Source organism: Nicotiana tabacum, chromosome 13 (assembly GCF_000715075.1).
Source record: "Nicotiana tabacum cultivar K326 chromosome 13, ASM71507v2, whole genome shotgun sequence".
Taxonomy (NCBI): domain Eukaryota; kingdom Viridiplantae; phylum Streptophyta; class Magnoliopsida; order Solanales; family Solanaceae; genus Nicotiana; species Nicotiana tabacum.
In genome coordinates this window covers 109,321,915-109,394,003 of record NC_134092.1, presented here as the reverse complement: position 1 = coordinate 109,394,003, position 72,089 = coordinate 109,321,915, and the positions used below count along the sequence as shown (strand labels likewise).

The 72,089-nt window shown below is 38.8% G+C and overlaps 2 protein-coding genes across 2 annotated transcripts; one reads left to right on the top strand and one right to left on the bottom strand.

Annotated features, from left to right (window-relative positions):
- Nucleotides 1–29,161: 29,161 nt before the first annotated feature.
- Nucleotides 29,162–52,824, top strand: LOC107820382 (RNA cytidine acetyltransferase 1). The gene is made up of 26 exons (XM_075228308.1): nucleotides 29,162–29,428; nucleotides 29,526–29,617; nucleotides 31,566–31,737; nucleotides 31,866–31,988; nucleotides 32,258–32,431; nucleotides 32,680–32,790; nucleotides 40,662–40,795; nucleotides 40,888–40,981; nucleotides 41,258–41,356; nucleotides 41,787–41,923; nucleotides 42,126–42,220; nucleotides 42,925–43,048; nucleotides 43,132–43,219; nucleotides 43,323–43,422; nucleotides 43,514–43,566; nucleotides 45,144–45,320; nucleotides 46,413–46,450; nucleotides 47,541–47,634; nucleotides 47,943–48,122; nucleotides 48,213–48,321; nucleotides 48,850–48,919; nucleotides 48,996–49,143; nucleotides 51,235–51,363; nucleotides 51,552–51,677; nucleotides 51,876–51,941; nucleotides 52,019–52,824. The coding sequence occupies exons 1-26, from the start codon at nucleotides 29,324–29,326 to the stop codon at nucleotides 52,271–52,273; spliced, it is 3,093 nt and encodes a 1,030-aa protein (XP_075084409.1). The 5' UTR covers nucleotides 29,162–29,323; the 3' UTR covers nucleotides 52,274–52,824.
- An 884-nt stretch (nucleotides 52,825–53,708) lies between these two features.
- LOC107820384 (ras-related protein Rab7) lies at nucleotides 53,709–57,045 on the bottom strand. Its single transcript, XM_016646666.2, has 8 exons — nucleotides 56,774–57,045; nucleotides 56,443–56,469; nucleotides 56,099–56,198; nucleotides 55,804–55,950; nucleotides 55,460–55,540; nucleotides 54,689–54,834; nucleotides 54,171–54,209; nucleotides 53,709–53,932 (listed from the first exon to the last, which is right to left on the bottom strand). Exons 1-8 carry the CDS (start codon nucleotides 56,824–56,826, stop codon nucleotides 53,866–53,868), a joined length of 660 nt encoding a protein of 219 aa, XP_016502152.1. The 5' UTR covers nucleotides 56,827–57,045; the 3' UTR covers nucleotides 53,709–53,865.
- Between the last annotated feature and the right edge of the window lie 15,044 nt (nucleotides 57,046–72,089).

Here is a 72,089-nt window from a genome sequence, read left to right as displayed (position 1 = left end):
TATTGTTTTTGTACTTGTAAAATGCAAGTACAAGTAAAATGCTCCCTATATCATACTACCTTTATTTACGTTACTTTGTGTCACAACCCGAAATTTCCACCATCGAGACCGTGATGACAACTAACATTCTACTTGCTAAGCAAGCCAACAATATTTTTTTAGCCATTTTTAATAATTCAAATAAACTGATACTGAAATAAAACTAAAATAGAGTGAGAAAAACTTATAATAACGGCAATATCTAGATACAATCCCAGAACCGGTGTCACAAGTGCACGAATAACTAGAATAATATAAATAATGGTCTGAATGAAGTATAACTGTCTAAAATGAAATGAACAACTAAAGATAGGTAGAATGGGACTTCGGGGCAACAAATGTCGTGCAGTTGTACCTCAAGTCTCCAGTCACGACCCCAATTCACCCTCTGTAAGAATTCGTGATGGCACAATGTAACGATCCAGCCGGTCGTTTTGAGTATTTTAACCATGTTCCTCCATTTACTGCTCAAGTTATGCTTTACGGTTGTTTTATGACTTACCGAGTTGGTTGGTTCGGGTCCGGAAGTATTTTGCAGTGAAATGAGACACTTAGTCTCATAATTGAAAACTTAAGTTGGAAAAGTTGATCGGATGTTGACTTATATGTAAACGACCTCGGATTTGAATTCTGATGATTCCAATAGCTCTGTATGGTGATTTTGGACTTAGGAGCGTGTCCGAAAAATAATTTGGAGGTCCGTAGTGGAATTAGGCTTGAAATGGCTAAAATAGAAATTTAAGTTTGGAAGTTTGACCGGGGAGTTGACTTTTTGATATCGGGGTCGGAATCCGATTCTGAAAATTTGAATAGGTCTGTTATATCATTTATGACTTGTGTGCGAAATGGGTGAATTAAGTTGAAAAGATTAAAAAACCTTCAGGGTCGAGTTGATGTCGGAATTAAGTAAAACTGGTATGGTTAGACTCGTGATTGAATGAGCTTTCGAATTTTGTAAATTTTGTCGGGTTCCGATACATGGCCCCCACATGTGATATTTGGGTGAAATTTTGGATTTTGATGAAAAATTTATATTTTCATATGGAATTAATTCCTATAATTTTTTTGACTGAATCAGATTATTTATGGCAAGATTCGAGGCGTATGGAGGCCAATTCACGAGGCAAAGGCAAAGCGGAATAAAGAATTACACGGTTTGAGGTAAGTAACAGTTTTAAATTTGGTCGTGAGGGTATGAAACCCAGATTATATGTTATGTGATTGGTTTTGAGGCGACGAGCGTGTGGGCGTGCACCGTAGAAATTGTGACTTGGTCAAATCCATGGAACTATGTAGTTGAATAATCTGTTGATATCAGTACAAGCTCTACGTGTTAGAGAAAATTGAGCTGAGACTCGTATTAAAAATCATGCTTAGACATATGCTGATATTATTGGTACCCACTGGGGTCATTTTTGTGACTGAATTATATGTTCAAATTATAATTTCACACTCAGTCATGTTCATTCATTTCATATCATAATTCAGTCTCTGTTGCTATTTATTGATGCATCATATTATTATTTTTTGGGCTGATTTTCATGACATCTTGAGCCCGAGAGACTGGAGTGGTTGATGACTGAGTGAGGCCGAGGGCCCAATTGTGAGGATATTTATGGGATCGAGCTGCGTGCCACAGCATGTTTCATTGTTATATGCCATGACTGGCTTGATATAGCGCTTGGGCGGAAAGAGCCCCTCCTGAGTCTGTACACACCCCTAGTGAGCGCAAGTACCTACTCAATGCGAGTGCTGAGTGCCAAGTGCTAAGTGATTGAGAGGAATGAGTGACTGTGAGGTTGGAGTGAATGGGAGGACTGAGTGACTGTTGCTCTGAGAGGATGCATTAATTTAATTATTGTTGCACTTCACCTGTCATATATCACTATTTTGGAAATTTCGAAAAAATATTATTTTTATAGTTTCAGTCAAATTTGATATGAAATTACTGTGGAGTTTTAAATGTTGAACTTGAAAGCATGCCTACCTTTTCATGTTGGAAATTATTGTATTTAGACTTAGCTGTGAAGCTCGTCACTACTTTCAGCTCTTTATTTATTATTGTTACATACTGAGTTTGTTGTACTTATACTATACCCTGCACTTCGTGTGCAGATCCACGTGATCCCGGACACCGTAGATATTGATTCTTTCGCACAGTTGATTTTTTGGAGATTTCGAGGTAGTTGTCATGTTTCGCAGACCTTGTCTCTCCTTCCCTATCTCCTTGTTTACTGTATTTGGTCTCAGACTATTATAGACTGTATTTTTCCATACTTGTGATGTATAGATGCTCATGTACTCAGTGACACCGGATTTTGAGAGTAAATTTATATTAAGTATTGGTGGGATTTTTCCCCTTAAATTAATTATTATGTTTCCAATATTTAAAAGAAATTGTTGGTTATTGATGTTGTCGCCTTGCCTAGTATCGGGATAGGCGCTAAGGGTGTTCAAAGCCGAACCGAACAGCAAAAGTGGCTTAATGGCTTATTGGAATCGGGTTAACGGTTTAACGGACAGGGAACAGATTGAAAATTTTTTATTAACGGCTTATCGGTTTGGGGGCGAATTATTCAATTTTCTTAACGGATAATCCGTTAACCCGTTAAGAATATATATATATATATATATATATATATATATATATATATATATATTATTTTTATCCATATTACTACTATATTTATTTTTTATCTTTTTAGTTTGAGTGGGTCAGTGGGACACCTAGCTTTCCCTTTAGCTTTATTTCTGATTTTCCGTTCTCCTAAATCTTAATCCCTTCCCCACTTGATTAATATTTAATATTTACAATAGTCCCCTTTAGAAACCCTAGCATCTAAACTAGCAGCCAGCCCCCTCTCACCTCTCCCTCTAGCAAGAAATTCTCAAACAACAACCACGCACACACACATAGCCAGCAGAGCAAAGAAGAAGGAAAGATGAAGTCAAAAAATGTATGGTCATGCTTTGCAAGTTAAAGATTCATAATCAATTCTAATCATTCTTTTCTTCACTTCAATTGAAAATCGGGTTGATATTCAGTTAAAGAATGTTATAACACAAGCCTAGATAATATTTGAGTTGATAAATATTTGGTTGATATTCAGTTAAAGAATGAAGTTTTTCTATATGAGTTGATAAATTGGGATAGCTTTTCCATTACTTATTAGCAGAATCTTTAATTGAATTTCCTCAAACTAACTATTGATTTGTCTTAATTTGATATTGTGTCTCTCTGCAGATAGTTCCTTAATTTGTAGCATGACTGAAAATATACAAAGTCATAAGGTGATAGGTGAAAGTGGGGCTTCTAATTCATATACAATAAGTCAAGCTGAAACAACTGAGTCAAATATAACCAAAAAAAGGAAAAAAGGTCTGTTGTGTGGGATCATTTTACAGAAATTATTACTTCCGAAGGGACTACAAAAACAGTCCCCATCTTCTAATACCCCAAGCAGTCCACATTCTTATGTATAAGACGATAATCATCCATTTGAATGTAGTTGATATATATGTGTGAGAAATGTTGAATGTATGAGAAATGTTGATTGTACTGAAGTATGTTAAGTTTAAATCAACTGAAACTAAATCGATAACCGCCCAATAATAGCTAAACTGATACCAATCCGCTCGATATCTTATCGGGTGGCTAGCGGATTAATACATTTAAAAGCCGATAACCGATAAGCCAAACCGTTAAGAGTAAATAACCGTCCGATCCGCCCGATAAGCAGCCCTAATAGGCGCCATCAAGACATGTGTGAATTTTAGGTCGTGACAAGTTGGTATCAGAGCCTAGGTTTCATAGGTCTCACGAGTCATGAGCAGGTTTAGTAGAGTCTTCGGATCAGTACGGAGACGTCTGTACTTATCTTCGAGAGGTTGTCGAACCCTTAGGAAAATTTCACTTTCTTGTATTCTGTCATGCGAATTTGTGGTTTCCGAAAACTAAATTTCTATTATTCTATTCTCTCACAGATGGTGAGGACACGTACTGCCGGATCGGACAGTCAGCCACCAGTGCCACCAGTTAGGGCCGTGAGAGGTCGAGGTCGTGGTAGAGGTCGGAGCCGAGGTAGAGGTCGGGGTATAGCTCGTACAGCAGTTGGAGCAGCACATGTAGCACCACTAGTTGCTCCAGCTCAAGAGCAGATTCCAGATATAGTTGAGCCGGCGGGACCAGCTCACGCACCAACTGTGACCATCGTGATTCTAGGCCTTCAAGAGGCTTTGGCCCAGATATTGATAGTTTGCACTGGCCTTGCTCAGGTGGTTTCGGCTCAGGCCGCACCAGCAAATTCTCAGGTCAGGGGAGGTACTCATGCCCCTGTTGCCCGTACTCCAGAGCAGGTAGTGCAGGGAGTTCAGATATAAGGGGCACTACTAGCCCAGTCGACTGTAGCTGTTCAGGCCCCGATAGTCCCCGCTATGGAAGATGATGAGCAGAGGAGACTTGAGAAATTTTGGAGGCTTCGACCTCCATCATTTAGTGGTGCTGAGTCAGAGGATACTCAGGGATTTCTGGATAAGTGCCAGCAGATGCTGTGGACAACGGGTATTCTGGAGACCTATGGGGTCTCATTCACTACTTTTTAGTTTTCTGGGGATGCCTTCAGATGGTGGGAGGCTTATGAGAGGCGCAGGCCGGTCGGTGCAGTACCACTTACATGGCAGGAGTTGTCTGTTATCTTTTTGGAGAAGTTCGTGTCACAGTCTCGCAGGGATGAGCTGCACAGACAGTTTGAGTAGCTTCGGTAGGATGGCATGTCTGTGACCGAGTACGAGATGAGGTTTTCTGAGTTGGCTCGTCATGCAGTTTAGTTGGTTCCCACTGATAGAGAGAGGATCAGGAGGTTCATTGATGGCCTCACATATCAGCTACGGTTACTTATGACTCGAGATAAGGTATCTGGTGCTACTTTTGATGAGGTAGTGGACATTGCTCGGCAGATAGAAATGGTCTATAGCCAGGAGCATGGAGAGAGGGATACCAAGAGGCCTCGTGGTCCAGGTGATTTCAGCGGTGTTCCTTAAAGGGGTCAGTTTTACCGCGGTATGGGTCGTTCTTACAAACAAGCTCATACGGGTCGTCTAGTTCACCGTGGTGCATCATCCAGCCATGGTTCATACAGTTCTCATCAGGGTCAGCCATCTATCGGTTCCATTCCAGCCCAGAGTTCATCCCGTGCCCCTTCAGTTCAGGGTCCATTTGCATCGGGTGCTTCTAGCAGTTATTCTGGTTCTCGGGACCCGATTCAGTTCGCACCACCACTAGTATCGCAGAGCTGGTTTGAGTGCGGGGAATTTGGGCATATGTGGAGATAGTATCCTCGTCGCCCGGGAGGTCCGGTGCAGCAGAGGAGTCAGACTACTACTTCAGCACCAATTACTTCACCACCCGCCCAGGCAGCTCGGGGTGGGGGTCAGTCAGCTAGGGGTCACCCAAGAGGGGGAGGCCGGTCAGGTGGCGGTCATGCCTGATTTTATGCTTTTCCTGCCAGACCAGATGATGTTGCTTAAGATGAGTGATCACAGGTATTGTCTCGGTGTGCCATAGGGAGGCATCTATATTATTTGACCCTGGTTATACTTATTCATATGTATCATCATACTTTACTCATTATCTGGATTTGCCCCATGAGTACTTAGTTTCACATGTTCGTGTATCTACGCCGGTGGGCGATACTATTATTGTGGACCGTGTGTATCGGTCTTGTGTGATAACTATTGGGGGACTGGAGACTAGATTTTATCTCTTACTGCTCAATATGGTTGATTTTGATATAATCCTAGGTATGAATTGGTTGTATCCATGTCATGTTATTCTGGACTGTCACACAAAAATTGTGACGTTGGCGATGCCAGGGTTGCCGAAGGTCGAATGGAGAGGTTCTCTAGATAAGGTTCCTAGCAGGGTAATTTCTTATTTAAAAGCCCAACGTATAGTTGGGAAGGGGTGTTTGTCATATTTAGCTTTTGTGAGAGATGTTGATGTAGATACTCCTATAATTGATTCAGTACCGGTAGTGCGAGACTTTTTGGATGTATTTTCTGCAGACCAGCCAGGTATGCCACCCGACAGGGATATTAATTTTGGTATTGACTTGGTGCCGGGCACTCATCTCATTTTTATTCCTCTGTATCGTATGGCACCGGTTGAGTTGAAAGAATTGAAAGAGCAACTTTAGGAACTCCTTGAAAAGGGGTTTATTAGGCCTAGCGTCTCACCTTGGGGTGCACCAGTTTTGTTTGTGAAAAAGAAAGATGAAACTATGCGTATGTTCATTGATTACAGACAGCTGAACAAAGTTACAATCAAGAACAAATATCCTTTGCCGCTTATCGATGATTTATTTGACCAACTTCAAGGAGCGAGGATGTTCTCCAAAATTGATTTGAGATCTGGGTATCACCAGTTAAAAATTTGGTATTCGGATATTCTAAAACGACATTCAGGACTCGTTATGGCCACTATGAATTTCTCGTGATGTCTTTTGGGCTGACCAACGCCCCAGCAGCATTCATGCATTGATGAATAGTGTATTCCAGCCATATCTTGACTCATTTGTCATAGTATTTATTGATGATATCCTGGTGTACTCACGTAGCCAGGAGGAGCATGCACGACACTTGAGTATTGCACTACAGAGGCTGAGAGAGGAGAAACTTTATGACAAATTCTCTAAGTGTGAGTTATGGCTTAGCTCAGTGGCATTCTTGGGACACATAGTGTCCAGTGAAGGGATTAAGGTGGATCCGAAGAAAGTAAAGGTAGTTCAGAGCTGGCCCAGGCCATCTTCAGTTACCGAGATTTGGAGCTTTCTCGGCCTGGCCGGTTATTATCGTCGCTTCGTAGAGGGTTTCTCATCTATTGCAGCGCCTATGACTAAATTGACCCAGAAAGGTACTCCGTTCAGGTGGTCGGATGAGTGTGAAGAGAGCTTTCAGAAGCTCAAGACAACTTTTACTACAACCCCAATATTGGTATTGCCTACAAGTTCAGGGTCATATACTGTGTATTGTGACGCATCGCGTATTGGTCTCGGTACAGTGCTGATGCAAGACGATAGGGTGATTGCCTATGCGTCCAGACAGTTAAAGGTACATGAGAAGAATTATTCGGTCCACGACCTTGAGTTAGCAGTTATTGTTCATGCCTTGAAGATTTGGCAACATTATTTGTACGGTGTCCATTGTGAGATTTATATCGATCATCAGAGTCTACAACATCTGTTTAAACAGAAGTATCTTAATTTGCAGCAGCGGAGGTGGTTGGAGTTGCTTAAGGATTATGATATCACCATTCTATATCATCCCGTAAAGGCCAATGTGGTGGTCGATGCCTTGAGTCGTAAGGGGGAAAGTTTGAGCAGTTCAGCATACTTACTGGTAGCAGAGAGGCCTTTAGCCTTGGATGTTCAGGCCTTGGCCAATCAGCTAATGAGATTAGATATTTTGGAGCCCAGTCGGGTTCTAGCTTATTTGGTTTCTCGGTCTTCTCTTTAAGATCGTATCAGAGAATGTCATTATGATGACCCACATTTGCTTGTCCTTAAGGACACGGTTCAACACTGTAATGCCAAGGAAGTCACTATTGGGGATGACGATATATTACGGATGCATGGCAGGCTGTGTGTGCCTAATGTAGATGGGTTACGTGAGTTAATTCTCCAGGAAGCTCACAGTTTGCGGTACTCCATTCATCCAGGTGCCGCGAAGATGTATCAGGATTTGAGGCAGCACTATTGGTAGAGGCGAATGAAGAAAGATATAGTTGGGTTTGTAGCTCGGTGTTTAAATTGTCAACAGGTGAAGTACGAGCATCAGAGACCGGGTGGATTGCTTTAGAGACTTGAAATTTTGGAGTGGAAGTGGAGCGTATTACCATAGACTTCCTAGTTGGGCTCCCACGGACTTTGAGGAAGTTTTATGTTATTTGGGTGATTGTAGATCGGTTGACCAAATCCGCGTATTTTATTCCAGTTAGTACTAATTATTCTTCGGAGCGGTTGGATGAGATTTATATCTGCGATATTGTTCGCCTACACGGTGTGCTAGTGTCCATCATTTTAGATCGGGATGTGCAGTTTACATCACAGTTTTGGAGAGCAGTGCAGCGATAATTGGGAACACAAGTTCAGTTGAGTACAACATGGACGGACAGTCCGAGTGCACTATTCAGATATTGGAGGATATGATACGCGCTTGTGTCATTGATTTTGGGGGTTCTTGGGATCCATTTTTGCCACTCACGGAGTTTGCTTACAATAACAGCTACCAATCGAGCATTTAGATGGCTCCGTATGAGACTTTATATGAGAGGCGGTGTCGGTCTCCGGTGGGTTGGTTTGAGCCGGGTGAGACTAGGCTATTGGGTACTGATTTGGTTTAAAATGCTTTGGAAAGGGTTAAATTGATTCAGGATCGACTTCGCACGGCGCAGTCTAGACAGAAGAGTTATGCCGACCGGAAGGTCCGTGATGTTGCTTACATGGTTGGGGAGAAGGTTCTGCTCAAGGTTTCACCTATGAAAGGTGTGTTAAGATTCGTGAATAAGGGCAAGTTGAGTCCTAGGTATATTGGGCATTTTGAGGTACTTAAGAAGATTGGAGAAGTGGCTTATAAACTTGCTTTGTCACCTAGTCTATAAGGTGTTCATCCAGTGTTCCATGTATCCATGCTCCGAAAGTACGTTGGGGATCCGTCTCATATATTGGATTTCAGTACAGTGCAGCTGGATGGTAATTTGACTTATGATGTGGAGCCGGTGGCTATTTTAGACCGACATGTTCGAAAGCTGAGGTCAAAGAACATAGCATCAGCGAAGGTACAGTGGAGAGGCCACCAGTCGGAGAAGCTACTTGGGAGATTAAGCATGAGATGCAGAGCAAATACCCACGGCTATTTGAGACTCCATGTATGATTCTAAACCCATTCGGGGATGAACGTTAGTTTAAGAGGGGGAGAATGTAACGACCCGACCGGTCATTTTGAGTATTTTAACCACGTTCCTCCATTTACTGCTCAAGTCCTTTACAATTATTTTATGACTTACCGGGTTAGTTGGTTCGGGTCCGAAAATATTTCGGAGTGAAATGAGACACTTAGTCTCATAACAGAAAACTTAAGTTGGAAAAGTTGACCGGATATTGACTTATGTGTAAACAACCTCAGATTTGAAATATGATAATTCCAATAGCTCTATATGGTGATTTTGGACTTCGTAGCGTGTCCAAAAAATTATTTGGAAGTCCGTAGTGGAATTAGGCTTGAAATAGCTAAAATAGAAATTTAAGTTTGGAAGTTTCACCGGGGAGTTGACTTTTTGATATCGGGGTCGGAATCCGATTCTGAAAACTTGAATAGGCCTGTTATGTCATTTATGACTTGTGTGCAAAATTTGAGGTCAATTGGACTTGATTGATAGGTTTCGGTGTTGGAAGTAAAAGTTGAAAGTTTTTAGTTTCATTAGGCTTGAATTGGGGTATGATTCGTGATTTTAGCGTTGTTTGAGGTAATTTGAGGGTTCGACTAAGTTCATATGATGTTTTGGGACTTGATGGTATGTTTGTTTAAGGTCCCGAGGGCCTCGGGTGAGTTTCGGGTGATTAACGGGTTATTTTCGGACTTAGCATGTTGGCTGAAGATTGCTGGTGTGTTTCTTGTAGTTTCCTCTTACGCGATCGTGAAGGGTGTCTGTGGGCTAAGGAATTGTGTTCTTCGCGTTCGCGAAGGAGGGTACGCGAATATGAAGGTTTGGACCGAGAAAGCATCGCGAACGCGAGTAGGCAGAGGCGTTCGCGAAGAAGAGAGAAGGCAACTGGGGACCCCGTACATTTGGCCTTTGCGTTCGCGTAGGGGTTGTCACGTTCGCGAAGTGAGGGGACAACAAAGCTTTGAGTTCGCGAGTCTTGTGTTGCGTTCGCGAAGGGTTAATTTGAGGGGTAGTTAGATTGTTCTACGTGAACGCGAGGGTGAGGTCGCGTTCGCGATGAAGGCATATCTGGGCAGAATAAAAAGTTCCAAAACAGTGGTTTTGAGTTCATAACACAAAAATCAAATTGGGAGCTCGGTAGAAGGTAATATTTGGAGAGATTCTTGCGTGGGTGTTTGGGGTAAGTGATTCTTATCCAGTTTAGGTTAATTTACATAATTATGCCTTTGAATCCATCATTAAATGGGTGAATTAAGTTGAAAAGATTAGAAAACCCTCTTGGTTTAATTTGTAGATTTGAGGGTCGAGTTGATGTCGGAATTAAGTAAAATTGGTATGGTTAGACTCGTGGTTGAATGAGCTTTCAGATTTTGTAACTTTTGGTGGGATCCAATACGTGGGGCCCACAGGCGATGGGTGAAATTTTGGATTTTGATGGAAAAATTGTATTTTCATATGGAATTAATTCCTATAATTTTTATCGACTTAATCGGATTATTTGTGGCTAGATTCGAGGCATTTGGAGGCCAATTCACAAGGAAAAGGCATAGCGGGATAAAGAATTATACGATTTGAGGTAAGTAACAGTTCTAAATTTGGTAGGGTATGAAACCCCGGATTATATGTTATGTGACTGGTTTTGTGGTGACGCACATGCTAGGTGATGGGCGTGTGGGCGTGCACCATAGGAATTGTGACTTGGTCAAATTCCATGGAACTGTGTAGTTGAATAATTTGTTGATATCAGTACATTCTCTACGTGTTAGAGAAAATTGAGCTGAGACTCGTATTAAAAATCATGCTTAGACATATGTTGTTATTATTGGTAACCACTGGGGTCATTTCTATGGTTGAATTATATGTTCAAATTGTAATTTCAAACTTAGTCATGTTCATTCATTTCATATCATATTTCAGTCTATGTTGCTATTTATTGATGCATCATATTATCATTTTTTGGGTTGCTTTTCATGACATCTTGAGCCCGAGAGACTGGAGAGGTTGATGACTGAGTGAGGCTGAGGGCCTAATTGTGAGGATATTTATGGGATCGAGTTGCACGCCATAGCATGTTTCATTGTTATATGTCATGATTGGCTTGATATAGCGTTTGGGCTTAAGGAGCCCCTCCGGAGTCTGTACACACCCCCAATGAGCGCAGGTACCTACTGAGTGCGAGTGCCGAGTGCTGAGTGATTGAGAGAAATGAGTAATTGTGAGGAATGAGTGACTGGGAGGAAAGAGTGACTGGGAGGTTGGAGTGAATGGGAGGACTGAGTGACTGTTGCTCTGAGATGACACATTGATTTCATTATTGCTGCACTTCAGCTGTCATATATAACTATTTTGGAAATTTCGAAAAAACATTATTTTCTGTTTCAATCAAATTTGATATGAAATTACTGTGTAGTTTTAAATGTTGAACTTGAAAGCATGCCTACCTTTTCGTGTTGGAAATTACTATATTTAGACTTAGATGTGATGCTCGTCACTACTTTCAGTTCTTTATTTATTATTGTTACTTACTGAATTGGTTGTACTCATACTACACCATGCACTTCGTGTGCAGATCCAAGTGATATCGGATATCGTGGGTGTTGATTCTTTCGCACAGTTGATTTTTCGGAGATTTCGAGGTAGTTTTCATGTTTCATAGACCTTGTCTCTCCTTCCTTATCTCCTTGTTTACTTTAATTGGTATCAGACTATTATAGACTATATTTTTCCAGACTTGTGATGTATAGATGCTCATGTACTCAGTGATACCGGATTTTGGGAGTAAATCTATATTCAGTATTGGTGGGATTTTCCCCCTTTAAATTAATTATTATGTTTCCAATATTTAAAAGAAATTATGGGTTATTGATATTGTCGGCTTGCCTAGTATCGGGATAGGCGCCATCACGACATGTGTGACTTTTGGGTCTTGACGCACCTAGTCTCTAAGACTAGGTAAGCCTAAGAAATTGCAGAATAACATAATAAGAGTCTAAAACTAAAACCTAAATGGCTGTAATAGATGAAAACTGCAAGTCAAAGAACTACAATCTCCAAAAACTCGGTAGAAATAAGTCACAAGTTTCTAAGTGGAATACTAATGTCTTTATACATCAGAGTCTACTAAAATAAGTAAAAGAACATGATAAGGATAGAGGGGGGACTCTGAGGTCTGTGGACGTTGGCATATGTACCTTGAAGTCTCCGCACACGGGTAGAACGTTGATATCTGGGCTGGTAAGAAGTACCTGGATCTGCACAAAAAGATGTGCAGAAGCGTAGTATGAGTACACTACAGTGGTACCCAGTAAGTGCCAAGCCTAACCTCGGTAGAGTAGTGACGAGGTCAGTTCAAGCCCTACTGAAAATAATAGAAGAGTAAGACAGAGGATATAATAATATAGCGAAATGACTGAGAAGTGAATAACACAGCAAATAGAGGTAAACAACAGGGGCACTCCTGAGGTACCACCTCGTAGTCCCAAAAGTAAATATGCAGTGCAGTGGGATCTCCCGAGGAACCGCCTCATAGTCCCAAAAGTAAATATGCAGTACAAGGGGATCTCCCGAGGAACCGCCTCATAGTCCCAAAAGTAAATATGCAATACAGGGGGATCCCGAGGAACTGCCTCGTAGTCCAAAAGTAAATATGCAGTATAGAGGAATCTCCCGAGTAACCGCTTCATAGTCCCAAAAGTAAATATGCAGTAAGGGGGTCTCCCGAGGAACCGCCTCGTAGTCTCAAATGTAAATATGCAACAGATATCCGAAGAAAACAACGAATTTACAGCAAGAATCTCATAGTTAAAGATTTAAATCAAATCAAATAAGCAGGTAAATCAGCTAAGCATGTTGCACGTATTACAAGTAAGAGTTAAGGCACGTAGACATGTGATACTAGGCTAATCATTATCACTACATATACTAAGGTAATACAGTTAAAGAATTTAAAAGAAGATTACTCAGCAAGAACTGATATTTCCAAATTTATCCCGCGTACGCACTCGTCACCTCGTGTACACGGCGCTCACATAACACAAAATGTTACAACACTATCAAATCCTAGGGTAATTTCCCCCACACAGGGTTAGACAAGTCACTTACCTCGAATCACGCTCAATCAGTCAAGTAGAATGCCTTTTCCTCGATTTTCTGACTCCGATCGGCTCGAATCTAGTCATAATTAATTTGATTAAGTCAATACAAATTATAGGAATAAAGTCCATATGAAAATACAAATTTTTCAATAACAATCCGAAATTTAACTCAAAAATTGTCGGTGGGACCCACGTGTCAGAACTTGACAAAAGTTACAAAATATGAAAACCCGTTCAACTACGAGTCCAACCATACCAAAATTATCCAAACCTAATATCAATTCGACCTCCAAATCATCAAATCTTATTTCCAAATCCCTAGGCCCAAATCCCCGATTTATACCTCAAAAATATGTAATCTAGTTGGATTATTCAATAATAATTCAATATTATGGAGTATAAATTATCACAAGTGACTTACCTCAAGGATTCCCGTGAAAACCTCGCTCAAAATCGCCCAACCCAAGCTTGAAATGCCCAAAAATGGCAAAAACACGGAACCCCTCTGTTTTTGTACTGTCTAAGGGTTTCCGCTTCTGTGAGATTTTTAGCCGCATATACGGTGTCGCAGATGCGAGAAATCCTTTGCTTCTACGGACAAGAAGTTCGCTTCTGCGAAGCCGCCCTGACCCCCCTCATTTTCGCTTCTGCGATCGAACCTTCGTAGGTGCGACGCCGCTTTTGCGGACCACCCGTCAGCACCTACGACCACTGCCTCGCCAGCCCCTCGTCCTCTTCTGCGCTTGCCATGCTCGCTTCTGCGAGCTCACACCTGCAAGCCAATTTCCGCATGTGCGATTGCATCAGATGGCAAAAACTTTTAGATTTTTTTCTAAGTCCGAATTTGATCTGTTAACCATCCGAAACTCACCTGAGGCCCCCGACCTCAACAAATATACTAACAAGTCCTAAAATATCATACGAACTTAGTCGAAACCTCATATCATATCAAACAATGCTAAAACCACGAATCATACCCTATTTCAAGCTTAATAAACTTAAGATTTTTCAACATCTACATTCGATGTCGAAACCTATAAAATCAAGTCCGATTGGCCTCAAATTTTGCACACAAAAAGTCAACTTTCGCATTTCAGAACTGGATTTCGACCTCGATATCAAAAAGTCAACTCCCCGGTTAAACTTCCAAAAAATTCAACTTTCGCCTTTTCAAGCCAAATTTAACTACGTAGCTCCAAATAATTTTCTGGACCTAAGTCCAAAATCACCATACGGAGCTATTGGAATCATCAAAATTCTATTCTGGGGTCGTTTACACATAGGTCGACATCCACCCAACCTTTTTAACTTAAGTTTTAAACTTTAGAACTAAGTGTTCCAATTCATTCCAATACCTCACCGGACCCGAACAAATTACCCTGGCAAGTCATATAATAACTGCAAAGCACAAATTGAGCAGTAAATGGGAAAATAAGGTTGTAATACTCAAAACGACCGATCGAGTCATTACATCTTTGAACCGGCAATCAATCCGAGCAATCTACTAATCGTCGCTAGGACCGATTCCAAAATTTGCACAAAACAGTGTACAGTGTAGTATGAGTACAACCGACCCCATATACTCCGTAAGTGTCGAGCCTAACCTTGACGAAGTAGTTACGAGGCTAAGGCGGGTCACTTACATTAACATGTACACAATAATAATAATAATAATAATAATAATAATAATAATAATAATAATAACTCATATCAACGAACTCAACCTCAACTAGCACAGTCCCAAATAACAAGCCATATAAATCACCTCTACAACCGAGGCCAAACCAACAATCACAACAAATATAACTTTTATCAACATGTTGCGGCGTGCAACCCGATCCCACAATATAAACTTTAAACAAATCCGTTGCGGTGCGCAACCTGACCCCTCCATATAACCATCTATCAATATCATAGTTCATCCTTATCCCTCCTTTTCAACTCATTTCTTTTCAATTTCCGTTGCGGCGTGCAACCCGCTCCCCAAACAATATCAATTAACAATAGTAACATAGTAACTAAGATTTACAAGAATTCATGCATCAAGAGAACAAATGTACGGGCAATGGAGAATAACATGATAATCAAAGAGACTTGAACTGCTCGGATGTATCAACTTACCAACTCAACGGTATCTACTTTTAACAATATGTACCAGTGAAACTACTTCAATGAAGGCAACAATTAATACGAAACTAAAAGGAAACAAGGCATAAGACAATTTAGATATATAAGGGAAACAAATAGATACAAGTAGTAAATAAGTATGGAATCAGGGAGGGGATGGACAATTTAATACGAGAAATGCTAAATAACAAGTAGCAATTATGGCATGGAAGTCAAATAAGCATGTAGCAATTAAGGCATGAAACAAGATGTAATATGAAGCAATGAAGATAGGGAAAATAAGTAATGTGATAGCTAAGAATAGAATAAAAAAATTAATGAAAATAGAAAAGCATGAAAACAAGTATTTTGACGGTATATATACACTTGTCACCTCGCATATACGCCGCTATACATGTAATTCACATAGCACATAGCTCAAGGGTTCCTAATTCCCTCAAATCAAGGTTAGACCCAATACTTACCTCACTTCACAATCAACTCAAAGTTCAACCACGACCTTGCCTTTCAAACAAGCCTCCAAACCAATCAAATCTAGCAAATTATTAACCAAACAATTCAAAATAAACCTTAAAAACTACCCACGAATGAAAGAGGTTCAATTTAGATCATTGTTGAAAAAGTCAACAAAAATCAACCCCGTGCTAGCATGGTCAAAATCAAAATTCGGACCAAAACCCGAATGCCCATTCAACCCCCCCTGGTTATGTAATTTGCTTCGAAATCCGACCTCAATTCGAGGTATAAATCCCAAATTTACAAAAATCCCTAATTCTACCCAAATCTCTAATTTCTACCATGAAAATCCTAGATTTGATGTTGAAAACTTGTGAAATGTAATGGGTAATTAAAATGAAGTAGATTAAAGTCACTTACCAATGAGTTTAGGAAGCAAATCTTTTGGGAAAATTGCGTCTGGTTGTTTATGGTTGAGAGTTTGAAAGAAATTAGCTAATTCCCATTTTCCCCCTCTTTTACTAGCTACGGATGTTGCAATTGCAATATCTTGTTCGCATTTGCGAACATCGCAAATGCGAAAATGAGGTCGCAAATGGCAACCCTTCTTAGAAGGCCAGTTATCGCAAATGCGATGTTTTTGTTGCAAATGCGAACCCATGCCACTCGCAAATGCGGACCATTCCTTCGCATATGTGAAGGTAGCCCAGTACACACTGTGTCGCAATTGCGACTCTGCCTTCGAAAAAGCGGTAGCAGCAAGTTCGCAAATGCGAACAATTTCCTCGCAATTGCGAGTCCAGCCAACACATGCTCGCAAATGCGATGTATTCTTTGTAAAAGCGAGGCTCACATTTGCGAGCCAGAACTACCAATGCGAGGCTCGCATTTGCGAGCCAGAACTCGCAATTGCGAGATATGTAGGTAACACCAGGAACAGAAATGTATCAGTAATGTTTCTAAGTCAAAAGCCACTTTGTAGCCTATTCGAAACTTACCCGAGCCCTTGGGATCCAAACCAAACATGCACACAAGTGTAATAACATCAAACGAACTCGCTCGCGTGGTCAAAACATCAAAATAATACTTAGAACTATAAATTGTACACCAAAACGAATGAAATTTTTAAAGAAACTTAAGAACATACTATTTCTCAACCGGGCGTCTGTATCACGTCAAATCAACTCCGTTTTACACCAAATTTTACAGACAAGTCATAAATATTGTAACGAACTTATACCAAGTTCCGGAACCGAAATATGAACCCGATAGAAACAAAGTAAATTTAGGGTCAAACTTAGGAATTCTTTAAACCTTTAGATTTCTAGTTTTCAACAAATTACGTTAAATCAAGTTAGGGACTTTCGAATTCGATTATGGGCATACGCCCAAGTCTCAAATCACGATACGGACCACCAGAACCGTTAAAATACTGATCCGGATGCGTTTGCTTAAAACATTGACCGAAGTCAACTGAAATAAGTTTTAAGGCACGATTTCACATTTATATAAATTTTCTCATAAAAACCATTCGGAAAAAAGACACGGATTGAGCATGCAAATTGAGGAAGGTTAAACGGATCTATTCGAGATTTTGGAACACAAAAATGAAGCGTAAACTATAAATGACCTATCAAGTCATCACATTCTCTACCTCTAAAACAAACGTTCGTCTTCTAATGGATATAGAAAGGTACCTGGACTGGTGAAAAGGTTTGGATATCTACTATGCATATCAGACTCGGACTCCCACGTGACTGCCTCGATCGGCTAACCTCTACACTGCACTGGAACTAAATGATAACCCTTAAACCTCAACTGTCGGACATGCGGGCTAGAATAGCCACCGACGCTTCCTCATAAGTCAAATCCTTACCCAATTGGATTGAGCTGAAATCTAACACATGGGACATATCACCGTGATACTTCCGGAGCATGGACACATGGAACGCTTGATAGACTGCTGATAAAATAGGTGGCAATGCCAGCTTGTAGGCCACCTCATCCACTCTATCAAGAATCTCAAAGGATCTGATATACCTAGGGCTTAACTTTCCCTTCTTTCTGAACCTCATCACACCCTTCATGGGTGAAACCTAGAGCAATACCCTATCTCACACCATGAATGCGACATCACGAACTCTATGGTCGGAATAACTCTTCTGCCTAGACTAAAATGTATGAAGTCGATCCTGAATAATCTTGACCTTATCCAAGGCATCCTGAACTAAATCGGTACCCAACAACCGAGCCTCTCCCGACTCGAACCTTCCAACTGGTGAACGACATCACCTCCCATATAATGCCTCATAAGGAGCCATCTGAATGCTCGACTGATAGCTGTTGTTTTAGGCAAAGTCCGCAAGTGACAACAACCAATCCCAATAACCCCCCAAAATCTATAACACAAGCGCGAAACATATCCTCCAATATCAGAATAGTGCACTCGGACTGCCCGTCTGTCTGGGAATGAAATGCCGTACTCAACTCAACACGTGTACCTAACTTATATTGTACAACCCTCCAAAAGTGCAAGGTGAACTGCGTACCTCGATCAGAAATAATAGACACGGGTCAACGTGAAGACGGTCGATCTCCCAGATGTAGATCTCAGCCAACCGCTCTGAAGAATAGGTAACTGCCACTGGAATGAAATGTGCCGACTTGGTCAACTTGTCCACAATGACCCATACCGCATCGAACTTCTTTTGAGTCCTTGGAAGTCCAACAACAAAATCCGTAGTGACACACTCCCACTTCCACTCAGGAATCTCTAGACTCTGAAGCAAACCACCGGTCTCTGAAGCTCATACTTTACTTGCTGGCAATTTAGACACCGAGCTACATATGCAACTATATCCTTCTTCATCCTCCTCCACCAATAATGCTACCGCAAGTCCTGATACATCTTGGCGGTGCCCGGATGAATAGAATACCGGGAACTGTGGGCCTCCTTAAGAATCTACTCACGAAGCCCGTCCATATTGGGCACACAAATATGACCCTGTATCCGTAAAACCCCATCATCTCCAACAGTAACTTTCTTGGCACCACCGTGTCCTTAAGGACAAGCAAATAAGGATCATCATATTGACACTCTCTGATGCACTCATACAAGGAAGCCCGAGTGACTGTGCAAGCTAAAAAACGACTAGGCTCTAAAACATCTAACCTCACGAACTGATTGGCCAAAGTCTGAACTTATGCTGCAAGCGGCCTCTCACCAACTAGGATATACGTAAGGCTACCCATACTCACCGCCTTTCTACTCAAAGCATCGGCCATCACATTGGCCTTTCCGAGATGATACAAAATGGTAATATCATAGTCTTTCAACAGCTCCAACCATCTCCTTTACCTTAAGTTGAGATCCTTCTGCTTGAACAAATACTATAGACTGCGATGATTCATGAATACCTTACACGATACGCCGTAAAGATAGTGCCTCCAAATCTTCAGCGCATGAACGACGGCTAATATGAACAGGGTAATTCTTCTCATGAACCTTCAACTGCCGCGATGTGTATACAATCACCCTGCCATCCTGCATCAATACTGCATCGACCCCAATACAAGATGCATCACAATACACCGTATAGGATCCTGAACATGTGGGCAACACCAACACTGGCGTCGTAGTCAAAGCAATCTTAAGCTTCTGAAAACTCAACTCATACTCATCCGACCATCTGAATGGGGCACCCTTCTGGGTCAATCTGGTCAATGGGGCTGCTATGGATGAAAACCCCTCCATGAATCAACGATAATAACTCGCCAAACCTAGGAAACTCCGGATCTTTGTAGTAATAGGTCTAGGCCAATTCTGAACTACCTCGATCTTCTTTGGATCTACCTTTATGCCACATGCTGATACAACATGTCCTAAAAAGGTGACTGAGTCTAACCATAACTCGCACGTTGAAAACATGGCATATAACTAGCTATCTCTCAGAGACTGAAGTACAATCCGAAGATGTTGCTCGTGCTCCTCTCGACTTCGGGAGTAGATCAAGATATCATTAATGAATACAATCACAAAGGAATCCAAATAGGACTTGAATACCCGGTTCATCAAATCCATAAATGTTGTTGGGGCATTTGTCAACCCAAATGACATCACTAGGAACTCAAAATACCCATACCGTGTCTGAAAAGCCATCTTAGGGACATCGGATGCCCTAATCTTCAATTGATGGTAGTCGGACCTCAAATCAATCTTCAAAAACACCTTGGCACCCTGAAGCTGGTCAAATAAATCATCAATCCTCGACAACGAATACTTGTTCTTGATAGTAACCTTGTTCAACTGCTAATAATCTATACACATGCTCATCAAACCATCCTTATTCTTCACGAACAACACAGGTGCACCCCAAGGCGAGACATTAGTTCTAATGGACCCCTTATCAAGCAAGTCTTGCAATTTCTCCTTTAACTCCTTCAACTCTGGCAGGGTCATACGATATGGTGGAATAGAAATGGGTTGAGTGCCCAGAGCCAAATCAATGCAGAAATTAATATCTCTGTCGGGTGGCATCCCCGGAAGATCCGCATGAAATACCTCTGGAAACTCACGAACAACTGGTACTAAATTCATGGAAGGAACCTCCACACTAGAATCACGAACGTAGGCCAAATATGCTAGACAACCCTTCTCGACCATGTGTCGAGCCTTCACATAAGAAATAACATTGCTAGTAGAATGGCCAAGGGTGCCCCTCCACTCTAATCGAGGCAACCCCGGCTTGGCTAAGGTCATCGTCTTGGTGTGACAGTCCAATACAGCATGGTAAGGTGATAGCCAATCCATACCCAAGATAACATCGAAGTCCACCATATCAAGAAGTAAGAGATCTACAATAGTCTCAAGACTCCCAATAGAAACCACACACGAGCGATAAACACTTTATACAACAGTAGAATCTCCCACAGGTGGAGACACATATACAGGAGCACTCAAAGAATCACTAGGTATAATCAAATATGAAGCAAAATAGGATGACACGTAGGAATAGGTAGATCCCGAATCAAATATAATGGAAGCATCTCTATGGCAAACTAGAACAATACATGTGATAACGATGTTAGATGACTCGGCCTCATGCTTAGATGGGAAAACATAGCATCGGGGCTATGCCCCGCCACTCTGAACTCCGCCCCTAGAGAGACCCATAGCTGGCTGGCCTCCACCTCTAATGGCCTGACCCCCACCTCTAGTGGCCTGACCTCCACCTCTAACAATCTAACCCCCGTCTCTAGCTGGTTTCGCGGGCGGTAGGGTAACCAGTGCCAGTATGATGGCACGAGAACCCTGATAAGATCTGTTGCTCAACAATCTAGGGAAATACCTTTTGATGTGACCTATGTCCCCACACTCAAAGCACTCTCGCGGTTGCTGAAACGAGGACTAACCCTACGGTCCGAATAATCGATATAGTAACTCTGGAGGGGTGGTGTAATGATAGGAGCTGAATGTGCACTGAATGTTGGTTGTTCAGAACGAGATCCGTAAGAACCATAACCGCCTAAAGCATCGTGGGCTACTTGAAGAGTTGACTGAACGGCCTAGGAGGATGGCCTCTACCAAAAAAAAAAACCTGCCTCCAGATGAGGCACCACTGAACCCACCGAAATGATATGGCCTCTTATCGGACATTGGCCCCCTCTCCTGAGCACGAACCAACTCGATCAGTCTAGCAATATCTACGGTCGTCTGAAAAGAAATATCACTCTCGGTCTCCTTGACCATCTGAAGTCTAACAGTATAAGTGGGTCCATCAATAAATTTCCTCCTTCTCTCCCTCTCAATAGGAAGCAAGATGTGGCGTGGTGAGCTAGGTCCACAAATCTTGTCTCATACTGTGTGACGGTCATACTAATTCGCTGAAGACGCTCGAACAGTATGCGGTACTCATCTCCTATGTAAGTGCAAGCGAACTATTTGGTGTAGCCAACATATAGTTTCTCTACCATCTCCTGGCGGAATCAGTCATCTAAAATTCTGCAAAATCGACCCCATTGGTCTCAACTATACCCATGTTCTCCAATATCTCATGGCAACTATCCAGAAAATCATGTGGGTCCTCAGAAGATGCACCACTGAAATGAATAGGAAAAGGCTTGTGAACTTATCCAACCTTAACATAAAGACAAAGTGGGCCTATCACCGGCTTGTGCCGTAATAACCGGCTAAACCACCCCAGTTGGCGGGGCTGCTGGAGTCTGATACTAGGGAGCCACCTGCTCTAGAGTGTGAGTAGCGGGAGTATGTGCTCCTCCTCCAGCCCGAGAGATGATCGGTACCACCGAAAATGTACCGGTCTGGGACACACTCTCCATAAGTCCCACCAAACGGACTAGAGCATCCTGAAGCACTTGAGTGGCTATGAACCCCTCTGGGACCTGAGCTAGTCCGACGGGTACAGTCTGAGTTGGAACCTCCTCCTCGTGGTCAATCTGAGGCTCCACTGTGGGTGATGCTACTCGAGATCTAGGCTAAGCTCTGCCTATGCCTCGACCTCTGCCCCTGGTAGGATCTACCACAGGGGGCTCCGGCTCTTGCCCGACTATAGATACAGTGCCTGTTCTCGCCATTTACGAGGGAACAAGAGTAGAATAGTTCAATCATCAATGATAGAATAAATTCGCACGATAGAGAAAGAAAGAAGTGAATTTGTTCCTAAACTCCATAACCTCTGGAAGATAATGTCATGCCCCGACCATGGGGAGCTTGACCGGCGCTCAACCAAGATACCCCGGCCGAGCAAGCATGTACAATGAATAAAGAGAAGATACATTTCTATCATTAATTAAACATTAAGAGGTCATGTGAATAGCACCAGTTCATTTCTATTAGTTACGTCATTAACAAATCCCCAAAACAGTGCATTATACATTCGTAGTTAAAGTGGGACAGATGATACCATTACAACAAGTTTAGTTCAACCTTCCCAAAACAAGATACAACCCACACTATGTCTACGTAACCTCTAACAGAAACAAAAGAGTGCTACGATAGTGCCGTCAACAAGGCCCCGACTATACCTCAAATACTACGTACAAAGGACAAGAGATACAAGACCCTGAAATGAAGTGGGGCTCACCAAGTCAGTTGAGGAGAGGGTGTGCTGCTATCACTGATCAATACCACCTGTTATGGAACCACCTGCATCCATTAAAGATGCAACACCTCCGGCAAAAAGGACGTTAGTAAATATGTAATAGTACTAGTATGTAAAACTAAACTCTCTCTCAATAGAACGAGTAACAACAAACGGAGAAGGAAACAGGAAATCAATAAGAGAATCAAATAGTATTAAGGTGTCAAGTTAGGGGAAAGGCAAATTTCAAGTAAGTTCCAATCTTTTTAAGTTGGGAGATCTTTAGCACCGATACACCATTGTGTTTTAGCATGGAGTCCGATCTCAACCCGACCGGCTAAGCCGTCTCACCCCGAGACATTCATTCACAATACCACCATGTGCGTGGCATGATATCCGATGTCATACCGATAGGCTAAGCTGTCTCGCCACAATGTCGTGTGGGTCGACATCACATCACATCTTGCTAGCAATAATCTCATCTCATATAAAGGAAAATAACTCAACACATCAATCTCATCCCATATAAGGAGAAACAATCTCATCACATTAACACGAGGATTTACCCCTCAAACACTCCTACACCGGTACATGTAGTTTCGGGGTTAGGTTATTTCGACCTACCCTTCCTCGGTGGCTAATCGATACTCCCAAAGCATTTACTATTAAAAGGATTTACCACTTATTTCGTAATCTTTTGGATATCCTTCATTTCATTGACACCAATAGCCATGACGCAATACCATTCTTGGCACGCTGGTCGCACCTCATGTTTCATGTTCTCTTCTTTCGCTTTCAAATATCATCATGGATAATTAACAACAAGGCCTTTCAAATTAAGACTTTAAACACATATTTGAGCAATTTAGGGTCTTAGGCACATGTGATTTCCTACATAATTTGACATGATATTTTTCATTAGAATCTCGTTTTTAAATCATAACATAATAACACACAACCCATGCTTAATCACCTTCCCCAATAGTAACTCAACATAACAATTACACTTGGAATACAAATTGAACACATATATCTTTTGACACAAGGCTTATTCGAAATAATCAATTTATAATGAGCAACACGGGACTTACAAGGATATTTTGGGGTTCAATTCTAAGAGAAGAGTTTAGCCAACATACCTCACTTTGAGCTTTTCTTAATTCACTACACCGTTCCGGAAATCCTAGCAACTTTGATCTATTTAGAGGTATGGAAAATCTGAACACAAATTAGGGAGGAGTTCATGCTTCTAGCTCATTTGAGCATTTTATCAAACACTAGGTGGACATTATTATTTCTAGCTTCTCCTATAGAGGATTCCTCTACTTCACTACCCAAAATCTACCCAATTGAGCTCAACAATCTTCCCACAACCCTATATAGTACATGCATTCATAATGAACAACTCCCACATCCAAGAATTGCTTCGCTTATTACCTATTTTCAGTCAAATTTTGAAATTTAAGGCTAGGGCTAGAACCTTACCTTTTGGTTGAAGACCTTGTGAGTTACCCTAGAGAATTCTTCAAGGCTTGAGCAAAGATTGATGAACAAGTGACTTGGAAATTCCTTTTCTCACTCTAGACCACGTTCATCTCTCTAAAATATAAGTTTGAACCTTCTAAAATGATCTCTAAGACTGTTTTATAAGAATGGGGTCGGGTTCAAAAATTAAAAAAAATGAAGCCCCAATGCATATATGCAGTCGCATATGCGACCGCATAACACTTCTGCGGTCCGCAAAATGGACCGCATAATGGCCCTCCGGAACTAGGCACTTCTGCCTCACTTTGCGACCAGTTTGTGATCCGCAGACCTATTATGCGGTCGCATAATGTGCTGCAGAACTTCCCTCCGGAATGTTTTTGTGTCGGGTCTGCGATGGGTTATGCAACTCGCAAAATGATTATGCGGCCGCATAATGGATCGCATAATGGTCCAAATATTTGCCCAAGTTTCTACTTCAATCTGCGGTCCGCAGATCAGTTCTGCAACCGCATAATGGATCACAGAAACGCCCTGCACTTCCAAAAATTTTCTGCAACTCCCCAACGCACTGTTCAACCCAAAAGTCTACTTCGGCACCACGAAAGCATGAGCTTTAGGTAAAATTTACGGGGCCTTACAGATAATTACAGACGTCTCTGTACTGATCTTCCAAACTCTACTAAGCTTTCCCGTGACTCGTGAGACATACGCAACCTAGTACTCTGATACCAACTTGCCACGACCCGGAATTTCCACGCTCGAGATCGTGATGGCACCTAACATTTCACTTGCTAGGCAAGCCAACGTTAGAAGAGTTTTTAGCCATTTTTGATAATTCAAATGAACTAATACCGAGTAAACTGAGTGGACTGAAATAAAACTGAAATAGAGTGAGAAAACTCATAATAATAGCAATATCTAGATACAATCCTAGAACTGGTGTCACAAGTACACGAGCGACTAGAATAATACAAATAATGATTTGAATGAAATTATAATTGTCTGAAATTAAATGAACAACTAAAGATAGGTGGAAGGGGGTACTTCAGGGCTGCGAACATCATGCAAATGTAACTTAAGTCTCTGAACCGGCAATCAATCCGAGCAATCTACTGACCGCCGCTAAGACCGACTCTAAAATCAGCACAAAAAGTGCACAGTGTAGTATGAGTACAACCAACCCATGTACTCCGTAAGTGTCTAGCCTAACCTCGACGAAGTTGTGATGGGGCTAAGGCGAGTCACTTACATTAACCTGTATGTAGTGATAATAATAATAATAATAACAGAAAAGACAGGAATGAAAGTAAAGCAGGCAACTCATATCAACGAACTCAACCTCAACTAACAGAGAGTCCCAAATGACAAGCCATATAACTCACATCAACAACTGAGGCCAAACCAACAATCAGAACAAATATAACTTTTATCAATATGTTGCGGCTTGCAACCCGATCCCACAATATAAACTTTAAATAAATTGTTGTGGCGCGCAACCCGCCTACTCCATATAATCATCTGTCAATATCATAGTCCATCCTTGTTCCGCCTTCTCAATTCATTTCTTTTCAGTTTCCGTTGCTACGTGCAACCCGCTCCCCAAATAATATCAATTAACAATAGTAACCCAATAATTAAGATTTACAAGAATTCATACATCAAGAGAACAAATGTACGAGCAATGGAAAATAACATGATAATCAAAGAGACTTGAACTGCTCGGATGTATCAACTTACCAACTCAACAGTATCTAGTTTTAACAATATGTACCAGTGAAACTACTTCAATGAAGGCAACAATTAATATGAAACTAAAAGGAAACAAGCCAACAAGGCATAAGACAATTAGATATATGAGGGAAACAAATAGAGACAAGTAGTAAATAAGTATGGAATTAGGGAGGGGATGAACAATTTAATATGAGAAATTCTAAATAGCAAGTAGCAATTATGGCATGGAAGTAAAAAAAAATATGTAGTAATTAAGGCATGAAACAAGACGTAATATGAAGCAATGAAGAAAGGGAAAATAAGTAATGTAACGGTTAAGTCATGAAATAAAGTAATTAATGAAATACGGAAAAGCGTGGAAACAAGTAATTCGACGGCGTATATACACTAATTACCTCGCATATATGCCGCTATATATGCAATTCACATAGCACATAGCTCAATGGTTCCTAATTCCCTCAAATCAAGGTTAGGCCCAACACTTACCTCACTCCGCAATCAACTCAAAGTTCAATCACGATCTTGCCTTTCGAACAAGCCTCCAAACTAATCAAATCTAACAAATTATTAACCAAACAATTCAAAATAAGCCTTAAAAACTACCCACGAATGAAAGAGGTTCAATTTAGATCATTGTTGAAAACGTCAACAAAAGTCAACCCCAGGCCCGCTTGGTCAAAATCAAAATTCGGAACAAAACCCGAATGCCCATTTATCCCCGAGCCCGGTTATGTAATTTGCTTCGAAATCCAACCTCAATTTGAGGTCTAAATCCCAAATTTACAAAAATTCCTAATTTCTACAATGAAAATCCTAGATTTGATATCGAAAATTTGTTAAATGTAATGGGTAATTGAAATGAAGTAGATTAAAGTCACTTACCAATGAGTTTAGGAAGAAAATCTTTTGGAAAATCACTTATGGGGTGTTTAGGGTTGAGAGTTTGAAAGAAATTAGCCAATTCCCATTTTACCCCTCTTTTACGAGTTGCGGATGTCGCAATTGCGATATCTTGTTCGCAATTGTGAACATCGCAAATGCGAGAATGAGGTCGCAAATGCGAACCCTTCTCAAAAGGTCATTCATCACAAATGCGAACCCATGCCACTCGCAAATGCGGACCATTCCTTCGCATATGCGAAGGTAGCCCAGCACACACTGAGTCGCAATTGCGACTCTGCCTTCGCAAAAGCGGCAACAACAAGTTCGCAAATGCGAACAATTTCCTCGCAATTGCAAGTCCAGCCCAACCAACCCATGCTTGCAAATGAGACATGTTCTTCGCAAAAGCGAGGCTCGCATTTGCGAGCCAGAGCTCACTATTTGCGAGATGTGCATATAACACTAGAAACAAAAATGCATCATCTATGCTTCTAAGTCAAAAACCACTTTGTAGCCTATCCGAAATTCACCCGAGGCCCCCGGGTTCACATGCACACAAGTATAATAACATCATGCGAACTCGCTCGCGTGATCAAAACACCAAAATAACACCTAGAACTATGAATAAGATACCAAAACGAATGAAATTTTTAAAGAAACTTAAGAACATACAATTTCTCAACCGAACGTCCGAATCACGTCAAATCAACTCCGTTTTGCACCAAAATTTGTAGACAAGTCATAAATACCGTAATGAACTTATATCAAGTTCCAAAACTAAAATTTGAACCCGATAGCAATAAAGTCAACTTATAGTTAAACTTAGGAATTCTTTAAACCTTTAGATTTTTAGTTTTCAATAAATTATGTTAAATCAAATTAGAGACTTCCGAATTCAATTTCGAGCATACGCCCAAGTCCCAAATCACGATACGGGCCCACCGGGATCGTCAAAATACTGATTCACTTTCGTTTGCTCAAAACGTTGACCTAGGTCAACTCAAATGAGTTTTAAGACATGATTTCACATTTTCATAAATTTTCTCATAAAAACCTTCCGGAAAAAGACATGGACTTCACACACAAATCGATGAAGGCTAAACGGAGCTATTCGAGGTTTCGGAACACAAAAATAAAGGGTAAAACTATAAATGACATATCGGATCATCACATTTTTAAGTTTGAACTCATTCAAGTTTTGTGATATGTTTTCACGAGTGATTTATTTGTTGTTCCATTCCTAATAACCCCTTAGGTAGTTTGTTTTGCCAATGTGGATTGCTCTCATGACTTGTGCGATTGCTCTTATTGATGAGTACTTGAAGATGTTTCTGCATCAAAGTTGCCAACAACTTCATTAAGAAAGAAATTATACTATTATTTTTTAAGATTTATTTTAAATATATTATCTCTCTGTTCACTTTTACTTGTTCACTATTTAAAAGTATATTTTCACTATTACTTGTCTATTTTAGCAAATCAAGAGAAAAATAATTTTTTTTTCATGTTTTATCCTTATCATTAATTAATAATTCCCCGAATTATTTTTCAAGACATTTTGAAATGTTATCATTATTATGAGTAAAATTGTAAAATACGCACTTTATTTATTTTTTCTTAAAGGAAGTGCAAATTAGTAGACAACTAAACGTACAGATGGAGTATTTACTCTGTAGAAGCACAAATAATGATTTCAAAGGCTTTCCATGATAAACATTATTTCAAATATTAGAGCTAATAGCCTGGTGGTGCTTCTTTTGAGTCAATTTTTATTTTTGTTTTTTTGGTGAAACGTGCTTTTGTTTGGCCAAACTTATAAAGGTAAAAAAAGTGATTTTGAGTAAAAACAGAAACACTTTTTGAGAAGCAAAAAACAAATAGCTTCTTTCCAAAAATAATTTTTTGAAAAACACTTTAAAAAAAATATACTAAAAGTTTGACCAAATATTTACTTTTAAGTGCTTCACATTTTGTACTATTCATGGACCGGAGATGACAGATTGTCTTTTTTTTTTGGTTAACTAATTAATTCCTTGAAATTAGATATTTGCTCATAAAAGAAATGCATCAATAATCAATTGCAGGCAGAACATCATCAGAAGAAAAATTGTAAAATATTGTTTATGATTAATTAGAGCACCCTATTAAATAAAATAACATTTGACCCCTCAGGTAATCACTGACCGGAAGTTGAAAATGCTATTGTTTTAAACTAAGGGGGACGTGTTTAATTTTAAGGCAAACTTGAGGGACGAAAAATGATTTTCACCCTATATAGAATACTGAAAGTTACAATATTGCACAGAATTAAATCCGGTCGGGCCGGTCATCCTCTTCTTACGTTCAATAAACCCTCTCTAAACCCTAGTACAAGAACGTAAGACCAGAACATACAGAAACAGAGGCAGTCATAAAAAATATTACAACAGTTGAGCTTGAAGATAAAACCCTAAGCAAAAGAAAAAATGAGGAAGAAAGTGGATGAACGCATAAGAACCCTAATAGAAAATGGAGTTAGAAATCGTCACCGTTCTATGTTTGTCATTATCGGTGACAAATCCCGTGACCAGGCACTTACCAATTCCTCTTTTATTATATCTCTGTAAATTTTGTGAAAAAAATTGAACTTGTTTCTAATTCTTCACTTCTATTTATTTTGTAAAACAGATTGTTAATTTGCATTACATGTTGAGCAAAGCTGTAGTGAGGTCACGGCCTACTGTGCTTTGGTGTTATAAGGACAAACTTGAACTTAGCAGGTTCGCTACTTACTCCAATTTTGCTTTTTTTACTTTTTCCATAGTGGATATAATCTGTTCTTGTTAAGTTTTGTCCTCTGTATGAAATATGAATTGGTTAATTCCATGGGGAAGTTAGATTAAATCTTGTAACGGAAACTCAAATTAGCTACCGTGGATTTTATTCGATACAATGAAACTTTGAAAAAGATCAATGAAGCTGCTTCACCAAAATTCTTGACTTTGATGTAGCAGTTATTCTGTATAGTTATTTGTTGGTATATGGATTGGGAGATCTGGTTTTATAGTCCATTACAAATGTTATTTTAGTGAGGTGGAATACATCGACACCCCATTAAACTTGTCGAACTAAGACATGTTCCAATTGGCACCTGAATACATGATAACGTGTTCCTATTAGACACTTCCAGGTCAAATTTTGGAAAAGCTTATGCGTGTGTTCTCAAATTCCCATTATGTGGATAACTTAACTACTTAAAGTGTGCCATCTCCTTTAATTATACACATCATATATAAGCTTTTGCTGTAATAACAAAAACAAGATAGGTCAGTTAAAAAATAAAACTCAAATCAACTAAAAACAAACTCCTGCTTCGTTAAATAAAAAACGCGCTCTGTTAAAAGAAGAAAACCAAGAGCCATTTGCCAAACTCTCCCCAATGAGTGTCTAATAAGAACACTTTATCATGTGTTCAGGTGCTCAGTTTGAACGATCCTGAGTTCGAGTGTCTTAAGATATATTCCGCCTTTTAGTTATATGACCTTTTCTACAGGACATCAACAAAAACAGGGATTTGTAAATTAAACAGAGGAGATCTTTGTAGAGTCATTTGTTTCTATTCAAATTAAAAGTGGGTGTAGGAAATCACTTCCTCAGTTAGATGTTAGGGAAGAAATGTAAAATTCTATTTTGAATATTAAAACTTTAGTCACTCTATTTGTTGTGTAAAAAATTAGTTTTAGCTATATATATGGCGTAAATTTACTGGCAAATTGCAGGTGAGTGGAACGAATGCTAGGTCATTGTTTTTTAGAGGTTATTATATTGGGTTGATTATCTTGTGAGCTTGACTGACAGAAAATAGGTTGTTTTGATTAAGACATTGCACAATGATCCGAACACCTTGTCGCATCTCTTCGATACGAATATAGTAACGATCATAGCGATCTCCTCTGGTACTTACTGGTATGTCAGGATCCAATTGGTCATGAACATCGTAAGGTGCTGCTTTTCACAAATCCCAGCATACCCCAGAACCTCATAACATTATACCGTTGAATCCCCAATCCTTTGCTTGCTGTGCGGTGACAATGCCATTTCATTAGGACAACACTTGCTTGGTCTTTTTCTAGCTTGATTGAGAAGCATGGTTTGGAAAGGTCAGTTGAAAGACTGTACATATCAACATTCAAACCTATCCCTTTGTGGCTGCCTTTTGAACTTCTTCCATATTAGGAGGACTCGTAAGCATCTTATTATCTTCAGAGGATTCACTTTCTGAAATTCCAAGTAACATGATTCCTCCTTCAGAAGCTAAAGTTGAATGATGAAGTCTCCTTTAGGTTCAGTCGAAGAGATCGAAGCGAAGTCATCAATTCAACCATTCGAATGGTCTCCCCTACGATTGACCTCTTTTCCAAATAAACCGAACCTTGATACCACACCTTCTCGGGTGGAGGTTGATTGAAGATAATGTGATGCAAGTGAACGCCTACGAAAAAGTTGTCGTAAAGTTTTCTTCTTCTGTCATTGTTTGTTTTTTGGTTGTCTGATCACACTCAAAATTATGTATCTACTTATCGTATTTTTACCCCTGTTCAGTAGTTTTGTAGCAGCTTGTTTCCAACGTTTTCTAGGAAAAGAAGTGTTCGCCTCAGTTTTTCAGTGGATGTTATTAGTCATTTAGACAGTTTGTCATCAATGATAGAGTCAAACATCTTCTTGCAGTCACAAGCAAAAGAGAAAGAAGCAAGTGAAAAAATATATGCAGAGGGGATTACTGGACCCTGAAAAAGTAGAGCCTTTTGAACTTTTTGTTGAAACTGGAGGCGTCAGCTATTGCTTGTATAGAGATTCAGAAAGAATTCTAGGAAACACTTTTGGCATGTGTATATTGCAGGTAAATGAGAGGTTTTAAATTTCCATAAAATATTTGAAGCAGATCGACTACCTATTTCCTCTTTCAAGGCCTCTATGTGATTGTGATCTTCTGGAAAATTTCATTTCTTTTCCCCTATGATGTTCTAGGATTTCGAGGCTTTGACACCCAATCTTCTTGCGAGAACAATAGAGACAGTTGAGGGTGGTGGGCTAATTGTATTGTTGATTCGCACTTTGTCCTCTCTTAAGAGCCTCTGCACCATGGTCATGGTAAGCTCCAATCCCAACTGCTCTGCTTTCTGGGCTGGAAAACTTTGAATAAATATTAGATTAATGATGTCTCTTCCCTTCTTACTTCTTATTTGTTTTTTCTTTCTTGCTCTTTTGTTTGTTAAATAAGATTTCAACTGATCTCACACACACATACACAAACAAAAAGAAGAGTATTTGAATGAAGAAGCTACTACTAGCTTTCAGATTGCTAATTGATTTTCTATGCGTGTTTAATCTTAATACTCATAAGGTTTGTGAAAATGCAGGATGTTCATGACAGGTTTCGTACAGAATCCCATTCACAGGCTACCCCTCGCTTTAATGAGCGATTTATACTCTCCCTTGCATCATGTGAATCCTGTATTGTCATGGATGATGAACTAAATATTTTACCTATCTCCTCCCACATGAAGAGTATTACTGCTGTTCCAGTTCAAGAGGTAAACTTCTCCCTGGATCAGTATGGTCGTGATTGTTCTGTTTACTGATTTCTTTATCTTAGATGATATGCACTGATTCAGATGATAGTCCATATAAATTATGGTTCTCACATATAATTACACCATATCAGATGTTGAACTGCGAAAAAATTACTCTTTCTGGAGTCGCTTTTAGTACAGGGTAAACTATCTTTGATAATCTCTTGATTAAGCATTCATAATTCTTTCGTTGATTTACTTTGATGAAGGATTCTGAGGGGCTTTCGGAAGCAGAAAGGGAGTTAAGGAATTTAAAAGAACAATTGAATGAAGACTTCCCTGTTGGTCCTCTTATTCGGAAATGCTGTACCTTGGACCAGGTTAGTTACTGTGCTTGAGCTGTGAGAATTGGCATTTGTTTCTCAATTGTTCTCTGAGTATGTCATGCGTAGCTAATTAATAGTCTACTTGGAACTAACCCCCAGGATAAAGTGTTACTCGCGTGCAAGATAGCGTTATAACTGAATTGTTGTATAGAACACAGGATTAACAGGGGATAATGATTTAATACCTGGTGAAATTGAATATTTACAGTGGACATTCTGTCCTTTTCTTAAGTAATTACTTGATCAACATGTAATTGGGTGTAATTAAGAGGGAGCAATTACATTCTTCAATTCTCAGGGAGGTGAGAATTGCTTGTAACAAGGTAACATTTTAAATTTTAATTTTTAAAAAAATAAATAAATTATTCTTTTTACATTATTTCTCAACCCATTTCTTTTCTTCTCATTTCTCAACCTTTCTTCTAGTGCTTCCATGTAACTTTGTAACTTCTCATTGCTTTCTTCCTTATTTATTTTTCTTTATTTTCTTCATTTTGCTTAATTGAACTACTATTATTCTAATTTCTTGAAGTCATGTCTCCTGAGTTCTCAACAAACTGAACTATATTAAGATTCCATTAAAGCTGGGTTCATTGTTTAATGAGGTCTTAGCCTTGTGCTTTTTTTTTTTCCCTTTTGAATTATCTTTAAATTAATATAAATATTTACTACAAAATATACTTTCTAAACTCATAAATTCTTATCTTTTGTTATTTGAAAAAATGCAACGAAGCATGAACTTAATACTATATTCACATGAATTAGTAAACAATTCAAATTCTTAATTGGAACTTTTACTAATGAATTGAAATTGAAATATCATGTATTTTGGAGCTTCCAATTATCTTTTACAATATTAGTTACAAATCTGTAATTATTTAATACTATATTTTCAAGAAATGATATGGATTTTTTATAAGGTAAGTAGTTTTATTAACAATTGGGGAAACCCCGTATGCACGTTGTATACCAAAAGAAGAGAACTTGCACCAAAATATCGTTCTCAACAAAGGAGACCCAATCCTCTATACAAGTAGGGACCTCATGAGTACACCAAAAAGAAACTAAAAAGTAAAGACTACTTTGCAATTTTACAAAGTCTTGTTCCACCCCTTCAAAAGCTCTCCTATTTCTCTTTCCACATAATCCATATGATTACCTAATATTTCTTATGTAGACACCTACTTGTCAAACACTAATGTTTATTTACTTGTTCATATGAAAAAAAATAAATTTATGCGAGAGTCGAGGCTGGGATGGTTCGGGCATGTTAAGAGGAGACAGTGTTTTTAAGAGCGAGAAGCGCAAAAAAGCGACAAGGGCTCGCCTCGCTTCAAAAGCGAAGCGCACGCTTTATTAAAGTGAAGCGCAATTCTTAAAAAACATAATGTAAACCTTGCAAAGACACAATATAAAATTATAAATAATCAAAAAGTTCAATTTAAAAATTTAAAAGTAAAAGTAGGTACCACCAAATCCTCCACAAACCATAGGACAAGCAAAATCAAAGCTACTAAATTACTAGAATCAACATCTTATTCTTCTACTCTTCTTGTTCTTCTTCAAGATTGTCAAAATCTTGAATTCCTCTATTATCTTCATATTGCTCGTCATCTTCTTCTTCCCCCTCCTCTTCCTCTTCATGATCACTTTCATCTTCATCAATTAGGGATAGGGATCGACTTGTAGTAGCCACACTTTTTCCCTTCCTAATCGAGCTTGCACTTGAAGTATTCCCCCTTAAACCATAAGGATTCTCCCCAACTCCACTAGCAACCGCAACAATCACCCCAAGTGAAATTAGAGTCGCCTTCAAATACTTCTTCATCTTTACAATTTTCGGGGACTCCGGTTAGCCACTCATTAGCCTCATCAATATTGTCCAAAAGAATTGGATCAATTAGATTGCGGTGGTTGTAGCGACGCCTCAATGCTCTATTGTATTTTATGAACACAAGATTATGGAGGCGCTTCAAGGTTAGTCGATTCCTCTTCTTTGTATGAATCTACAAACAAGATGTGTCAACTAATTAGTAGGAGTTGGGACAATTGAGATATAATTTACTTTATCTCAAAACACGAAATAATTCTTTTTATTTCTCACGTGTTCAAAAACGCTGCAGTTCCTTTCACATCCGGATGAGCTACAGGTTAAACTTAGAACTCTGATGGCGAAAGTTTGTAAATCCGGAGTCTCTACACCATATTGGTCCCACCACTTAACTATAGAAGTGAAAAAAAATATTCAAGAGTTAATAAGTATAAAAAAAATATTAAAGTTAGAGCTATAAAATATAGAAGCACTTGGTCACCTGGCGACTTCGTCTTTCTTTGTTTAATAGCAAGTCAGAGCTTAAAAAGTCCCTCAACTGCCTTGTAAATAGCAAGTTGATCTACTATCTTTTCTTGCAAGCCTTCATCTGGGGTCAACTTGATAACAACCTCATGGAATCTTGTCCACTCTTCTCTAGCCAATGAATTATTCTCATGCTGATCATAAAAGAGTGACGGGTTCAGAATAAGTCCAGCTGCATGCAAGGGTCTATGAAGTTGCTCACTCCATCTTGCATCAATTATCTGAAAGACCTTTGCATATTTCTGCTCATCAGTGAATGATGCTTGAATAGCCTCCTTGGCCCTATCCATAGCTTCATAGAGGTAGCCCATTGGTGGTTTTTGCTCCCATCCACCAAACGGAGTACTTTAACCAAAGGGCCACCAATTTTAAGAGCATGAAGGACATTATTCCAAAAAGAATAAGAAAGAATAATGCGTGCAAAATCTTTCCCCGCACTTTCCTTTGCAAATTTACTCTTGCTCTATTCCTCTAAAGTGAACAACTTTCTCAAATTGGATTTTTGCAAGTGGATACTATGCAAAGTCAAGAAAGCAGTGGCGAACCTTGTCTTGCCCGGTTTCACCAAATATTTTTGTCTGGTGAATCTTCTCATCATATTCAATAACAAGGGCCGCTGAGAAATATAAGAATGTACCCTAACACCCTGGCCAAAAACTGTAGAGAAGGGGCTTTCCTTGAAAATGTCCCCGAATATTAAGTTGATACAATGAGCCGCACATGGAGTCCACTAGACATTTTTGTACGCTCCTTCCACCATGCCACCCGCTTTCACATTTTCACTCGCATTATCAGTGACCACTTGAACAACTTTGCTTGGGCCAATCTTTTCAATGGTGTTCTGAAACAAGGTGAACATTTTAATGTGGTCAGTGGATGACTCGCTAGCATTAATTGACTCAAGAAGCAAACTTCCTTTGGGAGAATTCACCAACACATTAATAATCATTTTCCCAGTTCTTGCCGTCCACTTATCCATCATAATGGAGCAACCATACTTGTTCTACGCAACTTTATGTTCCTTCATAATTTTATTAGTCTTCTCCACTTCCTTATTTAGATAAGGACCTCTGATTTCATGATAAGTGGGAGGCTTCATTCCAGATCCGTATTGACCAACGGCCTCAATAAAGTCTCCAAAAGTGTCAGTATAGTTGACACAATTGAAGGGGAGCCCAACATCATAGACTCATCGTGCAAAAGTTCTAACTGCACGATCCCTCAAAATGTCCTTAGCAATTTTTTGTACATCTTTTCCACCGCTCTTTCCTTCCGGCTTCTTTGGGAAATAGCAATCTATAGGACCTTTAGTCCTACTCGTACCCGTCGATCCATGGCTTGAAGAGATTGCATCTCTTCCCCGTTTTGTTGGAAGTGACAATTCTTCAATATCATCATCATCATCAAGATTGGTCATCAATGGTTGATGACCTCATTTGATTTTTTTGCTCCTTCTTCTCAACAAAATTCTTTATTTCATCCCTCACCTCCGGTGGGCATTTCGGACAACTTGTGACGTTTCTATTGCCACCAATAAGATGGAATTTAAAGCGATAAATTCCACCCGTTGTAATCTTGTTACAAAACTTGCATACAACATTTGTATTCTTCTCATTAACTCTATCGCCATATCGCCAAGCCGGGTCTTTATCTTTCGATCTTTGAGACATTTTGAAATCCCTATTAAGATATAAGAAAATACATAATCAAATAAACTGAAAATACATATAATATATATAATGATTAATTTTATAAACCGAAATACACATTAAAAAAATCAAATAAACTAAAATATAACATATATAATTTTCTAAAATGAAATACATATAAAATTAATCAAATAAACTAAAAATATAACATATATATAATAATTAATTTTATATACTGAAATATACATTAAAAAAATCAAATAAACTGAAAAATATAACATATATAAATAATAATTAATTTTATAAACTAAATAATACATATTAAAATTAATAAATAAGAAGAATAAAAGGGGGGAAAAACATAATCTGGACGGGTTAGAGATAAAAGGAAGAAGAAGAAGACGCTGAAGTCTGAACAGTCAACAGTGTGCAAACTGGACTGTCAGAGATAAACGAAGAAGAAGAAGGAAGAAAGAAGGAAAAAAAAAAGAGAAGAAGAAAATTACCTGGACTGGTCAGCAATGACGATGAAGTTGAACCCTAGCTTTGGTCGACGTCGATCGAAGAAGAAAGAAGAAGAAATGGTCAGTTTTTGTCGATTTAGGGTCTGTTTTGTATAATAAAAAAACAGACCCAAAGTTTTTTTCTTTTAAAAAGGGCCCTCTGCGCTTTTTTAACAGAAGCGATCGCTTCATCGCTTCATCGCTTTCCTCGTTTCGTCGCTTCCTCCATTGAAGCGTGCGCTTCCCTCGGTCAAGTCGCCTCAGGCAGCTAGAAGCGACACTGGGTCGCGTCGTGTCGCTTCGCGTCGTGTCGCTTCGCGCTTAAAGCGACGAAGCGATCGCTTTTCTAAACACTGAGAGGAGAAGCATTGACGTTCCTGTTAGGAGGTGTGAGAGGTTGACCCTGGTGGGTTTGAGAACAGGTCGAGACAGACCTAAGAAGTACTGGGGAGAGATGATTAGGGTGTGGAGGTCGAGGATTAGGGTACACGGTTAGTAGGTAGCTGAGAGTTTCCTCATTTTTTACCAGTAGTACTAGTAGCTCGCTTGTACTTTCCTATCTCTCATATCTATATTAAATCATGTTGTTTAGTTTGTTTCAATTATCATATTCTCCTGTTTTTACTATTTTGGTACTACTTATTCTTTTCTCCCCCCTCCCCTCTCCTTCTTTCTTTTTCTTCTTCTTTTCTCCCTATGCTTCTTCTCATCCCTACCTTTCTGAGCCAATGGTCTATTGGAAACAACCTCTATCTTCACTGTGTAGGGGTAAGGTCTGCGTACACACTACTCTCCCCAGACTGCACATGTGGGAATATACTGGGTATGTTGTTGTTGTTGTTGATAATTAAATTTAATTTTAAAATTTAAATAGATCTAACTATGTAAACAACCTCTCTACCTTCACTGGGTAGGGGTAAGGTTTGCGTACACACTACCCTCCCTAGGCCTCACATGTGAGAATATACTGGGTATGTTGTTGATAATAAAATTTAATTTAAAATTTAAATAGATCTAACTATGTAATTACAATTGTGCAACCAAACATTACGTTGTAGTTATGTTATGACAAACAAACAGATCTGTGTGATTATTATACAATATAATTACTTTACAAGGTGTCCTTCCAAACGGGCTCTTAATCATTATTGGTGCTTGATCATTTTCTTTTCTTTGTTTGAATAATTCTTTTCCTAGTTTTTTTCAGAATCGTCAAAATACCGATCATAGGTCGTTTTCACTAAATGTTGACCGTGGTCAACTCATATTGTTTTTAAAGCTAAAAATCATGTTTTCTTCAATTTTTTACATAAAAGCTTTTCAAATAGTGTCACGGATCACGCACGCAAAGCAAGAAACATCAAACGAAGCTAACAGAGGTCTCAGAACACGGAATTAGGGCTAATACTCAAAATGACCTATCGGGTCATCACATAAACCTATGATTGTAATATAAAGGTTATTCTGATTTTAGCGAATACCTTCAACTAAACACATGATAGATTTAATCTCAATACCAGAATACAACCCACTTAATCCCTCCAACCAAAGGGCTTTAGAGTTATGTACCTCACTATAACAAATTTTGGCTTAAGGCCTTGTTAATTTTAGATCAAGTTTAGCAAGTGTTCGGAAAAAATACCTAGCCATATCAACGCTGGCCAAGTATAAATAGAATCATAAATACTATTAGCACACATATAAGGGTTCGTTTGGTAGGATGTATAAGAATTGTACTAACATGGTGTATTCGTAATGCTGAAAGTAGTTATGGTAGAATTATTTCTTATTGATTCTTTGATTTAGTGTATTAAATATAACTTGCACTATATAATTCTTTTTAAAAAAAAATATTCGTTTACAAAATTACCCTCCAAAAATGTTGGGAAGGATTTGCAAAAGGTAATTTTGAAAGAGCAGTTCTGTCTTTATATAAATCCTACCAAACGAACCCTAATTGTACCTAACATTAAGAACCTAAGGAATTAGGAACATATGATATTTCCCTGTTGAGCAATTGGATAAGATGTTACCGTAGAGAGATATGCATCTAACTAATTCTGAAATACAAATTTATGATAGTAGATCTGTTGAATAACCATTAATTTCAGCAGACATTTCAATAAGCTGTTAAGATACATATTTTAACTGCATATAGTAATTTTTTTCTAAGAAAACTATAATCTTCTTAATTATTTTATTAACCGTGCATTCTATCACAATCAAGTAATGTAGGAGTAGTAATTAGGACAAATCTATTTTACACTCACCTAGTATTTACACCAAAGAAATATATTGAGGTAAAAATATTCATTAATAATTATAGTTATTGTTAGAACATGTGCAACGAAAGCAAGCATGAACGCAGGTATCACGTACATGTAATCTAGATAATGAATTAATAACCGAGATTAAAAACACTAACCTCTCGAAACTGGTGCACAACTCGTTCAAAGGGCAGGGATCCATGACTGCAATCTTCTGCAATGATCCTAGTTAGCCTTAAAGGGAATACTTGTGTGAGCAAGTATTGCTACTCTAAAGAGTAAGTTTTTGGGGGAAACTAGTGCTCTATTTGTAGCACACAAAATTAAGCTACAAACGTGTACAAGTCTACTAGGGTTGTAGAATCCTAGGCCGAGTAGAGAACTTTTCTCCCAAGTAACTTTCTTCCCAAGTCTGTTAATTTTACTAGGCATGGCATGGACCACAAAATAATAAGAGGCTACCAATTATAATATTAATTAGAAATTTGAAGTGAATTAAATCCTACTATAATTAATCACAGTTTATTCTACTAAAAAACTATAATTGAACTCCTCAATATGAATTTCGAAATTCATCAACACTTGTGTAACTCCCCATGTTAAGATTACAAATATCAGTTAATTAAATTAAATCATTGATAATTTAATTTAATCAACTATTATAAATAGAGCAGAGCATCACTTGCTAAGTAAACGAATGTGACTTGCTGATAAAGAAATATCACATGTCGGCTTGATCTTGAAGTTAGTTAGGATTTTTTGTTACGGCTTAACTAGCATGTTAAATCCTCATTCCTGCAATTATTGTATGCTAAAGCTCTTGCTTTTCCCTTTCATAAAAAATAGTTGCCTATTCTTCCGTGCTTTCATTAAATACATCTTAGTTTTTTCTAATTGTAATTTGAATCTGATACTAAATTTTAAAAAACTATTTTTACTAGCTTAAATGGATGGATTCAAGTGCTGATGTAGATCAAAATATTTAACTTATAATACTGAGTTCACCATAAATAGCAGTTGTGGGTCCACTGCAATTTTAATTTTTTGTCCTGCCACTGCATGATGCTATTAATCCAACAATATGAAATAGGGAAAAGCAGTGATCACGTTTCTTGACGCTATTCTGGATAAGACGCTCCGAAGCACTGTTGCTCTGCTTGCTGCTCGTGGCCGGGGCAAGTCAGCTGCTCTTGGGTTGGCAATTGCAGGGGCTGTTGCCGCAGGGTAAATCTGGTTTGGCTGTTTGGGTTTCAATATCCTTTCCTCTATGTGATCCTACTTTGTGCTTTACTAACTTCTATAGTTTGCTGTTACAGGTATTCTAATATATTTGTAACAGCGCCTAGTCCTGAAAATCTGAAAACTCTGTTTGCCTTTGTCTGCAAGGGTTTCGACATGCTCGAGTACAAGGTAGGATGCAAATATATCTGTTTGAGCAGGGTCGATTTGCATATTCTCAATGAAATCGATCTTTCCCAGGGATGTTTTTTCTCCTTTGAGTCGGCCATTTGGCCCTTCAAGTATTTTTAAGTGAGAAAATGCTTCCCCTGCTGAAATATGTGTAGAAACATAAGCATGGTTTAAAATTTTCTTGAAGTTCTCGTGTAAGGGATTTTTCGCGTCTCATATATAGTTGGTGAGATAGGTTTCATAGAGATTGTAACTCAATATGCTTCTTTCTTACAGGAACACCTTGATTATGATATTGTGAAAAGCAATAACCCAGAGTTTAAAAAAGCTACCGTGAGGATCAACATCTATAAGCAGCACAGACAGACAATTCAGGTCAGTAATATTGATGAGGAGTTTATTCGTGATAATGGCTCCTTCCATTTTCCAAGCTCATTCTTGCAGTGAATAATCCTGGAATCTGAAATCAATTTCTTTCTCCTTCACTTTCTGCACCTTCTGTTCCCTTTGTCCCTGAACATTAGAAGGCATTTTGAAAATTTGCTTCAATTTAGTTCCGCTTGGTGTCTGTATGCTGGATAGATTTCTTGTATTGCTCCATCTCTTGTGCTTCTCTGTTCTCTTAAAAGGTTGTCAATATATTGGTTCCTCTTCTTACAAACATATCTTTTACACCCATACTGTTCATTCTTTGCAAAAACTTCTTGCAAGTATATGATCATTGATGTGCTTTATCATGTCTAATGCAATTACTATTTCTTTTTTTGAGTTTCTGATGTTCTCGACATCATTTATGCAATGTCAGTATATACTACCACATGAGCATGAAAAGCTATCACAAGTGGAATTGTTGGTGGTTGATGAAGCAGCAGCTATTCCATTACCTGTCGTCAAATCTTTGCTTGGTCCTTACCTCGTCTTCCTTGCATCAACTGTCAATGGGTATGAGACAGTGTTCTGCTTAGATTCCATCTAGTATTTTTATTCTCTCCAAAGAACCTATCCACTCATTTGACAATATATGTTGCTTCTTGAAGTTTTGTTCTTACTTATATGACAGAAGAATTATTTCTACAGAGTCTTGTGTGTTTACCCTGGGGTTAACAGAGCTGATAATCATTCTATTCTTGTTATCTTCTTAAAGCTATGAAGGCACTGGAAGATCCTTATCATTGAAGTTGCTGCAGCAACTAGAGGAGCAAAGTCAGAAGTCCAAAAGCACAGATAGTGCACTTTCAGGTATTTTCAGCCCACTTTCTGTAGTTGATCGCTTGAGGTGTGTAGAGTCCATGTGGTCTGAAATATAATTGTATCAGGAGGAACTAGGAAAGCAAAGAAAACTGAGATGAGAGAGCGCATACATTGGGTTGGAAGCTCCTTATAGTTACTAAAAGGCAGGAGATACATCTGGAATTGTGATTGTATTTGTTGAAAAACATAGGCCTTCTTAATTCTTATCTTAATTCATGCCTTAATTTGTGCCTTGGCAATGCACTTTTGGTTGTTAAATTAGATCTTGGGGAATTTTTCTATGACTGGATTTGCAAGTAAAACCAAGTATTATGGTGAATAAGGATGGAGTCTTTCAAAATAAACACTTATAATACATGCTTTTGAAATATTCAAACTCCAAAGTTCTTGCAGATCCACTTGCGAAATTTAAATAATGGAACGTTTTCTATGACTGGATGTTCTAAAGTAAACCCAAGTATTATAATAAATCAAGCTGGAGTTAGTTAAGTGAATGCTGATACTACACCCTTGTCGTTAAAAATATTACTTTTCTTCAGGGCTGTGTTCATTCATGAGAATCTTTCTCTCGGTGTACCTTTGCCTCTCATGATTATCCATGATTGAGTAGTATGATAAATTGTCCAAGGTCTCTGCAAAAGCTTGGTTTTTCATCTAGTTGTTTAAAATCTAAGTTTTCCCATCAAATGTAGGTCGGCTTTTTAAGAAGATAGAATTGAGTGAATCCATTAGATATGCTTCTGGTGATACCATTGAGCGATGGCTTAATGCATTGCTCTGTTTGGATGTTACAAATGCTATCCCAAGTATCAGAAGGTAAATCTGCTTTGGCTTAACCTAGTTCCTGCAGAAGTCAATCATGTTCTATCTCCAGTTACAGTTCTCTTTTTTTCAATCAGGTTACCACAACCGGGTGATTGCGATCTCTACTATGTTAACCGGGACACACTTTTCTCTTATCATAAAGATAGCGAGTTGTTTTTGCAGGTAAATCACCTATGCCTTTGAAGTAATGTATTCTTCACCGTTTAGGCTGATTTTTGCCTGCTCAGCTTTGATTTATGGTGACCCTTTGGTGTTGAAATTGCAGCGAATGATGGCCCTCTATGTTGCTTCTCATTACAAAAATTCTCCAAATGATTTACAATTGATGGCTGATGCTCCAGCTCACCACTTGTTTGTGCTACTAGGTATAATTTTACCAGTTGATGCTTCTCATAGAACACGAGATTAAATTTGAATTAAGTGAATGCAAGAGTGCCTATCTAATTGTTTTCACAGGCCCTGTTGATGAGTCAGAAAATCGTCTTCCTGATATTCTCTGTGTCATCCAGGTTAGTGGTCATGTCTGTAGTTGCTATGCAAATGTTCTCTTTGGGATGCTACATTTGTTAGAAATCTTCTGACAATCACTGTGCTACTATTAGTTTCAGTATTCTTTTATATTTAGCTAATTCTTCTTTGCGTTTACAGTTTTACTCTCTCTGCCCCAATTTATGAGACACTCTTTTCTTTTTAGTTTGTACGAGTAACGACACCTTCCTATAGTGAAAAACAATTTTTAACTTTAAACTTCCCATTGTACCCTAAATAGGATGATTTATTGCCATAGAAATGAATGTGGCATGTTTTAGAACACAAGTTTCAAAAGTCTTTCATTTCTTAAACTCTATGCCCAGTCAATTTAGAACACAAGTTTCAAGTCTTTCATTTCTTAAACTCTGTGCCCAATCAAACATCCCACATAAATTGGGATGGAAGGAGTAACTTCTATCTGGTGGTTCAATTGGCAGGATGCCCACAATTACAGTAGTTCCTCATCTTTATATGCAGCCTTCTTTCTTGCGCTATTACGTTAGTGATAGAGAGCAAGAGATGTTTTGGAGGAGAAAACGAACTGATGTATGTTTTAAAGTATAGCTGTTTGCAACATTTACTCTGCTGGCATGAGGAAAATCTTGTATTGAGCATATACGACCTTTTGGACTTGCTAAATTCTGTTTTGACGTAGATTTTGTACAATTTGTGTACTCCCTCTTGGTACCTATTTGGTACTGTTTTCATTAATAAAATTACCTACCTTATAAAAAAGTGATAGAAAAATAGAATATCCTCTACATAAGGTCCTGGTAGTTGATACATGATTGACTTTCTATTTGTGTAATATTTTGGTCCTAAAATGCGAAATCACAACTACAATTGCCTCGGGTTAGTTTTGCCTTCAAATATGTCATCATTATGTTCAAAATATCCAGTTAGTAATTTGTGTTGTTGCATGCGTAGTATATTCTGCTCCAGTCCATGTTTTGTGGTCTATTCAGCTCTAGAACTCTCGGAAGGGCAAAATCTTAGCTCAATTCCTCTTACTAGGCCATGTGTGTTCTTTCTGTCTGGGTAGATTTGGTTTGGAATCTGTAAATCATCTAAATCAGTTGGTTCCAAAGTTCATCTGTATCTGGTCACAATGTTATCTTTGTTTTCTTCCCCTGATGTGAGCTGATCATGTTTTTCTTTTTGCCACTTATTGATCCTCATCTTCTGCTCTGTCACTGATTCTGCCTCTTCTTGGAGGGAGTGCGTGTATTAATGCATTTTCTTTCATTGTTTCTCATTGACTTAATAGATAGCATATTGAATCATCGTCAAAGATCACATTTTTTCTTAAATTGGATTGATACGGGTCTAAATGGAGCTAAATGCCTAATGAGGATTCATAAAGCTGACCTAAAACTAGCTTGGGCTTGATGTGCAGTAGTAGTTTATTTTTGATAAGTCAATCATGTAAGGTTGATTTCATAAGTCCTTTCTGATATGGATAGTAGAGTTTCTGATTTCACCTTAACATTTTCTTGGAATCAAAGAAGCAGCACTAAGAGTTTTTGAGCTGTCTTAATTTAACTTTAACACACAGGTCTGCCTGGAGGGTCAAATTTCCCAGGAGTCTGCCAAAAGAGCTCTGATGGAAGGTCGCCAGCCCTTTGGAGATCAGATACCTTGGAAGTTCTCTCAGCAGTTTGCTGATGATGTATTCCCAAGCCTTTCAGGTGCCCGCATCGTACGCATTGCTACACATCCGAGTGCCATGAGGGTAATGCTTACCAATTCTATGAATTTAGGAAAAATTTCTGAGACCGCTCTCTAGGTTTATTTTTGTAATATTGATCTCCTTCGTGGTTTATGATGTTACTGTAGCCTCCTTATTTTGCCTTAAAAGACAAATAGTTTGGTATTGGAAAGAAATGGTCCTGAATGGAGTGTATTGGATATGAAGGATTTGCGTAGACGATCCCAATTAGCATGGAACAAAGGGGAATTGATTGATTGAATGAATGAAGCTAGGTTAAAATGATAAAATTTCCATACCCCGCAAACTCTATTTGTGCTGCACAATTGGGAAATTGTGGGTAATCTAATCAAGTTATAATAAGAGATTGACAAAATCCTTTGATATAATTGATTTAGAAACAAATTAGTTCACCGAAATTTATTGGAAGAGCAATAATAACTTTCAACTTTAAGAATTTCATTTTATTCTTTCTTGGTAATTTAATTACTATGCTTCATGTACTTAAAATATGGCAGGGGTATTTCTATTAAAATTGCATATATTGTTGTATTTGTCAGATGATGTCAAAAAAAAAACTACAAATGTTAAATTCACTAACACGTGTAAAACTGGTCGAGCCATAAAATTACATCCTAAAGAATAAACTAAAGTATAATTATAGTACTTATTCAAAAACTTTAAGTAGGCAACAAAATATTTATAGCTACCCAAATACAGAAGTACTTCCCAATTGGACCCATTGTCATTGTTAGTTGATCTATTCTATCATGTGGAAAGAAGAATTTATTTTACATTCTTTTATTGTTGAAGAGATTGGTGAAGGTTTCACACCAATTTTGTAGTATAAAGAGAATTTATGGGGAGATTTGCGATAGAAAATTTAGCACTAATAATTAAAGCTGCAAAAAGACAGATTTGGAATATCACAGGAATCTTGTCATCCTAACCCAATCTCATTGGAAAAAAGTTCGAAATGAGGGCGGTGTGCATATCTTACTACAATGAAAGTTTGTGTTTAAAAGCAGACATGGAAGGAGGTTTTTTAAATTATCGAACAATTTATTTCCATAAGTTTATCAGCATGTCTAACCATGTCTCACTGTGGTGTTACAGCTTGGATATGGTTCTGCTGCCGTTGAACTCCTAACCAGGTAGCTACAAATTTCATTGCAATTCTCACAATTTTCGGTTTTCAATATGATTCGGCGGTTGCTTCAATCACATTTGGCTTTTATAATTTGTGAAAGATTAAGCTACTCCACAGGCTGATGCTTGTTATGCATACCTATACATATACAAATAAGAACAACACACACACACACACACACACTCTCTCTCTCTCTCTCTATATATATATATATATATATATATATATATTCTAACCTACTACACGAGCTTAGCAGGTTAGCACCATCCCTATTTTTTGTTTCCAAACTACCCCTGCCCCTTCTTAAAGTCACTTGATAGAGGTCATGGATGATTATGTCATTTTAGTCCAAAACCAAAAAAAAAAAATTCTAAACATCATAAACCCTTTCTCTCCCTCAAGCTATCATCACAGCTTTTGGATAGCAAGAAGCCTTTTTCTCCCACATGTTGGACTTTAGAGTAATTTCTTTGTTTGACTGTTACCATTCAACAAAAAAGGAGTAATTTCCTTGTTTGGTCAATCATCAAGATTAGATTGTTCATGGGAAAAGAAGAATGTTTATTTTGCGTAGGAGCTCGTCTTAAAAGACGAATATGAATTATCAGGGCTGCCCCCAGTTGCTCTTATTGAATGGACATCGGAGATAGCAACAAGCCTAAGAGTATGCACAAGATAAAACTATTTTAAATCTGCTTCTTTGTGATATTTATGTGGTGGTTGGTGTTGATTGTTGATGGTGATATGAAAGGGTTGTGCAATTGTTGACTTATTCCTTTTACACTTGCAAAATCTGCATAAGTGTGGCTTCCTTTTGCACTTGCAAATTTGCATATTTATTACTATGTATCATGGCTTTTAGGATTTTAGTCTAGGTTCCTATTATTTCACCGGGTATATAATACATTAGTTAAATTATGCAAGATTTAAAGATGTGACATTTTTTATAAGTGTTTTCAGTTAAGTACATGTTACGCTTCTTCAACTTATTAATGGGCTCAATTCATCTGTGTTGATTTTGACATAGTCACAGTTATTGCATATCTTTCATACATGGATCTTCGGGGCACAATAACTTAATTTAACGCTAATAGGTACTTTGAGGGTCAGTTGACTCAATTATCTGAAGTAGAGATGGAAAATGGTTTGGAGACTCCTCAAGTCAGTGTAACTGAAGCTGCAGAGAAGGTATTCTTATTTGATCTAACTTTTGCAATTTGTACTTTAGGTTATTGGTTTTCCTGTTATCATTCGGCTCTTGCAAAAAGTTATATCATTGTCTTAATACTATTTCTCATTGAATCCGCCTTTCCTTCGTATTGATATGGTTTGTCTGCAGACATTGTCTTGTGCATGATATAGTGTTAAGGCCTTATGATTGACCATTTGCTGTAATATGGCAAGTGAAATAGTTGAAAAATCTAGAAAGACTTCTATGTGGAATTAGAACGGTTTTTTTGTTTTTTGTTATTGGATTCAAACTACTTTCCTTGCAGGTCTCTTTGCAGGAAGAAAATATAAGACCGAGAACAGATCTTCCTCCTTTGCTTGTCCCTTTACGTGAAAGACGACCTGAAAGGCTTCATTACCTTGGGGTCTCATTTGGACTTACCTTGGATCTTTTCCGCTTTTGGAGAAAACATAAATTTGCTCCATTTTTCATCGGCAATGCCCCGGTAAGTCTCAGAGTCCTTTGTTCCTTAGATTCTTTTTGATGTTTGCAATTGAGGATTAATTGTCATCAAACATGTGATTGGATGAATCAGAATAGCGTAACTGGCGAGTACACATGCATGGTCTTGAAGGCATTGAAAAATGATGATGTTGAAGCCGCTGGATCAGATGAGTGGGGCTTTTATGGTCCCTACTATCGAGGTGATCAGTTGATTTTGTTCTTCTCGTTTTTTTTAAATCTTATCATCTAAAGGAACTTAAAGGAGATGAGAAGAATCTTTTGCCATGATAAAGAGGAACACAAGTTCTACAATTCCTAATATATGTTCTTTAGCATTTTTCATATGTTCTCTAGTGGTGAGCACCCTCCACTTCCAACCAAGAGGTTGTGAGTTCGAGTCACCCCAAGAGCAATGTGGGGAGTTCTTGGAGGGAGGGAGCCGAGGGTCTATCGGAAACAGCCTCTCTATCCCAGGGTAGGGGTAAGGTCTGCGTACAAACTACCCTCCCCAGACCCACTAGTGGGAATATACTGGGTTGTTGTTGTTGTTGCCCCCTCACTTTCTTATCTCCCTTCCTTTCTATCCACTTCTCGTCAATCTAACGAGCTGCAGATCTTGTAGTAGCTGGTATTTATTCTGTTAGTTTTTTCTCTTCTTTTTTTCTTTAATGTTAGTATTGTCTTCTATTGCTATTTCGATATATTGATGTTGCCTATAACATTCTCAGAATACAAGCGAAGGTTAGTCGAACTGTTGAGTTCTACCTACCGGAGGATGAACTACAAGCTTGCTATGAGGTAAAATTGAACATTTTGGTGGTTAGGTAATATGTATGTCTCTTTACATATGCTTATGATGGCCATAATCTTGCAGTGTCTTTGATCCAAAGATCAACTTTGTGGAGCAGGACCCTGCTTCTTCTGCTTCAAGTGAATTCTTAAACTTCATGAAGTTTGTTCTGGAACCTCATGAGATGAAGAGGCTTGAAGCTTACTCAAATAGCCTTATTGACTACCCCTTGGTAAGATTTGAGTTGATGATTAGTGAGGAAATATGTTATATTAAGTAGTGATGCAAGATCTCGTGATAAAGTTTTTACTTGTCGAAATGACTTAGTGGATGGGCATTCTATATCAACAGTCATAAAAGGGAAAAGGCTAAGAGTACTGTGAGCCACTCAAACAACCTAATTACCACTCCTGGTTAGATCTCAATTAGTGATGAGAGTGAAAATATGCTATATCGAGTAGTGCTAAAAGACTTTCTGGTGGTGCTACTATCAAATTATGCTAGATGTATGTTTCAATATCAACAATCATATGGAGCTTGTGCTTTAGAAGACAACCATTGTGGTAAACATGCAGGAACAACTCGAAACGCCGAAAAGAGCTTAAAGTTGTCATCTTTCCTATTTGAAGCATCATAAATCAACTAGAATTCACTTTTTGACAGATCTGGTGAATGATTTGATAATATCGTTGGTATATGGTTCAAGTATAGATGAAAAACTCATATTGGTACATATTACTTTGGCTAAATACCTAGATAGCCCCTTAACCTTGACACCATTTGTAAGTTAGACGTTCCAACTTAACTAGTGACCAAACATGCTCTTTAATTCGTTAGAAATGTATCTCTTAAAGACACAAGTTAGCAAAACTAAGCGTGTGACCATTACTTGCTGATGATGTGTCAAAGAACGAATAAGGTAAAGACAAGTGTCTTAAAAAGAAAAAACGAAAAAAAAATTCACCCTCCCCACCCCGCTCTAATCTTTATCTTCTTCATTCCAGTAAAAACCAGTCAAAGTTTACTTTCAATCTCTATTATTTGCTTCTGTAAATTCACATGTAAGTCATAGCTATCAATTATTCTATTTTCTTCTCTAATACCTCTTGTCTCTCTCCCTTCTCCTTCAGTCATCCCCTGTCTCGCTCTCTCTGCTTGTTCTCTCTGTTTTTGTCTCTCTATCAGATACTTGAAGTGAGGAAAAACATATATTTTCTTCTGTTTTGCTTTAACTGGTAGATGGAGACCTGAAAGTAAAGAGCTTTTGGCAAACTTTTGTAGAGACTAACTGGGAGAGCAATGCAAAATTTTAAGATTCCTGGTATTATTTTTGATTCAAAAGTAAAAAGAAAATTTACAAAATCGTTTGAGCTCTTCCTAAGCTTGAACTTGACATTTTATTGAGTCGGCTCTGTTTACTATGTCTATAGCTTCACACCGTCCGAATAATATTTTGGCATTTATTTGCTTCATTTTGTTGTCAAAAGATTACAAAGTTCGCTGGATAAAATATAAATACAGGGCTTGGTATTCAGTCGTAGATTGTGCTGTTTAAACAGGGAGAAGAAAGTTTTAGGACTGGGGCTTTTCTTTTAATAATGGTGAAGATGAATTTGAGGGAGATGAGAGTAGATTTGGATTATTGATTTTTTAACTGCTAGAAGAGCTGATTCAGCAGCTTTAAAAAAGCCTCACACGCCTATAATAAATAAAACAATACGCGGTATTCCATGTAGGACTCTTGTGCTTAAAAGACACATTTAAGACGAGTTAAGGTGTCTATCTGGTCACTTCGTAAGTTTATATGTCTAATTTAAAAACGTGCCAAGTTTAAGGGGCTATCTAGGCATTTGGCCTATTACTTTTGACCACAAGAAAATTCTGAACCAAAAATGACATGTGAAATATGTCTCTTATATTTTTCTATAATTTAATAACAGGTGCATGATTGTCCTTTACTTTGTCTGTTTTGTGTCTAGGTAAGGTTGAAGTTCTAATTTGATACATGCGAATAAAATCCAATAATTAGACATTTGATATCTAATGATTCTTTTAAGTATGGAGATCAGAAGGGGATTGTTATCCGATGCATAGAATTAGAAGGACCAATAGTAAAAAATGGGAAAGACATGAAGGGATAAAAGATGTGGCAGAAACAAATCCTTCAAAAGTGCCCGATATTTACTGTAACATCTAAGGAGGACAAAACTACCTTTCTGTTTTTTCCTAATGCAAGCGATGTTTAAATATCTCAAAAGTTGCCGACATTTGTTTTTTTAACTTATTTCCACGTTAATTATTTGCATGAGCTATTTTTTCACAGATTCGAGATGTTGCTCAAAAACTTGCGCGCATGTATTTTTTGGAGCATTTGCCAGTTTCACTTTCATATGCCCAGGCTTCCCTTTTGCTTTGCTATGGTCTGCAGCACAAAGACATCCCTGAAATAGAGGTTTGCTGGCTTGCTAGTCTTTATTTTGAATAGTTTATTCTGTATTGTCAGGCCTGCAGTGAAATACACTTTTTATTTTTGTTAAGGCCACTAGTTATCCGTTATCACATCCAAAATAAATACTAGATATTTTCATTCAATAAAACTCCAGTGTTTTGAGTTTACTCTTTTTAATTCTTATTTTACAGGGAGAAATGAATTTGGAAAGGCAGCAGATATTGTCCTTGTTCATGAAAGTCATGAAGAGGCTTTGCAAATACCTAAATAATCTAACATCAAAAGAAATTGACTCAACTGAATCTCGGCTTAAAGCGGTAAGTAGAGTTATATTTCATTATCCTGAGAGTCCTAGGCTAAGACAAATGAAAAAGTAAAACGTGAACAATATCTCCACGTCATCATGCTGTGTGTCAATTGTGAACATAAGGAAATATTCCAACACTTCTCGTGTTAGTTTATCTCAAGATATGAACAATTAAGTATAATCAAAGAGGCACTTTTTCCGTTTTCAGCTTAAGATGGAACCACATTCTATATCTGTTGATGAAGATCTCAATGATGCTGCAAAGAAAGTCCAGGTTTGAATTTGCTCTCTCTTGTCTCTGCAAGCTTCCCCCATCTCGACAGGTCTCTAATTATCTATGGTCATATCTAGGATGAGATGAAAGCGAAGACGGAAGGTTTGTTGGACCCAGAACTATTTCAGCAATTCGCTATAGTGGACAGAGAAGCTGATTTTGAAAATGCTCTCCAGAATGGTGGCGGAAAGATAGTTCCTGGCGGTGTAATTAGTGTAAAATCCAACAAAAGCAAGTCAGAAAAGCATTCCAAGCCGGAGACTGAAAAGAGTGACAAGAAAAGAAATAAAAACCACTCTGGATCTAAATCACATAAGAAGAGGAGGAGTTGATCTTGTTGACACAATAAGTTCTTCCCTCTCGTTTTCTAATGCCTGCTTCATTTCCTGGGTTGTTTCTCCTATTAATTTATGGCAAGGGGGAGCAGAGCTCGATCATACATCTTGTTGCATATTGCCATCTTAATCACAACCATCACCACTATTATGCAATCATTTATAGGTCCACAGATTCTGTTCCTTCAACCCAATTTTGCAAAATTTTCTCCGAGTAATTCTTTTACTTTGTAATAGGTTAGGAATACTAGCTATCTCGTCCTTCAGTCCATAGAAGCTCTCTCCTTATTGGGATTCTCAAGAATAGAGCGAAGTAGCATTTTTCTGCACCATGTCAAGAATAGATCTTTAAAGCATTTTTTTTTTGGTTCGGTTTGGGTTTATGTATTGGGGTTACTAATTGAATTTGCGCCTCGTTAGTTCCATTAAAGGAGGATGCAATCTTCGTTGAGACCTTTGATTAAGAGTAGAGAGATTATATCTATGCCACCATAATCTGGTAAAGTTGCCAGATTATATCTATACAAATTGGTTCATATTTGACATTCCGATACCATTCTATCAATCCATACATTAATATTCCTTCTTTGTGAAACTCTCCACCTCAAGCCCTTAATTAGTAAATCATGACCCCATAATATACTCTGCCAAATCCAAGACCCAGAAGGTGATACGATGAACATTAAGAAAAATGGTATCGAGAAAATGTTTCCTTTTAAGCACTCTCGAAAGTAAAGAATCGGAATGCATTAACAATTTTCAAGCTTGTTTAGCTAATAAGGCCATGTTAAAAGCCTTTATATCCCTAAATCCTAATCCCCCTCTAGATTTAGAATAAGCTCTCCCCCCCTTCCCTCCCCCACCAAAATTTAGCAAAAAGTGATGCGCTTTTCTTACATAGACAAATTGAGACCTATTAATCAAGTCAAAATGTCGCCATTGAAGCCATTAAGATTAAATTTATTAATCTATTTTGCATGCGTAGCTGGACATTCTAATTCCGTTATGTACGTTTCATACTTCAGTCATCAAAAGTTTATTACCCCTTCATCCTTAATCATTGGTCTAGAGTTCGAATCCTGAACATGAAATTATCTTTGGTAGGAAGTGCTTTAGCCCCAAAGTAGAATTTGACAGTGTGAATCCAAATTAGTCATACCCCAAAATGAGAAAAGCCAAAAAAAAAAAAAAAAAAAAGATGAGGTAGGCTTCCCTCTTCGTGTATCCAACGCTCACCCCAAAAGAAATGTAAATACAAGATGAGAATGAAAATACAAAAAAAAAAAAAAATTAAATTTACTGGGTACAATATTATAGGGAAAATCAAATTGACGAAATGCAGAAATTTCGAAGCATTTGCCATTATTTATTAGGAATATTTTAAGAAAAAATAAAAGGAAAAGGTATGCCAAATTTATCTAGAAAAGTTTACTTTTTATCCATCAAAGAAGGTGAAATTCTATGGAAGTAAAGAATAGTACAGTTTGAGAAAATAATGAACGTACCAAATATCTAAAAACAATAAAGAATAGAAGAACAAACAAATTAGTTAGGACGTTATGTCTTTGTGACATTAGTATTTTGAAGATTTAGCATGCACACCCTCCTCTTTGCTGCTCAATTCCTGATACAGACTCTGGTATTCTCTGGAGTTGGCTGCAAAATTTTAAAAGTTTCAATATAAATTAAAATAAGCCATTTATTCAAATAAAGAAAACCAAAAAGTTACGATTTTTTATATTAATAAAAAAAGAAATATAGCTTCTATGATCCACATAATTCCACAAATTAATTAACAATTAGAGTTTATTACGAGGTAAGAGAATTTTTTTATAAAAAAGAATCTCGGTTTTTCTAATATAATTTATATTGCAGCATTATTTGATGTACTCACCAATGTGAAGGCGTTTCTTCATCTACTATTGGCTGCCATCTGGAGTAAATAAAGGGTTCGATAATATTGAAAAAACAAAGAGAGAATGTAATTCAGTAACTTAACAAGAAAAATGTCAAAATAACAAAAATAAAAACTTCAACAATAATAACAACAATGACCATGACGAGCAAGGAGGACAAAGAGTCTAGGAATTGCAGTTTTAGTCCTTTAATAATCACTTAATTAGCTCTGATTTTTAGTCCTTATGCCATTGAGTTTAGATTTCTCAATGGGGGTAGTACTAAGACAAACAAGCTTTAATTTTCATAATTATAAAGAATTGGAGTTTATTATTGTATCTTATATATATTGTTTATAAGTATATATTTCTTCTTACAAATTAAATAGTAGAGAAATGAACGCCGGTTTATATTTATATCGAAAATTAGATGAATTGACCGTTGTACTTGACCTAAATTAGCACATAGAAATGAATTAAATGTTAACTTGATTAGTGCTTAATAATTTGTACTTACATGTTGTGATCATCTTCATTAGCAAGGGCAAGTTGTGCAGCACACAAGAATGCAGCATCCACATTGTAATCCTCCTTTGCTGAGGTCATAAAGTAATGTATATTTCCCCTTGAATCACACCATTCCTTGGCTTTCTTCTCTGAAACCTGTAAATAATACTAGTATTCTTTAACTAAAATCTTATATACATCGACAATAAATAAAATATTATAATATTACTAGCAAGTTACCTAATTTGCTTTCTAGATAATCAATTCTACTTATTATAGGCAGTTATTTTTAATTATATTTTAGATGACCTGCCACTTCCAACCAAGAGGATGTGAGTTCGAGTCACCCCAAGAGCAAGGTGGGGAGTTCTTGGAGGGAGGGAGCCAAGGGTCTATCAGAAACAACCTCTCTACCCCAGAGTAGGGGTAAGGTCTGCGTACACATTACCCTCCCCAGACCCTACTAGTGGGATTATACTGGGTTGTTTTTTACGCTTTCAGTGTCTATAAAAGTTGAAGGGGAGCCTTGGAGTAACGGTAAAATTATTTCTATGTGATCTATAGGTCACGGATTCGAGCCGTCAGCCATGGAAGCAGCGTCGACTATATACATTACATCCTTTGGAATGCGGCCCGTCCCAGACCCTACATGAGTGTGTGATACTTTGTACACCGGGCTACCCTTTTTAATGTTTCTAGAAGTTGTACTCTAAGCAAAAACATAGTATATAATATGAAGAAAATGTGTTTGACAAAAATGAGATGAGAAGAAAAAACTTACTGTCTCAATGCTGCCACCTTCCAAGTCTACTTTATTACCAATCAAGACAAAGGGGAATTTTTCTGGCTCTGTTAAGTCAGCCTGAGATCAATCACATACAAAGAAAGTGAGTAACTGTTTGAAACCATGTAAAAAATGGCTATTAAAAAGGCAGCTCGGTGCACAAAGTATCTCGCATTTACGCAGGATTTGGGGAAGGGCCGTACCTCAAGGGGTGTAATATAAACAACCTACTCTAATACAAACACTAGTGGCTGCTTACACGGCTTGAACCCGTGACCGATAGGTTAAAAAAATGCCTATTATCAACTTGAAAAAAAGTTAATGATAATTAATTCACTCACCTGTTTGATGAATTCTTCATGCCAATGTTGAAGAGTCTCAAATGACTTAGGCACATTCACATCATAAACAAGAATGCAGCAATCTGCTCCTCTATAAAATGCAACACCAAGGCTATGAAACCTTTCCTGTCCTGCTGTGTCCCATATCTACCAAAAATTAAAAGAGAAATAAATCCACAATCCATTTTATGTCAAGCATTATGTGAAGTAATTCTCGATATAACAGTAAAAGCAAGACGTGCAGGTGGATTGAAAAAAAATGTTCAATGTTTCTTGTGGTGCAGTAATCACTTACTTGCAAGGTGGCTACTCTTTCATCAATCTCTAGTTCTTTAGTAGCAAAATCAGCTCCAATTGTCGCCTTGTATTGTTGTCTAAATTTCTTGAAAACATATCTATAATTGCAGTTAATGAAACACAAATTTACAAAAATCCTTGATCAAAACCTTAGTCCATAGTATTTTTTTATCTCTTAAACTTACTTTGAGAAAATCCTCTCTTCCCTTATCAGCCAAACCCTTAACAAATATTTGTAGGAAAAAAAATCATCATATAAATGAATTATCGTCCGATTTAAAAAATTCTGGCTCCACCTCTAAACAACGTTAAATAAAAAGTTTATCCAATGTTGTTGGATACTGATTCACCAAAGATGTCTTTCCCACCCTGAGAATGCAAATCATATCAAAGTGTTAGCAGTTAGCACAGAGGAATAAGAACAAAAACCATGCAGTACTTTCAAGAAAATTAGCAAATGGAAGTCGTGTGTTGCTTGGACTCTCCAAAACTGCTACTGCAACAACGTCAGTTCCTCCAAAAATACACTACTTTTGAAGGATCCAACATGCATCTGACGTCATTTTTTGAAGAGTCCAGCAACATAGCTTGAAATAGTAAAAAGGAGAGGGAAACAAAAGAAAAGAGAGCATCTTTATAAATAAAATGAATAAAGGGTAATGAAGATTCTTACCCACAATCACCAAGAACAATGACTTTGATCAAGCTTCTTAGTGGCTTAGACATGTTCAAGAAACTACCTATTACTTTGTAGTTTGAAATAATCTCTTCAGTTTTGTTTCAAAATTTTGTTATAAAGCTATATTTTTCTGGAGGGTTCAAAAGATATAGGGAGAACTAAATGGAGGACATGATCAAAAGGCCAATGAACATTTCAGATAAGTGTGGCCATTGTGTTTTTGCAATTCTCTATGTTTTGTCTACTCTTTTATGTCTAATTTCTTTGTGGTTTCTGTATAGGAAGAAGGGATTTTAAATTAGCTATGGAAGTTTAATTATTTATTGACCAAGAAGAAGATTTTTGCCAGTAAAGATTTTTGTTTTTATGACTTGGTTGGTTGGTAAAGGAATGAGTCTTTCTAGTTTGATTATATTAAATTAATATTAGGGGGTAGTGCATCCCATGTACAGTGTTGACCTTGGATTTAGGTGATTATGAATTTTGCATAATTGATTCTTCTAGATTCAAGTATTTATTCCATCTTATTCAAGAGAGGTTGTTGACTTCAGATTTTTTTCCCTTTAGGTGTGTTGGGTACGAAAGAAATTGTTTTTCTTGAAAAATAAATGATTTTCTTATTTATTTTTTCAATATTTGGTTAGGTAATAAAAAATACATTTGAAAAATATATACTTTAGGCAAATACTATATGAGACAAAAAGGGTAAGGGCGGAGGAGGGTGGTAGGCCGAGGTCTAGGGGCCGGAGTAGCGGGGGAAGGGGTTGGCTGGGGGTGGGGGTGGCCAGGGGCGAATGTAGCCCTATAGCAACGGGTTCAATTGAACCAATAACTTCTGACGCGGAGCATAAATTTATGTGCAAAAAATTTACTTAAATCGTAATAAATTGTAGATACGAACCCATAACTTTAAGATATAATGAGTTAAATACTAAGAATCTTAAATGTTGAACCCATAAAGTTTAAATCCTGGATATGCCTCTGGGAGTGGGAGTGGGCACGGGGTGGGGAAGTAGGGGTATAAGGGGTAGGGGTAGGGGGTAGGGGTAGGGGTGAGTGGGGATGAGAAATATGGTGAGTAAGATTGAAAAAGAGTTTTGGAAAATAATTTTACGAGAAAAATATTTTCTAAAGTATTTAAACCACTTAAATACGATAAAATTAGAACCAATTTTCTTTTTCAGGAGTTCTTGCATGTACTTTTATAAGATTCCCATTTTGAATTTGAGAGATAATTTCACTTGAAGACTAAGGTTTCTTAAATTACAGAACATCCCATTGTAGTTTGATGATATAATAAATATCATCTAACAGTGAGATTGAAAGTAATAAAGCTTCTTTTTTCAATAGTTCAAATTCATCAAGTGGCATTTAGGGGTGTTAATGGTTCGGTTTGGATCGGTTTTTCCCTAAAAAGAAATCAAATCAAGTAAGTCGGTTCTTAAAATATTGAAACCAAACCAAATCAATTAAATCGGTTCTTCAGGGATTCGTTTTTTTTCCGGTTTTTATCGGTTTTTCGGTTATTTATCGGGTTTTTTCTTAAATATGAGACATACACTACCAAAACACATATTCCGGCGACTACATTTTCAACGTAACACTATCAAATCAATTGCTCTTTGAGAAATCTATCATTTACCATGATATATTGATGATAATTGAATCAAATAGTGATGAATAATTTAAGTACTCAATTAAAAATCGATTATTTTTAACATGAACTAATTCTTGTACTTAGCAAAAGAAAACTACCAATTAAACTAGAATATAAAGGCAAAGAATTAGACTATTGTAATAGCAAAGAACTAGACTTAAAATACAAATGATTAATATGTACCATAACATTTTAGAAACTTTATATAAAAATATACATATATATAGGTGTAATAATAAATTTAAATAACTACTTCTATAGTTAGTTTGGTTCGGTTATTTTTTTGATTAAAACCAAAACCAAACCAAATTTGATCTGTTTTTAAAATTCAAAACCAAAACCAAACCAAACCTAAAAAGTATCAGTTTTTTGGTCGGTTTGGTTCGGTTTTCGGTTTGGTTCGGTTTTTATGAACACCCCTAATGGCATTAAACTGAAGGAGAGTAGAGCGGATCCAAGATTTAAATCCCATGGGTTCAACTTCTAAGGTTTTTAGCGTTGAACCCATTATATTTTTAAAGTTATAGGTTCATATCTACTATTTATATAATTTTAATAAATTTTTACATATAAATTTTTACTGCACATCAAAAGTTATGAGTTCAGTTGAACCAATCGTCAACACACTACATACGCCCCTGATTTAGGGGAGAGAGGGCCAGAAAAGAAACCTTAGTCAAGTTTTAGTTTCATTAATAACTAAAGCTCCACATTTTTATTCTGTTTTATATCAGTCAAGAACCTATTATGGTAAGTATTCTTAATCTGATGGCGTAAAAGATTTATGTGCTGTCAAAAATCTAAGTTATAATACACAGACTATGCAGGTTATTAATTCCATGTTACTATTAATCTTGTGAAGATTTACATGATATTATTAGTCAAATGTAATCTAAATTTGTAAATATCTATATATTTAGATCGCACCAAACTTAAACTTTTAAGAAAATAATACACTATTAAAAAACATGAATTCGGAAAAATTCTGTAGCTAAATAGAAATTCGCCGCGAATCCTATTTAGCGACAAATTAGCAACAAATTATCAAGAAATTTTGTTAGCTACGAACGAATTTAGCGACATATTAACGATGAAGTTCACAACTAGTTTTAATTTTTTTGTAGCGACAAAGAAAAACAGTGAGCGAAAATTCCCCGGCAGAAAGCTGGAATGAATGAAGTTTAACTTTTACAATTTAGTTATTTCTGAGTAATGGATACCTATATCTCATATATTAATTCTCTTATTTTCCAGAAAAATAGAATTTAAAGTTCTTAGATCTGCAAAATAAGGTGGAATTAATGTGTGGTGGATGATTGTGCATAATAGATGCATATTCACAAGTCCAACTTCTACAACTACTACCTTTTTCTTCTTTCTTGTGATTTCACTTTATCAAACTAATGAACTTTCTAGTCTGATTACAATGTGTAGTTTTTCTTGTGACTATCACATGATTCAGTCCCAAAATCAGTTATGAAAAGTTGCTCTGTTTATTAAATGCCCAAAAAACTGACAAATAAGTTATATTTATAGATTTTTTAAATTATTTAAATTAAATTATCTTGATCAATTTTTGAAGTAAACTTGCAAACTAAGATATTTAGCTTTAATAACGTAAATTTTTAATACTTAAGTTACATATAAAATATCCCATGCTTTGGAAATTGGAGTGGTGTAAAGAAAGATTGACATAAACAAATTAAAAAAGTATTTCTTTTGTATATGTTCTAGTTAAGGGTGGCAAATGGGTCGGGTCGGGTTTAGGACCGGTCCGATACCGCGGGCTAAATAGGCTGGGACCGTTTGACCCACTAGAGGTGGGCTTGTGCCGGTCTTGTGGGCCGGTTCTTAGCTAGGAACCGTTAGGACCGGGCCCGTTTGGCCTGCCAAGAGACTAGGACCGGACCGGTTCCTTGGCAGGCCCAAGGGCCTAACGGATTTTTTTATTTTAAAAAAGAGCCGTTTGGCATTTGAAAAAAAAAGCCGTTGGGTATTTAAAAAATAGCCATTTAACCTCCAACTTAGCTTTAACCCCAAGCTTTTTATTATTACACTTTTTTTCTATTTCCTATTATAAATACCCCCTCATTCTTTCATTTTCTTATAAAATCAATCTATCAAAATCTCTCTCTACTTTTCTTCTATACTTGCTACAATTGTTTACTTTATCAAAAAGAATAGTGAAAAAATTGCGAGGTTGCTACTATTGCTTACTTTATTCCAAAAAATAGTCAAAAAATATTGAGGTCGTTACAATTTGTGAAAGAGTTGTGAAGTTGGTGAACTGGAGTCCTCAAGTCTTCAACGATAATCAATTTTCAACAAGTTGTTCGTCAATTCGGTAAACTCGTTCCAACTCTTAAGTCTTAATATTATAATTTTGTTTGTTTTATTTATTTGCTATTACTTGATTAATTAAGATATAACATGTAACGTGTATGAACAAAAATTAGTATGTATTATGTAACTTGTATTTGACACTTCTTGATTAGTTCTTTTTTCTTCTCAATAGTGGTATTAGCACCTTGGGGGAGGAAGACTAAGAAAGATATTGCCATATTTTTATTGCGATAATAAAATTATAAGGCATTGCTTTGAATATCTTTTTATAATATTTTTATCTTTAAATTTGAATTAAAAAATTAGGTCACAATTCTATAATAAAATTACAAGGCATTGCCTTAGATATTTTTTTTAACATCTTTTTGTCTCTAATTTCTATTTAATTTTTAAAAAGATTACTGCTTAGCTGTTGGGCCCATTTAGCTCGTTGGAACTGCGGGCCCGGCCCGTTTAGCCCGGGAACATGAGTTCGTGGGCCCGGTCAAAAACACGTTTAGCCCGTTCATTTAAGGATCGGGACCGGCCCAGGATCACGACCCATGAGAGCGGCCCGTTTAGGGCCTGGCCCGCCCCACTTGCCACGCTCAGTTCTAGTATTCCTTTACTGCTCAAACTGGAGTATTCGAAAATTTTAAAAGAATTACTTTTTATTTTTTGTTCCTGCTTAGCTGGCAAAAAAAATGTCCAAGCATAAGTTTTCTATTTGTTCATTAAGCTAATCATGTCAAATCATTGACAAAAAAATAGTCATGAACTCATGATTAAGCTACACCTAATGATTGTTGGACCAAAATGTGTAAATCTTCAGTTAAAATAATTAATTTTATGTGATGAAGGATTAAGCCTAGTTAACAATAATATTCCTGGATTTTACAACCAGTTAACACCAATAACGTAGAATAATGTAGGCGAGGGATTAAATGCAGTGTGCATTTAAAATTTCAAGAGGAGTAATGATGGAAGAATATCAAACAATAAATAAAAATAAATGACATTAACGTAAATAAGGGGAATAATTCACCCTATATTGAATGAGGTGGATGATTCTTCTTTCTGACAGTGATGAGTGACAAACAAATCTTAGAATATCGAAATTATTCTCGGCTCTGATGGAAAAGTATGGAATAATGGATGGTAGAATCTTATTAGAAAGGTAGTGTTTGTATTTTTTCTACAGAGAGTCTTCTTCTCAAAAAGTGCTCTTGTCAGAAAGTGTTACATGCCCTTTTCCCTTATCTCTCTTTCTATTTATACGGGATATATCCCCAATCAACCCTAAAAGTACCGATACATAGAATATTTAATGGAATATTCCCTTAAATATTCTATTACAAAAACTAGCCATTAGTACCGTCCTTGATACTTGACCTTGGCCGTTATTGACCGCACGGCTACGATCCCCGCTATCTATTAGTTGACCTCGGCCACATCATTTTTTATAATATCACTCTGTGCTAAATCCCATTGAGGCAGATTTTGACCTATACAGTTAGTCTCTCCACTTATTGATGTCGACCCTTGGCGACCTCGATGAGCGGACTCTGTTAGTTATGGTTGAGAGGTTTAGATGAGTAGGTTGAGTAGTTTTCAGACGGGGTGGAAACGTGGCCTTCTGTGAGCCGGAACCCAGGGTCACGTCATTTAAGAGTGATGTCATGTCATCGTACGTCATTACTACGAGTTTTCTCGATACCTTGCATCGTTTCCTATGCCTCTGCCGCTTCCATTCCTGAGCTGGGTAACGACAGTTTGCTTTCTCAATATTGATGCCTGAACTCTTATAAATAGGGGTACAAAACCCTTTGCCTTACTCTTTGCAATCTAAATATTAGACCTTCATACCTTCTTCTTCCTTCCTCATTCAGAATCCTTACTCTTTTGAACTTACTTCCATATTCTTGCTTTTACTGATTCTGGTAGCTCCTGCTACTCGACTCTTCTATGTTTACACCTCTTTTATTCATAAACAAAGATAGTCAACATGTTTTCTAGTTCTGGGGGGTAGGGGTACCTGACCCCGTTCCTTTGGCAGTGCGTATGCCTCCCCATGACGATAGGGTTGCCATTGTTGTAGAGGATGAAAACTTTCCTATGGTGGAAGAAATAATTCCCCGTAACGAGAAAGCTAGATCTGACTTTTCAAAATCTCCCGAGGATGACCCTGAGGCCACGAAATCGATGATGGATGCGGTTGCTCTTGCTAATTTTAGGGTGAAGTTCAAAATTCTGGCCCACATCGATCTGGTCCCGGCTGGTCGTGACGTGGTGCAGATTCATCGCCCCGGATACTGCGCATTTTACACGTATCCATTTTATGTGGGCTACTCATTTCCTCTTCTCCCATTAGCAGAGGAATTCTGCCGCTACTACGGCATCTGCCCGGCCTAACTTTCTCCTAAAATCTACAAACTCATCCATATGTTAATGAAGTACGCGAAATTGGCCGGCCGCGGGATCTCTCTTCGCCACCTGATGTACCTCTTCGCGCCCAGTTTCTATAGGGGGATGATATTACATCTTCGTCACCGAGGAAGTAAGAGCTTGGTAGTGAAGATGGACGATAAAGCGAATCGTCGATTTTGGCTCAGCTACTTCTACGTCAAGATTGAGGACATGGTGACAAATGCGAATGGATTTCCCGAGGCATGGAATTATGCCCGTAAGTATTTTTTACTAAGCATTTATTTTGCTCATTTTGATTGTAGCCTAACATTCTGCCTTTATCTCGTTCAGCTGAGACTTTGCCCCCTCCTTTGGTTGCGGATATTCTTGACTGGGTTAGCCAGGTCTTGCCTCACACATTGGGGATTAGCGAATGGTCGGCCTTTTTCAAGAAGTTCGGGCCCAAGCTTTCAGCGCCCGATGAGTTTGCCCATTTTGAATCTTTATTGTCGTGGCCTTCTGGTCGTTTGCTTATTGTTTTGTGGGGATCGACCTCCTAATCTTCTTTTTCTTCTCTTTGGTTTCTAGCCCGGGGATCCTCGAGGAGATCGAAGGCCCCTACTCCTGCGTTTTGCTAGATGCACACTTCAATAGGGTCCGCCCCTGCTGTGACTGTGGCCAATCTTGCCCGGTCATCCACTTCTATTTGGCCTCCGATTTTGGCAAGACCGGCTCGATCGTCGGCGACTTCAATACCAGAGACTCCGGCCTCTCCCTTGCTTCATATAATAGATGAAGAGTCTTTACCGAGCGAGGAGGATTTGGTCCCTCGTAAAAGAAGGTCAGTGGACGTTGGGGATGGGACAATCCTAGCCGTATATTCTACGAGGAACGAATGCGAACCGGCCTCTGTTGTTCCTGAAGGCGGTGCAAAATTTCCATCTGGGGTCCTGCTATCAGCGAAAGCCGCAGAGAGCGTGCCCTTTCTTGATGCCAATGTCGGAACTGGTTGAGTGTCCGTGGAGGTTCTGGGTACTATACGGCAAGATGTGCCATCGTCCTCGCAACCATTTGATGTTCCCACCTCGTTTACCGATGAGAGAGGTAAGGGGGTTGCTGAGGATGGTTACGAGACGGGCTCCGATATGGACCCTGAGGAGGTTAGGATGATGGGAGAAGGACTCACCTGGCTCGAGGTGAGATTGGAGGGAACTACGCGGACCATTGCGATCCCTCTGGGCCGGGATCTGCTTGTTGATACTGAGGATGTGGTCCCTTCTCTTGGTCCCCTCTATTCCAACGTGGAGGGTAAAACCCTCGAGAAACTGAAAGATTCCACATTGTCGAGGAATATAGTCGGCCTTGCTCTTAGGGTAAGTTTGGTATTTCATTAGTATGTTCGTTCATGTCAAATCTAATTTTATTCTTACTTGCTCTGGTTTTATTTTCAGACTGTGATCTTAGAGATCGAAAGCTCCCACCGAGAGGAGAGGCAAAAGGCCATTTTCCAAAATATAGAGTGGAAATATCGCGAGTATCGTGATAAGTATCGCGAGCTTTGCAGGCGGCTTGGTAGGAGTAGCAACTTTCGAGCTCACCTAAATGAGCTAAAGGAGAAGGATGACGAATTGGTGAAGGTCATCGAAAAATGTAGTGAGCTCGAGGGGGCGTTGAAGGATAAAGAAGAGGAACTCGAGGTGAGCAGGAGAGTCGAGGCCCAATGCGCCGACCTTCAAGCCCAAGTGAGCTCACTGCGGGCCGAGCTCGAAGAAAGTCTAATCAAGGCGGATATTCTGGGTAGTGAGCTCACCGAGAGGATAGCGGACTTAAAGAAGTCGTAATCGGACCGGTTGGTGACTTTGAGGCAAGTAGAGACATCGAAGGCCGTAATCTGCATTCTTCGTTCAGAGCGGGCAAGTGATTTGGAGATGGCGAGGCTCAGAGATGAGCGACTTGACGAGTGTATATGGGAGTTGGAGAGAGAAAATTCGGGCCTTAACGAACGAGTTATCGCCCTCGAAGCCGAGAAGTCCCGGTTATTGGCTCAACCATTCTCTTCTCACGCTCTGCCTTTCCTAATATTCAACGGGATCTGTATGAGATGTGGATCCATACCGAGGCCCAAAGGGATATATTTAGGGAATTGATGGCGGCGAGGAAAGTTTCTGAGGCCGACTTCGAGGATGCTCGTGCTAAGGCACGCTCGGCTCGGACTGCTTGTGGCTATGATCTTGATATGCCGGAGGCTGGTGATGGCGAGGAGGACACAGGCGTGGACGGGATTGAACAAGATGCCTGGTATGAGGATGAGTATTCTGAAGGGGGTGGCGATGGTACCAGCGAAGAGGCGGGCGGAGATGACCTAGGCAGTCGGATAGATGATGTTGCTAGGTTAGGTAGCGACTAGTTGCTTTTCTTTCTTTTTGCTTGTAGGTTTTGTACATATTTTTGCGGGCATTTGTTCTAGCCTTTGTAAGGAATATATTTTATGAAATGCCATTTTTGCTACTCGTACCTGACTCTTTTCCTTCTGTTCGGGCTTGTATGCCTCTTTCTTTTGTTTTGCCATTTGGTCGCTTTAGTCGTAAGAACTTGGTTTATGCGTGTTGAACTAGGTCAAAACAGAACTAAGTTTCGGTCGCGGCGAGGGCCGAATATGTGTTAACTCGAATGAGGTCGAATGTGACCTACACTTAGTTAATTTGAAATGAGGTCGAATGTAACTTAGTTAATCCGAACGAGGTCCAATGTAACTTAGTTAATCCGAACGAGGTCTAACGTAACTTAGTTAATTCGAACGAGGTCGAATGTAACTTAGTTAATCCGAACAAGGTCGAATGTAACCCATACTTAGTTAATTCGAACAAGGTCGAGTGTGAGTTAATTCGAGTGAGATCGAATGTAACTTTAATTTAATTATGGTTGGGGGCCGAGCGGGTGTTGATTCGAATGAGGTCGAATGTAACCCGTACTTAGTTAATTCGAGCAAGGTTGAATGTGGGTTAATTCGAGCAAGGTCGAATGTAACTTTTATTTAATTGTGGCCGGGGACCGAGTGGGTGTTGATTCGAATGAGGTCGAATATAACCTGTACTTAGTTGGTTCGAGCAAGGTCAAATATGGGTTAATTCGAGCAAGGTCAAATGTAACTTTTATTTAATTGTGGCCGGGAGCCGAGCAGGTGTTGATTCGAACAAGGTCGAATGTAACACGTACTTAGTTGGTTCGAGCAAGGTCGAATGTAACTTTTATTTAATTGTGGCCGGAGGCGGAACGGGTGTTGATTCGAATAAGGTCGAATGTAACCCGTACTTAGATATTGAGGCAATGTTGCTATGGCGAAAGTATGGACTTCATAAATTTGTGTTTTGCTCATATACTTGGAGAAAGTTACATGTTTTTCCGGGATGGCATTCCAGTCCTAGTCTATCTAGTCCCTTCATTGGGCGACCCAGAGACGTGTTGAGAGGTTGGGCAATGAACTGCCCATCCGGTGCCTTCCATTCGTATTTCAACTTGAAGTGTCCCCCTTATCGCCTCGTTAAAAACCTCATTGAGAAAACCCAACTGGGACAAAACTTAAGAGAGGGAAAAAGGAGTATGACTTGGAGAACGCTTCTTCTTAAAAGTTAAAGTACTTGAGGTATGTGATGTTCCAGTTGTTTGGTAGTAGTTTTCCTTCCATTGTTTCTAGTTGGAAAGACCCTTTGTTTGCTGTTACCGTGATTTTTATGGACCGTCCCAATTTGTTCCCAGTTTGCCTTCCTACGGGTCTTTGTTTGCTTGTGTTTTGGCTTTGAGCACGTAATCCCCGACTTTGAGTGGTCTGATCCTGGCCTTTTTGTTATAATAACGTTCTGCCTGTTATTTTTGGGCGATCATCCTTATGTAGGCCATATCTCCTCGTTCTTCTGCTAGCCGAGCTCTTGCCTTATGCTTTCATCGTTCCTCGGCCTGTTCTCATAGGAATATATCAAACTGGGCTCTCTGACTTCGACTGGTATTACCGCATCAGTCCCATATACTAATGAGTAAGGCGTCTCTCCTGTGCTCGTCTTTGGCGTTGTACGGTAGGCCCAAAGCACTTCTGGTAACAACTTCAGCCATAGTCTCTTGGCGTCTTCATGTTGTTCAATATTGATTTATTGGAGGAGATAATTCCGAAGAAAGCCTGTTGGCAGCAGGTAGAGAGGCGCCATACCTACTCCCTCAGTAAAGAAGAAGACATCTACAATTTTCTATTTAGATTTTTCTAAGGACATGCAAATTGATTTGTCCCCGATATCTCTTAGGGCATTGCGATACCAAGCGATTTGTGATCAATAAAAAGTACCACCGGATTCTATACCCATCACCCAACTCGGTCGGTCGGTTGGCCCACCTAACAGATGATGAGATTCTCGATCGATTTGATCGAATTTCAAAAAGTCTTTCTCACTATTCAGAACAGTGGAGCTTTCGATCAAGATCTTCTCGCCTCACCCGTTTGGGCTCTCGCTCGAATCGGAACCTTTATGCGTTGGTAGGCTTTCGACTCAATCTAATAGCCTACTTATCGGGCGCCAATAAAAGAGAAAGTTTTCGCATGGGCTCATCATCTGATGCAGAACCGATACGAGAGGGAGAAGCGGGGATTGATAGCTTTCAAGAACTAGTGGAAAGGAAAGACTTATTCCCTGCATTCCTTCCTTTCCAAAAAAAGTAAATTAGTTTGGGCTGGCATAGGCATAAAAGATTTGATTGAATGAATGCCACCTTGGTAGTTTTCAAACAAATCCAATGTTGGGCCAAGCCTTGCCAGCCGGTAATAGCCGAAGGCAAAAAAGGGGGAGATAGGGAAGAGGAGATTAAGGATAGTCACTCCCAGGGATTGCCTTAGGGAAGAGGCCAGTCCCTGAAAAAGCCATCTCGATTGGTATCATTCAAATATGAATATAGGCCTGATTGAAGCATAAAAGTGAAATAATAACTAACTCTCAGTTTGGTCCTACTTTTGGTTTATTTTGTTACTAAAAAGTGCGGAACCACATATTGGATTACTCCAGTGCAGCACGAAGCTTTCCTGTGTTGCACTGAAAAAAAGGACCTAAGAGACGAGCGTCTTCTCTTAGGTTTCTTCCTCCCGCGCCCGTCGCCGCCCGACCCGCGTTAGAGGGACTCCCTTCCATAGATTCGATTGGTATTGATTCTCAGGATCGAGCCCTTATCAGAGGCGTGCCTACCGACACCTGTCAAAGTCTTCGGCTTGCACGACGTCTCCTTCCATTTGCTCCAGCTATGAAAGAAAAGAATGGGCGCAACACTTTATTCTCTTCTACCGCTCTTTGTTTACTTCTGGCCTTCCCGAACTCCTACACGGGTTCCACTGAGAAAGTCTTTTCTTATAAAAGATGCCACTCTATGAGGGAAGATGTAGATAAAAGGCCAATAGCCTGATGTCAGATTCTACGGTCCTTTCATAGATTCTCGAACCTCCGACAGACAAGTCTCAAAACGAGGAGGCCATAGAGAAACTTTTTTTTATTCCTTTGTTTCGAACTTTGTGAAGAACTCCATTCTATCTCTCCCTCGTTACGAACAAAAAAGTGGGGCTGCGCCCCAGTTATACACTCCCTTCGTTCTACGAACCCTTGTTGATTCTGAACTTCGTTCGCGAAGGAACCGGACTTTTGACGGGCCAGCCCTTTTTTATGCGCCGCTTTACCCTGAAAGGAAAATGAGCTTTGCTCCTCTGGGCGCTAGGCGCTCCCGTGGTTCGCGAGAAGGAAAAAGGAGTCAGTCACTAAGGGAAATGACTCTTGATTGAGAAAAAATTCCTCTTGCCGGTTGCCCGTGGGGTGGTACGGTGTTGAGAGTATTCTTTTGATATGCCATTTTTCAAAAAATTCGGCGACCATTTTTCCAGTAAATTGGGGTCCGTTGTCGCAACTGATCTCTATGGGGAGGCTGAAGCGGCACACAATATTTTTCCATATGAAGGCGATCACTTCCTGTTCGCGTATCTAGGTGAATGCTCCTGCTTCTACCCATTTAGAAAAGTAGTCAGTTAAAACCAAAAGAAATCGTACGTTACCTCGCCCCACAGGGAGGGGGCCGACGATGTCCATTCCCTACTTGATGAACGACCAAGGGGAAGTGACCGAGTTGAGGTGCTCGCCCGTTTGATGGATCATTAGGGCGTATTTGTGGCATTGCTCACATGTTTTCATGAAGTCTGCAACATCTTCTTTTATAGTGGGCCAGTAATAACCTGCCCGTATGAGACATCTGACGAAAGCTCTATCACCGGAATGAGCTTCACAATGGCCTTCGTGGACTTCTTCTAGGACGCGCTGCGTTTGATTTGGGCCTAAGAATTTCGCCAGGGGGCCGCCATACGTCCTCTTGTATAGGTCGTTATGAATGATGTTGAACCTAGCTTCTTGCATCCGAAGCTTCTTGGCTTCCTTTTATCATCTGGGAGTACGCTATCCTGCAAGTATGTAACAATACGGTTGCGCCAGTCCCAAGTTAGATTTATGGTCTTTACCTCGATTTGATCTATTGATGAGTGAAGGAGGGTGAACACGTTTCTTTCTCCGGTTATGCTTTTAGTTGGCTGCTGCTAATTTGGCGAGGCCGTCTGCTTCGATGTTTTGTGCTTGAGGAATCTGGTCGAGCTGGCATTCGTTGAACTCGGGTAGTAGTTTGTAGATCTCGACCTGATATTTTTGTAACCTTTGCTCTTTGATCTGGAAAGTCCCTGTGACTTGGTTGGCAACGAGTTGAGAGTCGCAGCGTAGTATGACCCATCTCGCCCCGTACTTGAGTGCTAGCCTTAGCCCTGCAATTACGACCTCATACTCGGCCTCATTGCTAGTCATGTCTGGTACCTTATGGACTGGCAAATCACTTCGCCTGTTGGGACTTCGAGTACAAGTTCCAGTCCGGACCCTGATACATTAGAAGCACCATCGGTGTACAAAATCCATAGATCTTGTGTTTGTAGAGAAGCATGGACGACTTCTTTTTCGACTTCGGGCATTGTTTTTGCGCTGAAGTCGGAAAGGATTTGTGGTCTTATCACCGTTTGCGGTTGATATGTGATATCATGCTCGCTTAATTCTATGGCCCATTTGGCTAACCTGCCCGATAGCTGGGGATTATGCAAAATGCTTCTCAAGGGGCAAGTTGTGACTACCTAAATTGGGTGACACTGGAAGTAGGGTCTAAGATTTCGTGAAGCTACGACCAAGGCCAGAGCCAATTTTTTGAGGTGAGGGTATCTCGTTTCGGCATCGATTAAGGTTTTGCTAATGTAATAGATGGGAGATTGTGTACATTTATCCTCTCGGACCAGTACCACACTCACCGCCACTTCAGATACATCGAGGTAGATGAGGAGGTGTTCCCCGAGTTCCGCTTTGGAAAGCAGCGACGGTGTTGACAGGTAAGCCTATAACTCCTTCAGGGCTTAGGCGTACTCGGAGGTCCACTAGAGGCCGTGGTTCTTTTTAAGTACGCTGAAGAACTTGTGGCATCTGTCGGATGATCGCGAGATGAATCTTGACAGGGCGGCGATACGGCCAGTCAGCCTTTGAACCTATTTTTTGGTGGTTAAGTGCTCTGGTATTCCTTCTATGGCCTTAATTTGGTCGAGGTTGACCTCGATACCTCGCTGTGATACTAAGAAACCCAAGAATTTCCCTGAGGTCATGCCGAATGCACAATTTTTAGGATTTAATTTCATTCTGTATCTCCTGAGTATATCGAAGGCTTCTTTCAAGTGGTCGATGTGATATTCTTTGCCTTTGTACTTGACCAACATATCATTTATGTAGACTTCTATAGTCTTGCCGAGTTGATCTTTGAATATTTTGGTCACCAACCTTTGGGATGTCGCTCCCGCGTTTTTCAGTCCGAAAGGCATAATTCGGTAGCAGTACGTTCCTTAATGGGTGATGAAAGTAGTCTTCTCCTGGTTCTCCTCTTCCATTAGTATCTGATTGTAGCCCGATTAGGCGTCTAAGAAACTTAGCAATTCATGCCCGGCCGTTACGTCAATGAGATGGTCGATATGAGGTAACGGGAATAAATCTTTGGGGCATGCTTTATTCAAATATGTCAAGTCTACGCACATCTGCCACTTCCCGTTCTTATTTTTCACCATGACCACATTGGCGACCTATTGGGGGTATTTTGACTCCCTGATGGAGCCATTTTCCAGTAATTTTTCGACTTCCTCACGGACTGCATCGTTTTTTGTGGAATTGAACTTCCACCTAACCTTCCTCACCGGGGGTGGAATGGGTCGACGTTCAACTTGTGTGTAGCAATCTTCTTCGGGATACCTGGCATATTTGCATGGGAAAAAGCAAACAAGTTTGCGTTATCAGTTAATAATTGACGGAATTTACCTGGTTCTTGAAGCTTGCAACCGATGTAGGCCTTCTTGCTGTGGTCGTTATCATCAAGTTGAACAGGGTCGAGGTCTTCTATGGTTGATCCCGCGGCCTCTATTATTTCTGGATCTCTGATGACGTACTCTCTTTCGTCACATCTTGGCCTCGACCCTCTTAACTGCTATGCCTCTTTTGCTTTGCCCTTCATTTATTGGGTGGTCATACAATCCAGGGCGATGCGGTAGCATTCTTTAGATATGCGTTGTTCTCCCTGTATACTGAATATTCCCCATGGGGTTGGAAATTTGATAACTTAGTACAAGCTGGAGAGGATGGCCCTCATGGCGTGTATCTAGGGTCGGCCAATTATGGCATTGTATACTATATCTTGGTCCATTATGTGGAATGTGGTTTCCAGAGTGATGTCGCCGGCCAGGACGGGGAGTGTGATTTCTCCAGGCGTTCGTTCAACTGCATTGTTAAAACCTGTTAGTGTGATGCAGCGCGAGACTATCTTATCCTCGAGTTTTATTTGTGCAAGTAC

Excerpts from the sequence above, each read along its gene's own strand:
- LOC107820382 (XM_075228308.1), top strand. The coding sequence starts at position 29,324 with ATGAGGAAGAAAGTGGATGAACGCATAAGAACCCTAATAGAAAATGGA. Across the intron at positions 32,432-32,679 it reads CTGCTGTTCCAGTTCAAGAG|GATTCTGAGGGGCTTTCGGA; the intron begins GTAAACTTCTCC and ends ACTTTGATGAAG. Across the intron at positions 41,357-41,786 it reads AGCACAGACAGACAATTCAG|TATATACTACCACATGAGCA; the intron begins GTCAGTAATATT and ends ATGCAATGTCAG.
- LOC107820384 (XM_016646666.2), bottom strand. The coding sequence starts at position 56,826 with ATGTCTAAGCCACTAAGAAGCTTGATCAAAGTCATTGTTCTTGGTGAT. Across the intron at positions 56,199-56,442 it reads AAGACATCTTTGGTGAATCA|ATATGTTTTCAAGAAATTTA; the intron begins GTATCCAACAAC and ends CTGCAATTATAG. Across the intron at positions 53,933-54,170 it reads GAAGAAACGCCTTCACATTG|CCAACTCCAGAGAATACCAG; the intron begins GTGAGTACATCA and ends AAAATTTTGCAG.